Genomic DNA, 72,089 nt, shown 5'->3' on the forward strand with positions numbered 1-72,089 from the left:
TCAAGGATTGAGTGTATCTCAGCTAGCCAAAACAATGAACCATGCATGATTTCATGTTTTTTGAAGTCTGAAGTCACAAACTATGATGCTTAAGCACTCATGTTGAACACACGAAGGATCAACACCATGAAGGAATAGAGAAACCTGTGAACCCACCATGATCCAAAGATGGCCAATCTCGGTAAAAGTTACACACTGCAGCAACAACCAACTGTTGACCACTTGATTGAACAGTACCAAGATGGGTCTGCATGGGTAGATGATGACTTGAGTACCCACTGCACCCGAGCAATCCAACATGAGATTCCAGGTAAAGGATGAGACAAGCCATTATAGCTAAGAACATGTAACACATACATGTTTGTCCTCCTTTTACCGAAAAGATTGTCTAACATTTTAATTGTTTGGATTAGTTGGAAAGTTCGTCATCATACTTGGTTTTCTAATTCAAATCCTGCACGTAAGAAATCTGGGAAGATCCGCTTAACACCTGCAGAAATGAACTACACAGTCACATAGAAAGAAATGTTGGGCCTTAGTTTTGGTCTTATTTTTGCTCAAAGAAACTTACTTATCCATCTATTTTCCATCCATTTTCTTACTTACTTAGGAATATTAGAAGATATCATAGTCTCTTTGGATTCATGAGAGTATCCTGTTGACTTCCTTATCTTGCAACCAAAGTCAAAGTTGGGAGGACATCCTCTAATCTTAGGCAGACCATGGTTAGCTACCGCTGATGCCTTCATAGGATGCAGATAAGGAAGCATGATTATTTCACATGGAGATGAAAGGAAACATATAACTCTTTATTCACCTACACAATCAACTTCTTTAGAATCAGTACTTGAAACTCAAGAAAAACAACAAAGTAAATCAGTTTTAAGTATAAATCAATTCTTTGATTTTAGAGAAGAAGAAGAGAATGAAGACTTATTGGATCTTTTCATTTCAGAACCAAGTATTTCAGAGCAGCTTAGAAAAGTTCAATATGAAGCTGCAAGTAACCTTTTGAATCAATTCTTTCAGAAAACTTGTACTATTCAAACTCTGCGGAAATCTTTTATAGACATCTTTCCTGTATACACAATTTCCAATCCAACAATAAAAACAATTGAGGTATATCCTGGAAAACATCTAAACATTGGAAATGAATTGCAATCAGCACAAGAGCAAGTGATAATTGCATTATTCCAGAAATATTCAAAATCTTTTGCCTGGGATTATACTGATATGCAAGGAATCCATCCTAGCACATGTATCCACCACATCTATACAGATGATCAACTTAAACCTGTAAGACAACCTCAAAGACAAATGAATCCCACGATGAAGGAAATAATGAAAGAAGAACTGCAAAAATTGTTAAAAGTTGGATTCATCTATCCTATTTCATATACTCAATGGGTTTCTCCACTGGTTATTGTACCAAAGAAAAATGGTACAATAAGGATCGACACCATGAAGGAATAGAGAAACCTGTGAACCCACCATGATCCGAAGATGGCCAATCTCGGTAAAAGTTACACACTGCAGCAACAACCAACTGTTGACCACTTGATTGAACAGTACCAAGATGGGTCTACATGGGTAGATGATGACTTGAGTACCCATTGCACCTGAGAAATCCACCATGAGATTCCAGGTAAAGGAGGAGACAAGCCATTATAGCTAAGAACATGTAACACATAAATGTTGTTTGTCCTCCTTTTACCGAAAAGATTGTCTAACATTTTAATTGTTTGGATTAGTTGGAAAGTTCGTCATCAACTTGGTTTTCTAATTCAAATCCTGCACATAAGAAATCTGGGAAGATCCGCTTAACACCTGTAGAAATGAACTACACAGTCACAGAGAAAAAAATGTTAGCCGTTATATATGCAGTAAACAAATTCCGGCACTATATAACAGGATATCAAGTTTTCATTCATACAGATCATTCAGCAATCAAATACTTGATGAATAAACCCATCACCAATGGACGAATAACAAGATGGTTACTGTTATTGCAAGAATTTAATATCACAATACAAGATTGGCCAGGCAAAGAAAATCAAGTGGCTGCCTTTCTGTCCCACATACACTCACCCAACGATCCAAATCCAGTTGTAGATAACTTTCCAGATGAACATCTGTTTGCCATCACAGTCAAAACACCATGGTTTGTAGACATTGCAAACTATTTATCTTCTGGACAGTTTCCAGCTCAATTCACTAAAAAGCAAAAATACAAAATTGTTCGAGAAAGCTCTAGGTATAGTTGGGTAAATGGTGATTTATTTTATATTGGGTCAGACTTGATAATTAGAAAATGTGTGTGAGAAGACGAAATATTAGACATTCTAAGAGCATGTCACGATGAACCATGTGGTGGCCATTTTGCAGATAAACAAACAGCATATAAGGTGCTGCAACTGGGCTATTACTGGCCATCCATCTTCAGAGATTCTAAGAAATATGTCAAGCAATGTGACAGTTGCCAGAGAATAGGGCAACCAATCACAACAGGTGAGATGCCGCTGAAGCCACAGGTCCTCATAGAACCATTTGAGCAATGGGCACTTGACTTTGTTGGACCTATCAATCCACCATCAAATGGAAAGAGGTACATCTTAGTATGTACAGACTATGTAACCAAATGGACAGAGGCTAAAGCAGTAAACAGAGCAACAGAAGATACAGTGGTCACCTTTCTTTTTGAAGAAATCTTTGTCAGATATGGAGTACCTCGACAAATTGTAACAGATAAAGGCACACAATTTACATCAAAGCTGGTACGAGATCTAACAGAGATATACAAGATCAAACATAGGAAATCTACACCATATCATCCTCAAGCAAATGGGCAGGTTGAATCAACAAATAAAGTCCTAGAAAATATCATGACAAAAACAGTACAGATGAACAGAAAAGATTGCTCTGAAAAATTAAAAGATGCACTATGGGCCTACAGAATCACATGGAAAACTACAACTGGTTTCAGTCCATACCAGTTAGTATATGGGAAAGAGGCCCTACTGCCTATAGAGTTTCAGATACATACATACAAACTAGCAGCTGAACTAGGACTAGACTTGACAGAAGCACAACAATAGCGGATCATGGAACTGAATCAGTTGGATGAGCATTGTCAACAAGCCATGGAACATACTACACTGGTGCAACAACAAAGAATGAAGTGGCATGAAAGATATATCAAAACAAAGACGTTTCGCAAGGGAGACTGGGCATTGCTTTTTGACTCCAAATTCAAAGACTTTAAAGCAAAGTTCACAACACACTGGTTAGGCCCATATGAAATTGACGAAATCTTTGACAATGGAGCAGTCAAGATCAGGACAATCGACCAGGACTCCACCTCGTTTATAGTGAATGGACATAGGCTCAAAGTTTACAATAGGCCTATCAGTAAAGAAGCATTTATGAAACAACTGATTGAAGATACAGAACTGGAACTCATGGCACAGGATCAGCCATCTTCCAGTCTAGTAGTTGAATAAAAAAAAAAAAAAAAAAAAACATAAAAAACATAAAAAAAAAAAAAAAAAAAAAAAAAAAACATAAAAACCCTAAAAAAAACAAATAATTTGTTTGCAAGTGAAAACCAGGCAACTGGCACTTCGCAAGCACGAATTCATAGGGGAAAACCAGGGCAACTTGGACTCTATGAATTCCTTATACTTGTTCTATTGTTCTTAGATACTTTTAATGCAGGCACTCTCCACCACCAAATGACTTGAGGACAAGTCATATCTTCAACAAGGGGGAGACTTGCATTAGTTCTTCAACTGGATAGCTGAAGTTAAAAGCTGACGTTGCAAACATCAGCTCTTTAGCTGGAAAGCTGAAGTATAGACGAAATCATTACAGAGGGACCTGACTAACAATTCAAGAACCAGAGCATGAAGAACAAGGAGCAACAATAAAGTCTACATTTTGATCCATCTTCAACATCTGATCAATTGATTTCATCTCACTTGTATAGCCATCATCCAGGGGAGTATATGTATAGTCATTTTGTGCTTTAAAAATTCAAATTTTTCTTAGAAATTTTTAGTTTTTGTTAAGTTGAAATTAGCACCTGAGGATATTCATTATCATTCATATCCTATATTCCTATAACCCTTATACATCATAACCCTATTCCCTTTCATTTCCATACATATTCCCTATTTTCATTAACCCTATTACCCCTAAGTATTTTTGTTTAAGAGCTTAGAAAGACCAAATTGGGACAACTTTCAACCTGCACATACAACTCAAAGCATTAGTGGTGGTGATAATTTTAAATATGACCCAAATGGTCATTTTAAAATTATAAAGCTATGTTATACAGGTCAAACAAACCCCATGCACTATATGGAAATCAAAAGTTATTATATATCATACCAACATATACCATAGTTCAAAAAAATGTGAATGCGCTAAAGTCATTTATATCACCCAACGCGCATATGATATAAGTGGTGCACAACATATGGTATATGATATAGTTATAAGTGAAGGCTCATAAAACAATGCATACAATATGGTGTGGTATATGATGGGCGGCTGCATGCAAAGACTGTGTATATCAACATTGTGGCGGGGTGTGGTGTTGAAATATCATTGCATACAAATCATTGCAAAACAAGCAATGGTTGTATATCATTGCAAGCACACGACGGTGGACATGATGGTAAAACAATAGCAATGAATAAAACGTTAACCCCAAATGACAACCGACCAGCACATAGGTACGAGCTTAACACGGTGGCATGGCAACCCATTGTCATTGGACATTATACTGCGCAAGGATCATGCGTATGAAATGATGATTTGGCCATCCTCATGACACAGTCGGGCGACTGGTCAAACAAGACGGCCATGTAAACTACGCATTGTAAACACCAATGAATAAGAAGCATAGTATAGCCCTGAAACGGTCATGAACCGACTGAGCTCTTGCGTTGTTTAAACCATAATCCTCATTGCCGAATAGCTAAGAGAAATGGTGTTTGAAGCTGCAGCATAGTAAAAAGAAGGGTGAAGTGAGTTTGGGGCAAATTTAAAGAAGGAAATCGTTCCGGGTTTAACGTTCAAAGATAACAGATTTTCGGGATTCAATCAGGTAAGGCACTAGTTGTTTAAGCTCGGCACACAGTGAGTCAAGGTTATGAACTATCTGTTATTAATGGTTACGATTGGTCTGCCCTTGCCACCAGTCAATTGCACAGTTGAACAAGGATTTGGAGTGCCGGATATTCCTCAAAGCGCTCGTTGATAACAGGTAAGCCGAAACCATAGCCTCAAATCCGTTGATTCGCTGCGTGAATCTTGGTATGAACTGCTAGTGGATCACGCTTCACTTAAATGACAATGCATTGCATGGTTAACACGTTAGGATTTGGCATTGTTATGAGGAGTTTTTATGGCGTGCCGTGTTAACAATGAAATCTATGCACAGAGGAGGCATGAAACTTAACTGTTATGGCATGCTATGTTGTATGGCGGTGAGTGGGAATTAAATTGTGAGTGCTGTAGAATGCGCACTGCGCTTTGTTTGTTGCCACACCTTGTTCTGATTGCGTGTCGTTTTAAACATCAAAACAAACAGTCAAACTGCTATGCCATATGCATGAAACGACATGCGTCCGTAACCCTTGCTGCGCACTGTTGTTTTCATTTGCACCAAAACAGGGGATTGAAATGCTTGAGGATTGAATGAATAATGCCATGTGAATTTTTGGGTTACCAAAACTTCGTTTGCCGAGCCATTTAGAACTAAATGCGCTGTGTTTTTTTTTGTTTTATCACCCGTGTTTTTGAGGCCGAGAGTATGTGTATAGTCCTCAACCTGCCATGCTGAGGCCGAGAGCCTTCTTGCCAATATTTATGATGCAACCAAGCGCATTTTTGTAATTGTTTTTATGATGAGGCCGCAAGCATAATTTCCAAAATTTTGTGATCAGTCAAAAGTGTTTTTTTCAAATGTTTTTGATTAGGCCGAGAGCATTTTGAAATTTTTTTGATGAGGCCGAGAGCCATATGCATGCGAACCACTCAGTTTTCTTGGTTGAACATACACAGTAAAACAATGGTTTGAATTTTGGCAACGAAATAAGGCGATGAGAATACATGGACATTGTTTATATATGTATTTTTGTTTTCAAAAACAGAGAGCAGCATATTGACAGGGGTATACAGGTGTTTGTTTGCATTGAGCAGGGAACTAAAACAGTGTTGTTGCAGAGAGCAGAGTCAAACAGAGGTTAAGAAAGTCAGAATTAAGTTGATTGAGAGGAGGAAGGTAAGCTTCTTCGCTTTCAAAATTTCATTTTGAAAACAAACAAATAGTTATATTTTTATTGTCAAAATTAAATTAGTAATAGCAGAGGAATTCATTCATTGGTTTACAGAAGCAATGTCAGTCAGAGTAGAGCCAACATTTCAGATAGAAAGTTGGGGGAAGGAAACTATAGAAAAACTTTACCAAGCAGGGATGATAAGTTTCTTACAAAAATTTGTTGGCCACTCTGAAAAAATAACCAAGGACTTTATAAACAATTTCAGTCAAGACTAGACACGGGTAGGAGATGTCATTATTCCTGTAACCCAGGAATATCTTTCCCAAGATTTATATCTACCCATGAAAGGTGAGAAGTATTACAAAGGCCTACACTTCAAGGAGAAAGCTTGGACTTTCTTTCTTGAGAAGAACCGGAAAGGGACATTTGATAGAACAAAAGGGATAACCAGGGAATGGTTTAATCAACCATGGGGTGAGTTGGTTTTGGTTATCCAAAAGTTTTTTACTTGTGATAGAGGATATAGCATTGCCCACTTGTATCATGTCAGACTTCTGCAGCATATAAAAGGGGAGGATAGGATTAACTTGCCTTATTTCCTATATAGGAGCCTTTTGAGAATGATTGAAACAGTCAAACATGAACACAGGCCTAAAGCAGGACAGATTTACCACCAAGGATTAATCAAAATCCTAGTTGAGTATCAGGTGAGATCACAGGGCATAGTGTGGCGAGAGTTCATGTCTAAAAATCAATTCATTGAACAGGTTAATGAAGTACAGGATAAAACAGAGCAGGAAAACAGAGGATTGATGAACTCACCCTTGTATCCCAGAACAAGAGCCAAACAACAGAATAACATGGCCATGCAAGAAAATGAAACATCTGTTATGTCTATTCCTAGAAGATTTAGGAATAAAAGTCCCATTGATTTAGACAAGGAAGTAGAAACATATTCCCCAAGACAACAAGAAGAAAATGATATTGCACAAGAGGTATTTGAGAAGGATTCTTCATATGATGATGCAGCAGCAACATCACTAATGAAAAAAACACAAGATTTTGAGAGAGAAATCAATTTGGGAAGAATCAGGGACTTAACTGACCAATTGGAAATTAGCAAAATCTTGGAGAAACAATTAAAATAGGAAAACAAGGCAAATAAGAAAGATAATGCTAAATTGGTTAAGGCAAATGAAAAATTAAATGAAAAATTGGGGAGACTGAAAAGGAAAAATGATCTACTTTCTAAGCAAGCATTTAAATGGCTAAAGGAAAAGAACATGTGGCAGGCAAAGTATGAAAAACAAAAGGTCAAAGCAGCTTTGTTTAGGGAGAGACATGACACAGGTCTGGATTGTTTGGTCAGGGTAGCACAACAGGAAGCATCTACAGGTACAACATCTACTACAGAGAGAAGAAGGTCAAAGAGGAGCAAGCAAGCATGGGGACATGCTTGATGATAAGCAAGGGAGAGATGTTGGGCCTTAGTTTTGGTCTTATTTTTGCTCAAAGAAACTTACTTATCCATCTATTTTCCATCTATTTTCCCTTAATTTATCCCATTTTGATGTATATTTGATATCCATTTAGGTATTTAATTTTAATTTTTCAATTTCTAAAGTTTTTATGAAAATTTGGTTTTTAGTGCAAAATTGGCAGATTCAGAAATTCCCGTAATAGCTCTATGGTTGATATGGATGCAGGACACTTGGGCATGAATGGAATGCATGGATGAATGGCTTGGGAACGAGGACTAAGTCAGAAATGCTTAGTTTGAACAGAACAAGCTTTATTAGGCCCATTTCGTGCTAGTCAACCATGACTAGTCATTCAGAAATCCCATAGAAATAGGGCAGTTTTGAGATTTTATAGGATTGGTCATATTTATTGGGATGGGAGTAATGAATTCGACTTAGATAGGTGGATGAGAGTAGATGGGTTTGTTTGAATGAATATATATCAGTTTGTTCATGAGACTTCTTATTTAAAGCCAAAACTTTGATGGCTTATGTATTGATTTATGATATACTTTTATGTTGTGACATCTTTGGATTGAGGAGTTAATTTGAAGACTTTTGTTATTATTTTTTTTCTGTTCAATGCTATGGATGTGTGACTGAATTTAAGCTTCTTATATCACCTCTCAAGTGTGCAAGGCAAGGGTGGAGGGCCCCCATTCCAAGCTAAGTACACTTCCTTGTTAACTAGTTTTATTTCCTTGTAATCTGGTTGTTGTAGCACTAGTTTTCAAAGCTTTATTTCAGATTGCTTTATGGTTTATGCATAGTGATTGATTTAATTAGTTAATAGCTTATTCATCACTTTATTGAGTTGGAAAATCAGGTGTTCAAGTTGGGCATCCCTTCTGCTAAAATGATGAATCAAAACTAGTTTCTTTTGTTTGCATGCAAGTAGTTTCTCATTGAGATTTTGATATTGAGATGAATGAATTATGATGGAATACCTTATGTGTCTCTTAAGTTAAGAGCTTCTTTCATTAATAATTTATCCATCTTAATCTTTTGGTTTCAATCTCTGATTCATTAAGTGATAATTGAGGTGAAGGTGGACTTCTTGAGTCAAGAACCATTTCAATGTTTTTCCTCTTTTTAAGCTGATTGAATTAGAGTTATAGAATGTATTACTTTTAGCTTTTGAATAAATTATCTTTCAAGGTTTGATTACATCTGATCTTCACATATAGTGAACTTGCCTCAAAGCATAAGCAACCCAGATTGATAAGAAATAATTGTGTTAATTTAGGTCCACAAATTAGCTCAACAACCCACCATGATCCGAAGATGGCCAATCTCGGTAAAAGTTACACACTACAACAACAACCAACCGTTGACCACTTGATTGATTAGTACCAAGATGGGTCTGCATGGGTAGATGATGACTTGAGTACCCATTGCACCCGAGAAATCCAACATGAGATTCCAGGTAAAGGAGGAGACAAGCCATTATAGCTAAGAACATGTAACACATACATGTTGTTTGTCCTCCTTTTACCGAAAAGATTGTCTAACATTTTAATTGTTTGGATTAGTTGGAAAGTTCGTCATCATACTTGGTTTTCTAATTCAAATCCTGCAGGTAAGAAATCTGGGAAGATCCACTTACGCATTGACTTTAGAAAATTGAATCCTTCTCAGAATAAAAACAACTACCCCATGCCATCATCTGAGCCCATGCTGCACACAGTACTTGAAACAATGGTGTTGTGTTCACTTGAATGTCTTCTTGAATGCCACCAAGTTCTAGTAGTGGAGCCCAATGGATTGGCACTGGTCCACAAGAAACTTGGCTCACACACTATCATTTGCAATCACTTGATGGGAGGATTGATAATCTTCCTGTCAAAGGCCAAGTCCTCAAACACTAGTTTCAGTATGCCAGGCCACGCCTATGCCATGTACATAGTCTGCTTGCTACTTGTTGTTTTCATTTGGTTTATTTTTCTTATTATCTTTGCTTTTGATTTTTTTTTTTTTTTTGTTTACTATTTTTGTTCACGTTCATTTTGTTTGTTTGATATATTACTAGTTTTGTTTCCGGAAACAAGTGTTGCCAACTACTATGTTCTGGATTTTGAATAAAGTACGTGGCTAAAATTTGAAGAGACTTGTGACACTGCAGCACTTGGCCAATCTTGTGTTCATTTTCTCTCCGCTTGGATACAACCTTCAGCCAATGAAGTCCTGATGGAAAATACAAACTATCTGTAAGGGAAGTTTTGGTCCAACCGTGAACCTGTGTCTACAGTGGGAAGCCACATGCCTATACTCAGCTTTCTGCTCTGTGTGTTTAAGCTAATCCAACTAGTAGAAATGGATAAGGGGAAAAATCTAAACAAGAAAACCTATGTCAGAGATCTTACATGCTTCTTTGAAGGAACAACCTCTTCTCCTCTCAATAAGTCAGGATCCCTCTTCTGCCCCAAAAATAAATAAGTGCCTATGCACAATTCTCTTTAAAAAAGTAAAAAATACAAAGGCAAAAGAAGAGAAAGGCTTCCTGCGCAGAGAGGTGAAGCATGCAACTCCACCGGGGTACTGACCATGCTCCCTAGTAGTGGAGCAATGTGTGTGTTCCTGTATGACTCCATCGGGTACTGTTTAGGCCTACTGGCAGTGGAGCAACTCTAGAGATGAAAACTCATACTCTAAAAATATTCAACTCGTGAACTAAACAACCCTTCCCAAATTCGAAACACTGAGATCTAAGTTGAACTTTTGATTGTGTTTGACTGAGTTAGAAAAGGGTGAATCATGTATGTCCATGGGGTAAGGGGGGAAACTGAAGTAACCTAAAAATTGATTCAATACTTCCCAAAAGACCAAGGCTCTGTGCTAGAAATGAACTAAAATAGAGAATTTGGAGTTCTACTAGTGTGTCGCCAAGTGTTGTAGCGGCTACAACCACCCTCCAAATTTTTGGCTTGCACTAATTTCGGAGCCTCCCCTGAAGAGTTTCTCTTGATGATTGCACACACTCAGGCTCAATCCCTTAGCTCATGTGAGTCTTTACATTTGCCTTGCTTGTTCATTGCATCCAAGTCTCTGCATGCTGATGTCTAAGCCATGCTTGCGACCATGTTCGGGTTATACTCAAAGTGTTTACTTCCTATGTGTTTGTTGTGTTCGCCATGAAAGCATCTGTTGCACTCACACACAGAGTCACATTCACTATCGTGCAAGCGTCGTCTCGACCATGAATGATCAATCACAAGTGTCACGCTTGTCACTTGCACTGTCGGGCAGTCATGTTGAACATGTGTGTTTGGATGGTTTGGTCATTTCGTCGTTAAGTCATGAGAGTGTGTGTTCGTATCATCACCTATGCATCTTTCAAATTTTCAAACACTTAGTCATTTTGTTGAAGTTTTGACGACCAGTCCCCTCACTGATAGCCATACCATCACCCTCCTTTCGACTTGATCAACTGTCAACTAGAACAATGCAAAAGCACCAATCTAGGCCTTTCAAGCTACGCTTCCCGCAAGAAACTCATTTAGCTTTCATGCTAGCCACTCGGGAAATCAGACCTGATAGTCACCCCGGGTCTGAATCCCCTCAAAATTTTTGCAGAGGCCATTAACCTCACCCATTCAACTAACTGACAAAATTGGGTAGATAGGCTGGACAGACACCAAGTGCCTTTCCCTGTCTCCTTCAGAAAATTGCGTAGTTTTCCCAGTCAGTCATCCAGAAAGTTGACCAACTGTTCATATCAGAAATTGTGAAGTGCTCATGAATAGGCCTTCACTGCCCATCAGTCAGCTCATCTCAGAAATTGCACATAGATGATCAGCAGGCCGGCCTCCTGGCCTCAGTGTAGCTTTCCCAACCAGTAGTAGACTACTTGTTCCCTCCAAGAATTGCACAGTTTCTGTTTCCAATGACTGAGTAGCCAATAGGCAGTTCCCCTTGGGAATTACATAGTTCAGGCTGCCAGTGACCCTAGCATCCAACTGGAAGTTCCCTCTAGGAATTACGTAGTTCTAGCTACTAGTGACCCTAGTAGCAAACTGGCAGTTCCCTCTAGGAATTGTGTAGTTCTTGTTTCCAGTCTCCCAGGGAGTTCCCCAGAAAAATTGTGTAATCCCTGCCTGCTGACCCTTCATGCAGCCCAACCTGTTGTTCTGGAAAATTTCACAAATTCAGTTGTCCAGCCCCTGCTGACTATTCATTCTGGAAAATGTGCAGAGCATGCCTACCCTATCCTTCTACAGCTCAGACTATCCCTCCCAAAATTTGTGCAATTTTGTCTCCTAGCCAAGCCATAACTTGCACAAAATCATTGTTGACTCAGTATGTATACCTCCATCCCTCAGTGACTCTTGCATAGTTTTCATCAGCAGTTTCCCGGAGCCATCATCCCACATTACAACCCTGCTGCCTCTCTCGGTCACCTGCATCTGAATGATCATGTGTCATGGTAGACTAGGAGGTTTTGGATTTGATGTCATCTCATCATGAGTGACTACAGGTATAGGTACACCAACAAACATGTCAAGATGATGAATGGGATGAATGGAGGGAGCACACACAGATGGACAGGTTCACCAACGGACAAATGAACGAAGCATGTGAAGTAGATGGACACGAAGAACATGCACCTTCGTGAATAAGTGAGCTTGTCAAGACTTCCAACATGAAAGAAAGGAAAAACATGCTAAAGCTTCATTAAGCGAAGCAAGGACAGTCAATGACTCCGTGCACTTCGCCATGCGAAGGTGAAGCTATGATACACCATGAAGACATCCATCACTCAGCATCATAGTAGCTTAACATGCACTCCAGCAATAGCATGAATGTACCAGCATTGTCATGTCAAGTCATGTCAAGTCAAGTCATGAGTCATGTTGCCCACATCTCCACTATGGGATTGTTATCAATCAACATGATGTAATGTGGAATTACAAGAGATGCACTTTTTTAACATAGAGTCATGTAAGTCAGAACATCATGGAAATAAAACGATCATGAAGGTAGTCGAACAGCCACAAGGGTCAGTTTCACCCTTGCCTATAAATGCCCCCCTCATTTGTACATGAAAGGACTTTTAACCTCAGCTCCTCCCACATAGCCAAGAGAGTCTATAATATTTTCTTTGAGGAGCAAGTAGTGGTTCCAACGCCCTGTTGACGGGGTTATTGATGTATGGTGTAATGATGTGCCTTGGAACTTTCTCTTAATTCAATATCCTGTCAACATGCCAACATGTTTTCACACATGTATTGTATTTGTTGTAAGACTAATCTTTAACACTTGTAATGCTTGTTGCTTTAACCTGTGTTCTACATCTAAACTGATAAATTTGTTGTAATGCATAATCTAATAATGGAAATGTGTTGTATATGGTGCTAATGTTTTCCCATTCATGTCGACTGCTCTGCTGGACATCAGATAAACCTTTCACATGAACCTTGTTCTAACAATTGTTGCACTCATTTAGATTGATCTGATAGTGTTGTACATGTTATCTTACCTTGTATGTTTTGACTGCTGGATCCGAGTGGACTGTTCCACCGGAAGATGTGTATGTCCTTTGTGTTGTGTGCTCCTAGCCGAGTTGGGACTGATCCCTTTCAACCTGGAACTCATCTTCACCTTCTTCCCCTCATAGTGAAAGAATCATTGACAAAAGTACATATACACTCACCAGGCATGTGAACCTCACTTCTCGAAGAAAAATGGAACCACTCTTCTGTGCTGACAAGCAAGAGTTGAGGCAAATCCTTAAGACAATGACAACCAAGCCATCATATTGGATGGGACTCCCACACCAAACAGTGTGAGGTCTAATTGGGTCTTCATACCAGGGTGATCCCTTGAATGTTGGTGGGTCCACCACCATTAACACACTGACAAAATCAATCTTCAAAATTAGGGGATCAGGATAAGTGATAACATTACCAGTTTCGAGCTGGGGAGCTGTCGGAGAGCAGGGAAGTTGGGGAGTTGTTGGAGAGAAATTTTGCACGTAGCTAGGGTTCCTTTACATCTTCCATTCACCTGTTGATAATCAAGGAGACGAATGGAGTGGGTACATTGGGGAAAGGGTAAGGATATGGTCCACTATGTGCAAAAACATGAAAGGAAATGTTTGAAAACGGATGGGCGACAATTAATGCAGAACAGAGCAAGGGAAGGTGGCGAAGGGTGTGGGTAGGGGAGGAGCGTTGCGGAGGGTGGTGGAGGAGGAGGGGGCATTTGGTGAGGTCGATTAGCTAACGAGAGAAAGAGGGTTCACTGGGATTGGGTTGCCAGTGCTGGGGGAGCTATCGTGTCAACCCATTCCTTCCCTATAATAGCCCACTCCTTCTTTTAAAAGGTGTGATTTTAAAAGGAAAAATTAGCACGTTGTTTTTGTTTTGATGTGAGTAATAATTCATGAATTTTTTTTTTTTGAAAAGTTCCTTTTAATTGTATGAGAAAAATATAAATGTGTTTTATTAAAGATTTTTATAAGGATATTTCTTGTAGCAAGTTTGTTGGTTTTTAAAGGATTGGAATTATAAAAAGGATTAAAAATTTTGTTTTGAAAGGGGTTTTTTTTATATTAAAAAAAAGAAGGTGCATGGTAGGAAGGCTTATAAAGCTTTTTGAAAGGCATTATTGTATGGATATTTTATAAAAAGGGTTTTATTTATCAATAGTTTAATACTTTGAAAAATATGTTAGTATACAAAAACATTTTTGGTGTTTTGTTAAGCATGACATAGTTTTAGGTGAAGATTGTTCCTTATAGAGTGCATATTAAACATGATATTTTTTTTTCGGGGAGCGATATTCTTGTGCAATTAGGGACTTCCTCGCATACTCAACAACTTTCAAAAATGCATGGAAGATCCTAGAAGAAAAAATTGATGCAAGATGTAGTAATCAAGTCGAAGAAAGTAGTGTCATACCAATGAAAGTCAGTGGTACCACATATTTGCATTTTTTTGTGTTGGCACGTCAAATTGGTCGACCACGGTTGTGTAGCTATAATTTTTCGGGACAGTTGGAGGCCATGTTGAGATAGCATGTTTCAGTTCTTGGTATTTTCCAACAGATTCCCAACGAGGAGTCTGGCATTTCATTGCAAACATGCATTAACACGTTGCCACTGATTGTGAGGATAAAGTTTCTAAATGTTGGTGTTGTTGAAGCATAGAGCCCCATCAAATTCAGAAGGTCAATCTCTCATTGATCGACATCCATGGAAGAGATTTGTAGAGAAGTGCAGCACTCAATATTTTAAGAGTAATCAATCCATGTCAGCGGGGTCATTGTGCCTGATTATCATAGCGCATGTGGATTCAGTAGAGTAACGGGGTTGTTGAGGGCTCATTCAATGAATCTTCTCATGACACCATTCAAATTTGACAGGTTTTTCTCGTGATCAATTTGGCCATCTTTTTAATTTTCCCATTATTTTTTATTAAAGAAAGGTGAAAAACGTATTTTAATACTCTTTCCCTTTCATAAAGTAGAAAGATTATTAGAAAAGGAGAGGAAAGCATATTCATTAAAGGAAAAAGGAACTTTATAAAATTGTTTTTTGGGACTAGAAAAAGGAGAATGACATATTTAAAAAAAGGGGAGCTTGGCCAAAAATTATTAGCCCTGCACAAGTTATTGGCCTCTTTTTTACAGAGTTAAAAAAGAGAAAAGTTAAATGCATGAAAATGATTTCTATGGAAGAATAACTATATTTGAGTGGTTGTGATATTATCTTTTGTTAGCTAGTGATGTAAACCTAGTTGGATAGATCTGATTTGTATCATGCTTTGAAGCATAAAGCAATTATTGTTGTCATCATTAGCCTTGTTTTGTCGAAATTTTTTCTTTCTCAACTTGGTTTTTTTCAAGACGGGTAAAACGTTGTAGGAGCTTCATGAGAAGAAGGAAGGAAATGAACTTCAGAAAGAGGTCCTTCATTGCAGTTAGTGGTAGCCATTTTGTAACCAGAGAATGTATCTCTTAAGAATAGGTTGCAAACTTCAATCGTTGAAAAAATCAACAAGGTTGAACATTTGGAATCAACCATGGGAAAATATTTCCAGATACTTGCAGATGAATTTCAAGAGAAGATTGACCTCCTTGATGAATTGGAGGAGGAAGTTGAGTCTTTTTCTGACTCAAAAACTGAAAATTTGAAGAAGTAACTAGAAGAACAAAATAATTAGCATGTTATGGAGATTAATTATTTAAAAGAAACACTATTGGAACAATATCAAAGTTTGAAACAAAAATATGATGTATTGTCAAAACAAATGATTAAGAAGGACGAGGTCATTCAAAATCTACAAGATTCTAAGAAGGAACTTGAATTGGAAGTTAGTCATCTTCATAAATTTGAGATGGAGACATGTGATTTTAAGATGCCAAGCTCTCCTTCTTCCACACTTGATGATGTTGATTTCCAAAAGTTTGATGTTGATGATCATGACTCATCACATCCCTTTGTCACACCCAGTTTTGAAAACCATACTACCGGTATTGGGCCTCGATTGCTGAGAAAACATGGGATATACCAGAGGACTTGGGAAACATTGACAGGGAATTATTGCTCCTATTAACCTTGTAGTATAGACATCAAGATCAGGTCTTGGATATGATCATGTTGTTGCCTCATCACCTACATCCAACTGTGAGGTGGTTGAAGAAAATGCTCCTAATAAATATATTGATGATATGGCTGCGAATGTCATTCCATATAAAAATGTTGTGGCACCCAAATTTGAGTCTAAGAAAAAAAAAAAAAGCTATCTTGGCATCCTCATCAGAATAATTACCCAAGCATTAGCAATATTGGTTAATTAGTAGTCCAACATTCAAATCATTATAGAAGAGACGTGAAAAAATGAATTTTGGACCAGTGCCGACCATCAAGATTGATTGTGGATGGATTGATGAATGGTCATGGAATCATTTGAACCAATGATTTAAGTATTCATATCATTATGTTGTATCAGTTGTTCATTGACATTGTTCCCTTAGTTGTGCTTCACAGGGGGAATTAGATGACAACGAAGGCTATTGATTCTTACTCCTTCCGCAGTTCTGTTTTAAGGGGGGCAGTTAGATGGTGACATATCTTGTTGTCGTTGCTTTCATGATAATTGTCATCTTTTATGTTTGATCAGTTTGATGGTGATAGTGATCAGACAGAACTTACATGCCTCATTGTTTATTTGTTGGTTGATGGTGTTGCTTCTATTTAAAGCCTTTGTCCTGGTTCTTTACTGGCACCAAGTCTCTTTGAAGCATTTTTTGGATAAGTCGATAGTGTTTGCCACTCTTATGCCTCTGAAACAATCCTAGTTCAGAGATTGATTGACCTCATTGAGATTACATGGCCCTCATCTTAAGAGTTTTGGTACTTCAGCATTTTGTACCTCTTAATTGGAGCAGGCCTATGTTCTTACCATTCAGTGCATTTTTATGGGATCCACAATTTCAGCTCCATGATAGTTTGAGCAATGGCATCTTTCTCTGTTTTTTTTTTTTTTTGGGGGGGGGGGGGGGGGGGAAGTTTTTTTCTACTGGTTTTTCTCTTTATCCACTTATGATAGTTTGTACATGGGTGCCTAATTAGGCCTCATTATTGGGACCCATTCTTTGTCTTTTTTCCTCTTTAGTTATTTGCTATGTTTCGCTTAAGTGAAGGTGTTAGAGTTGGCTTTTCCATTGTTTCATTTCCCTATGAGCTAAGTATGGTGAGTTTCAAGCTCATATAGGGACTTCCATCTATCCAGTTGTTGTATTTATCCTTAACCAACATTGGGCTTCCTCCATTGCTATATAATGGAGGTCTTATATGTACTTTTACACAACAATGTGAGTAATAGAATACTCTTACAAATATACATTAAACCTAAAAATATTTTAGGTGTTAACTAGTTATAGTGATATTAATATGGAACAAGTCCTAATGATACGTGCCACATTTCCTAGTACCATGTTTTATATTTATGCATACATATCTAGATGAGATATTAGGTGATATTGTAATTAAATATGTATAATGGTAGAGACCTTTAGATTAAATAGACAAAATTACATACAAAAATTCCTACCATTGATTGTAAATAGTATTTCATTGATAATTATATAGTCTACAAAGAAAGTGAGTGTTGAGAAAATTACATACAAGATAAAAAAAATTTACTTATGTTATCATTTATAAACCTTTGTGCTCAAACATCTGATTTAACTAACCACAAAGAATGTGTGGTGAAAAACTCTCCACCCAACCATATGCTTAGTTGCACCATATAATGTTGTAGTTGGCCATCCTTGAGGCTTCAATCAACTACCTTTGCCTATGTGTAATCCTTGCTATCTAATATTTTCCTAGGAAAAAGATACATCACATCCTTCTCCTCATTCATTATATAGAACCCAATTGTTTAAAATTTGAAGGAAAAATTCCATGCACATGGTCCACATAGAATCATGCGTTTTTTCTTTAACTTATTGTTACACTTCTTTTCATCAAGATATATATATATATATATATATATATATATATATATATATATATATATATATATATATATAATTTATTTATTATGATCATTCACTTTATTTATTATTTATTATTTACTCATTTCTTCTTATTATTATTATTTAACATCAATGTGGAGCATTATACACTCCCCTCTTCGAAAAACTTCATCTCAGATTTAACTTTGATTATGTTATTTTATTTGAAAAGGAAAAATTTATTTATGTATCTTCCACATCCCTCTCTACTAAACTAGTATGAGACCACCCTAAGTGACCACAATAGGCATCTAAAGTTGACATCACAACTTTACGGAAGTGAGGATAGTTTACAACATTTCTTTCCAATTTTAGGAATATAGTATTAAATCCATCTATGTATATCAAGGCTCTAAGGCACCTCACATACCTAAGGAAGTACAAGTACTTTCTAGCATTTATTGCCAACTTTTGTAATCCAATATTAAATACATCAAGGTTTTTCAAGGTTCTAACAAACAAAATTATTCTTGGTCGATCAAGTATAAAAGGAATTAGACGTTTCTCAACCTATCAGGGGTCCAAGGCACCATAGTTATTTCTAATTGCTCCAAAGAATTACATATATTTCCATTATAATTTGAAAAGTTTTATTGATCATCAAACATGAGTTTGATATTGATATAGATTTAATATTAATCTTAGTAATTATTTAAGAATATTAATGAAAGTAATTTTAATAATTATTCAAAGCATTATTGAACCATCTTACTTATTATTTTTATTGCGCTTTAGCTAATAATGATCAACATGTAGTGAACAACTCTCCACCTAACCATAGTCTTAGTTGCATCATATAAATTTTTAGTTCGCCACCCATCAGGCCTCAATCAACTACCTCAACTAATGTTTAATATTTGCTTTCTAATAGTTCCCTACAAAAAAATACATCACATCCTTCTCCTCATCCATTATATAAAACTCATTTGTATAAAATTTGAAGGAAAAACTCCATGCACATGATGTGCTTTCCATCATGCATTTTTACTCTTATTTTAAGATTTAGCTTTAATTTTCCATTATTTAACTTATTTTTACTCTTTTTTCATTAATAAAATAATTGTTTTTTTATTTTTTATAATCATTCACTTTATTTATTATTTATTATTTACTTATTTATCATGGGAAATATTGAATCTTTCCACCAACCTGGAAGGAAGAGACCACTCACAATAAGTTAGAAATACATTTTCCCTGACTACATGATGAATGTCATTGAATTTGCATAACCCAAATTGACCATTTATTTGATCACATGTATGGACTACCTTTTCCATAAGCCTACGACATAATTTCAACACAAAATAAATATCTTGCATTAGTTGGAAAACACCAACCCGTGAATGAAATGTTTATGCATTTGTAGTTGGAGAATGCTTGAAGTGAAAGTAAGTAGAAAAAAGTGGGAGGCTCACCAAATTGAAGGGAGCCCACAGAGACTCTGTTGTTATAGGAATATGACAAAATTTGTGTTATTTTTCAGGATGGAGAATGGATTGATTATGTTCACAAACTACATGGGTATGATGATAATGTAGCATTAGAATTTTCTTTCAATTTCTAGGATAATAGGTTTGTGGTATGGGAGATGGCAGTGTAGATGAATGAGGAAATTATGGAAGAGCTAACAACACTAGCACAAACATGGGATCCACGGTATTATAGGAGGAGGCCAAAACCATATATCATGGAACAATTACGGATTGGTTAGAAAAGGCATCAGGTTTGGCAAGATATCACTTTTATCCCCTTGGGGAGATGTGGCCATTGTAATACAAAAATGTTCTACATGTGAGGGTTGTCATCCGGTATTTTACTTACAACATTGGAGGTTGTTCGATCACCTATGTCATGGAAGGTTGATCAACATGACTTTTGCCTTTGTAGAATTCTTGAAATGATGAAAACCTTTGTTTAGAATTCCAATCTCCCAAAGGACACCCTCTCACATGATAGCCTCATAAGAATATTGATCAAACATGAAATACAAACAGTATGTTGTGTCTCTAGTGATGTCGTGAGGGAACCAACCTAAGTAGTAACTATTGCAACTCTACTTGAAGCTACAGTTTGTTAAACCTAAAGAAATGCCCACTACAACTTTGAAGGATGCAACTATTGTAAGTCTTGAAGTTGAAATTAAGGAATTCCCTATTGCAACTCTTATAGAAGATAAGATATTTGTTGCAACTCCTATGGTAAAAAATAATAATGTTGTAACCCCACAATAAGAAGAAACCAACCATGATAGTGATGTAGAAATTATTACAAGAAAGAAAAGAGTAAAAAACATGTGACAAAACCTAGGAGAAATTGGATGAGGTACACTAAAAATGAAAAGTCAACCCTAGCTACTACAACTCACAAAGAATGGGAAGAAACCCTTGCTAGCACACAAGTAATAATAAGGGTGGAAAAATAAAAGGAACCTATTATAGCACAAGGTGAAGAAACCCATGATATCACACAAGAACCAACATGGGAAATGGAGGGAGAAACTCCTACTTCCACACTAGAGCTAGCAGCAGAAGGAAAAGGATCTAGGGGGATAGAATTAAAGGAAGAGATGTAAGATGAAAACCTTGTTGCAACACAAGAACCAAAATAAAAAACCTTGAAGAAATCCTTGTTTCAACTTTGTAAATCAATATGGAACAATAGGTAGAGGAAGAAAGGGTTGAAAAACCTAGCATACCAAAAGAAGTACAAGAAGTTGTTGTTTCCATAGAGTTGAAGAAGTCCTTCAAGGTAAGAAATTAGAGGAAAATAGTAGGAGTTATTTCCCTTATGCCTTTGTATACATCTCTTATTAGAAGAAATAAAATGTTTGAAAGGAAAAATAGAAATATTGAAACCACAATCAAACCATTAATGAATGGACTAAGGGAAGATAGGCCCTTTCAAATGTTGGATTTCCTTGCTAAAGAAACAAGTTTCCTTACTACAAAAGAAAAAAGGAAACCTCTTCTTAAGGCAAGGGAAATAACCAAAGTAGAATTACATAGGAGAGAAATCCAAGAAAGGATTGCCCAAATAGAGCATGAAGGTCCTAAACTATTGGAACCTAAAACTTATACATATTGCACTTTCATATAGGAACAATAAGTTTAGGTGAACCTACTAGACCAATGGGACAAGGATAAAGAGGATAAGTGTAATGGAATATTAACTACCTATGAGTAAGGAGTAATGTATATCAAGGAACATCAATAGATTATCAGGAACCTTATAGAGAGATGGGAAGAAAATTTGGAAATCCACAAATCTAGATGAGATTAATGAAGGAAGGGAATGAATAAGGAGGCAAAGATAACTTTCAAATCCATATGTAGGTGGACAAATTCAAAATTCTTGGAAATCTCATTCCCTTATTCACAACATGTACGTACAAGAGATACACCTCATGTTTAAGAGAAAATCCATGATGAGATCCAAGCTATGTGATACCACATTCCCAGGTACATTCTTAGAAGCCTACTATGCATGCACTAATGAATAAAAGAACCCACTATGTGAGTTATACCGGCATAATATTTTGTTTCATCATGACCCAACTTGTAACCCTAACCATTTTGTGGGAGATGTTTGGCTAAGAGCTTTTTCATATTTCCTTAACAACCACAATGACTAGTCAATTTATCATCAGGTTGTAGAGAATCAATTCAAATGCAATTTATGGATTATAGGGGAGTATTACAGTCTAAGGGCAGCCTTCTTGCATGTTATATTTGGGTGAAATCCCCAAGGCACAGAACGTGCATAGTCCAAAGTAGGAAAGAGGTCATTAATCATTAAAAATAAAAAATTAAGATATTATCAATGACAAATATAGAAGTATGCACTCAACATTGAAGGTATGCCATAATAAACATATGAAAAAAGGATTCATTAAGCCTAAATAAACTTGTAATGGATTTTAAGGGAGCACATTGATACAATAATTGTATGTAGAGTTGTGGGAACCATTGGGTATGCCTCAGCTTCCATGATGCAATGATTTTGCAACCTTTAACAAATTATTACAAAGACTACAACATATCCAAGAAGTAAGAACTTGCATGTTGGAGGGAGGTTGAAGAAAGAAAAAGCTACCATGAAGCAAGGGAGGTTGACTCGAGTGTCAAAAACCTCGAAGGATGCCATGCCCACTCAGACTCAAACAGGCTATTTGGTTTCTTAGGGACATGTGAGAGTTTTGGCTAAGGGAACATGATGGGTTCCACATTTGGATTGTTTCTAGAAACCATCTAATACCTTTTTGTACATATTTTTCCATTTTCATCTCATCTCAACACCCTTTATGTCCATGAATATGCATTTTTTATCATGGTGCAATTATCTTCTTAATATTCCATTTTAATGCTCATTCTTATGTATTTAGGGAAATAATTGTCTTTCTATGCTAACCAATGGCATCCAAAAGGAAGAGTTGCATAGATACCTTCAAACAAGATCATGCAGAGGTGATGCAACTCACTATTGATGGTTGTTCAACTCACTACTAAAATATAGGTGTGGCAACTCCGTATTATTGAGTACTACAACTCATTGTTCCAGCATATATGTTGCAACTTTGAGGTGTTACCACTTGTGCTACAAATCTTTGATATTGTAGTTTCAGTTGCATCGATGTTGAAACTCACTCTAGTACCATTTTTATAACTCTTAGATAGTTGACCATTGGGGAAGGGTGTTGCATCTCTCAGACAACTGGTAAAATGCATCATCTAAAACACACAACTATTTCCAAAATATTTCCCATAGCATTCAACTAATTAAATCTCTTAATGAAGAAAATGACAAAGGAAATTGGTCACTCAATGAGAAATGATTGACCTAGTTGGAACTTGTCACATAGCTGAGTGAGTTAGCACTTACTGGATATTTTTATCTTTTGGTGGAATCATCATAATTAGATGGAATAACCATATTATCATGGTCATCCAATGCATCATTGTGTTATTTTATGTATTCGACATCATGTACAAAAACCCATCATTTGTTTGAGCTACAACAATTGGTAGTGAGAGAATTATCTAAGTCAAGAGAAGTGCGATTGTAATTTAATTCTTTGCAATACAAGCTTCCTCTCTGTTACAATTCAATTTGATGATTTTTTGATTTATTAGAACCTTACTATTTTCTTAACCAGTGCCTCACCTAAGGAGGTATGGTCTCGTCCTTAGTTAGCTATCGTCTGTAACTATATATTATAGCCATATTTTCATTTACAGATCTTTTTATTTCAATAGTTACTTTATTTCTTACCTTGTTGCAACTTTGATATTTATATATGAAAATATATCGTTTACATAGTGTTGTAACTCTCTATCATATACGTTTCCACAACTTCTTAATTAATGTCATTATAACTTGTGAACTGAATACTACTACATTTTGCATGCAATCATAGTTATCACTAACATTTTAGGTTATTGTTGTAACTGCACAGTTAATATTACAGTACGTTGTTTTACATATTTAGTTAATTAATCTCTTTTTGGATTTATTTTTTATAAGTCTAAAATTCAACCTATCCATAGTACCTCCCAAACACCCTCTAAGACCCATTTACCTCGATTTCATCTTTCATTTCCCTATACATTATTTCTTTTCCTATCAATCTTATGATTTTATAGAAACTTGAGTGACAAGGTGATTACATATCATAATTATGAATTTATTCACTATTTTGGTCTATATTTTAAGTGTATTCGAATACCTAATTACATTGATAGATTTCAATTTATTTTCCCAAGTTACAGGAAGGATAATCACTGACTACCAGAATGCAACAACCTCGTGCATCAAGCTCAAGCTACCTAAAGTGGTTGTCAATGAAGTTGCTAGAAGATGGAATGATTAAACAGTCAGAGTTCAATCTAAGCATTTATACCAACAATCTGTCCATCTCAAAGTAATCTTGATTTTTGTTGTCTTGGAATATTTTAAGTACTAGATGACCTTGTTAGTTGAAAAGATAATTTTATATATGTATTGTTAGTTAGATGGTTGTGTAATCTTCCTTATAATTTTGTGATATTTGGCTGCACAATTATAGTTGTTTACTTATGTATTTCAAGCTCAATTTTATGTCTTTCAAACTATATATTTGTAAATGGCTAAATAAGGTTAGTTGTGATTGTAATCACGAATTGTTGTTGCAACCACTTTTTTTCATTCCAAAACTCTATTTTTTCCTTTCATAAGGTTTAGTATATATATCAAGGCACTTCTTATGTTTCATATCACCGTGTAAAGTTTATTTCCACCTACAGTGCTCCCAGTCAGGCTAAGCCCCATGAGATGGGATGCACTTGCAATTTCATAGTGATTTGGATGTGTGAATAAACATGAGTTTATATTCAATATTATATGTTCAAGTTATTAAATGAATTATTCTTTGTTAGGAACTAAAACTTACATTTTTTATAAGTAATTCTATTACTACAAATTGAATTGTGTCATTGAATAGAATAAGGGCCCTTGTGTGGAAAAATCATGAGTCAAGGATCTAACATAAGTTGTGAGCACAAATCTAGGATTTAGACTAAGATTCTTCAATTGATTGGAATGCCTTATAGCCAACATATCCTTATTTTATGTATGAATGAGCTTGTTGTTTTAGTTAATGGATTGATCACATGTCACTTTGGTGCCTGTGAATTGAATGAATCTTAAATTTAGATTGTTTACTCTTTCAAGAGACATATGAGGGATGAATTTATGTTTGGCTATGAGAGACTAATGTTATACTGTTGTCACATTTGATCATGTGTTGACCAATTAACTATACTTCTACATATATTTTGGCAGTGCCTTATTAGTTTAGAATTCCCTAGTTGACAATTTAATGTAAAAACATTTAAGCAATTGAATTATCCATCATTTTTAGAATCATTTATAGGGAGGTTCCAAGGAATTATATTTTTATTGGTTTGATGTGTCATTAGATATCTCAACCTAAATACGTAAGCATCCTAGAAAACAAAGTGGTAGGAACTATAGGATGAGAGGTAAGAACCTATGCATCCACTTTTGTGGTTTATCCTGCCTATCTAGATATAGATGATGTTGAAACTGTATGAGCCTATGAAAGGTAAAATGGGTAGGGGTAAGGAAAATTTTAATACTCCAATTCGAAATAACCCCCAATACTAACATGGCAGGTAATAGTGTAGATAGGAGAGGAAAAGGTAGAGAACTGGAGAATTAGAAGGAACATCGGTAGCTAGGAGAGTGATTCACGCTACTACTTCTTCCATTGGTCCTAAAATTTAAACATTTATGGGAGGAGGAGTTGATTCATTACATCAAAACAACCGAACTACTAGACTCCCACCCATGGAATATGATTATAGCTTTTTCGGAGGAGACAATGGTTGAAGGTGAAGGTGAAATGAATTGGCCAAGGAATTAGGATGAAATAACTTTTGCCTTTATAATTTTTTATCCAACTTCCAATGTGCATATGAAGAATGTTTCTACTACGGTACTCCTATGATTTCAAGGACTTTCAAGTGAGGATCCTAACACTTTATTATTTGAATTCAATGTTTTATGTCATAACATGGATTATTCGACTTACATGCAAAAGATGAAGCTATTTCCGACTACTCTTAAAGAGTATATCTTATGATGGTTTATGGGACTACCAAAGAAAAACATTAGAACTCGTGAGGGCATGAGACAGACATTCCTCAAGAAGTATCAGGATTAATACAAGGGTCGAGTGTTGAAAGAGTAAATTTCCTAGATGGTGCAGAGGGAAGACAAAAATATAGAGGATTATTTGGAGAAATGTTTACACAATATTCAACGTGTCAGGAAGCTAAGTTATACCCTTACAGGAAGAATATCCTTTTCTTGAAGAGTGTGACAAAATAATCAATGAATATTCTTAATTTAATGGGAGGAGGGGATATATCTATGTTTTATTTTAATGAAATTGATGGTATTTGCAAGAGATGCTCTCATGGACAAGGGAGAATATCGTAGAGTTCTCGATATCTCCCTCAAAATCAAAAGTCAACCTCTAACAGGGTGATTGGAACAAAATTAGGGAATCCCTTGGAGGATTTTAAAAGATATATATTAAATAGTCTTAGCCTACATCTCGACGCTTTGAGTTTTAAGAAAAATAGGAAGAATAATATGATACCCTCGCTATTTTCTACCCCTGATGGTGAAAAATGCACCCCATGAAGGACTACCCTTTTGATAACATCGTCATTCTAACCATATGTGTAGAAGATCACTCCACTGATAGTTGTCCTTATTTACTAGGACTGAAGAATTATAACATGAGGATGATCCAACAACGAAGCATATATACTCTTTAGCAAATAAGAAGTCATGGAAACCCAGGCCTCAAGATATGTATTTCAATCCTACTATTGCAATTTTTTCATATTTTCCTAATCCAAAAATGCACTATGGAATGTAACCACACCATGGTAATTGTGGCCACAACATCCATTTCAGAACTAATAGTGGTAGCAAGGTTAGAGAGGATTAGGTTATGGACCCATAACCTTGTATATTTATCCACCAAAGCCTTAGTATACTCTAAAATCTCGACCATTCTTACGAATATACCAAATGCCAGTATCTACCCAGCACGAACCTCTGAATACCCAACTATATCTTCCTTCCCCTCAACCCTCTAGAATGAACCAATTACCTATTCAACCTAACACTATCCCAAATAATAAAGCATCCTGACCCATCCTATAAACTAATTTGCATGCCTTCCTGACCTATATTATCTCTCCTTTAAGAGTGAAGTATATTCATTTATGGCTAGGGAATGTGTTGTTGAATTATGGCCCCATTATTATAGAAGAATAAAGAGAGGAAGAAGTTCCTGCCCCTATATAAATAACCAATACTCCTATAATTCAGCGGCAAGATAATAAATCCTCAAAATAGTTGTCAAACCCTCATTATCCTTAGTGATTAAAAGAGATTGAACTAGTGAAACCTCTTGAGTATGATGTGATCAATGAATTAAGAAGTATGTTTGTTAATATTCCCTTGTTGCAAGTCATCTGAGATATACCTATTTATGCTAAAAAGATGAGAGAATTGTGTCTGAAAAAGCCAAAGAGAAAATGAAAATATCCTCTGACTATTCATCTTATTAGGAAGAGTGTTGATGCAATCACCAGAAATAATTCAACAAAGAAATATATTGATCCTAGGAATCCTATTGTTTCAACACATATCAATGTAGTTTGTATTCCTAATACTTTGATTGACCTTGGAGTGGCCATTAACATTATAACTACACATACAATGAAACTTCTTCAATTAATTGATCTTCATCCTACTCTTCCTATCCTTGAACTAGTAGATAGGTCTAGGATTAATCCGAAAGGAGTTTTAGATGATGGAATTGTTTCCCTTTATTCATGGGAATATACAATGGAATTCATGGTTATTCAAACTAAATCTACAGTTGTATGACATCCTATCATCTTGCGGAAGCCATGGCTTGCTACTGCAGATGCATTCATATGATGTAGGTTTGGTAGCATGTTTATTTCTCATGGAGGAGCTATAAAATATATTACTTTGTACCCTCCTATGAAGTCTCTCATAGAATCAGAGGAAGTCCCTTGGTTTGATGATTTGGTAAGTGATGAGGAAGTGTTTCATCCCATGTGCATGGACGATCGTGTAAATAATTTCTAGGAACATTATGAAGAAAGTCAACTTAATTCTTTTTTTATGTAATTTGGGTTCTTACAGTTATGATAATCATACATTAAAGCAGGTTTTGAAGAGTGATGTATAGGAAACAAATGATCTACCATTTTTATCTTCACCATGCAATGCTACTAAAGTTTCATCATAAGAAATAGAGTCATGTTGTGTTTCTATTGAAGTCAATCCTAGTTAGTTTTTGAATATCAATAGTGAACTTACTTAAATCAGGGAAAGGAATGGATGCATGTTCTACAGGAACATATAAAGGCCTTCACATGGGATTACTGGGACATGAAAGGGATTGACCCTATGGTTTTTCATCACCATATTTATATGCAAGTCTATGCTCTCTCAGTCTAACAACCTCAGAGGAATATGAATCTAGCACTAAAGGAAGTAGCAAAGAAAGAGTTACAAAATATCTTAGATGTCAAGTTTTATCTACCCGATATCTAATAGAAAATGGGTTTCCTCGTTAGCTGTGGTCCCCAAATATTTATGGAAATGTCGTGTGTGTGTAGACTTTTGTGAGTTAAACAAATCTACTATGAAGGATTATTTTCTCCTTCCTATCATAGACCAGGTCCCAAACACCTTAGCAGGAAAGAAATATTTCTCATTCTTGGATGGGATCAACAGGTATAACTAGATTTAGATACCTCTCCAGGACTAAGAGAAAATAATTTTACTTATCCCTGGGGAAATTTTACTTATTGGGTATTTTGGGTTTTATAATGCCTTGACCACTCTCAAAGAGTGGTATTTGGAATTTTCGCAGATTTGATCCAGACTACATGGAAGTGTATATGGACAATTTTATTGTTTATCGAGATTCCTTCAAAGAAGCTTTGGTGAATCTTAAAAAAGTATTTATTAGATGTCCAGAAGCACACATCGCCTTAAGTAATATAAAATTTTGAATGATGCTAACTTTAAAGGGTGTATTTCTTTCCCATGTTGTTTATGTTGTACATTTTGAGGTTGAACTCGCTAAGATGAATATCTTATCTCAGCTACCAATTTCTACAACGCTGAAAGAGGTGAGAAGTTTCCTTTGTTTTGTAGGGTATTATTAACACTTTATTAAAGGTTTTACAAATATTTCCATGCCTTTGTTGAAATTTTTGTCTAAAGATGCCACTTTCTTGTGGACTTACCAGTGCTAGTATGCATTTAAGAGTTTGAAAGAAAAACTAGTGGTTGCCCCTATTATGAGATCATATTTCCACAGATGCCTTAGACAAAACTTTGGGAGTTGTCCTTGGAAAAAAAGATGTCAAGTGTTACTATGCCATTTATTGTACTAGTAAAAACTTCACCGTCATTGAATTGAATTATATTGTGATAGAGGAGTTCCTCATATTGGTGCATTCTATTAAAAAGTTAATGAATTATATTACAGGTTATAAGGTTTTTACCAATATGGACCATGCCGCTATCTAGTACCTAATGAGAAAATCGGTAACTAATGGTCAAATCATGAGATTGATTTTGTTACTATAGGAATTTAATGTTACAATTGTGGATCATCCTGGTAAAGATAATTTAGTTGTTGATTTCTTTTTGAGGTTGGAACATTAAGAAAATAATGTTCCTGTAAATGTAAATTTTCCAAATGAATGAATAACTAATTGCACTCTCTACTCGCATTCCTTGGTTTGTAGATATTGAAAATTACCTAGCTATAGGAAAACTATTGTCAAAGCTTCATACTTATGAGAAATGGAAAAATATAAACAGAAGTTCCTACTATTCCTGGATCAACGTTGATTTATTTTATACTGGCATATATCTTATCATTAGAATGTCCACTTGGGAGGATGAAGTGCCATATATTTTAAAATCTTGCCATAATGAGCCTTGTAGAGAGAAGTCTTAAAATAAGCACGTTGTCTATAAGGTATTTCAAGTCAGGTATTATTGGCTCAATTTGTTCAAGGTCGCAAAGAAATATGTGCGCCAATGAAAAAAAATGCCAAAGGATGGGAGGCCAGTTTAAGATAATGAAATATCGTTACAATCATAGGTATTGGTTGAACAATTCAGAAGATCAACATTGTATTTTGTAGATCTGATCATGCCAATGTCCTGGAAGAATAAATATATTCTGGCGTGCACTAATTATGTTATGAAATGGATCGAGGGGAAGGCATTGACTCGAGCAAATGAACAGGTAATTGCCAATTTTGTTTAATAAGATATTTTTACCAAGTTCTATGTGCCATGAGATATAGTTATAGACAAAGGAAAACAGTTTGCACTCAAGTTGATTATAACTATCATGAAAACAATATTAGATTAGGCACTAGACTTCTACTCCTTATCATTTGCAAGAAAATGGGAAAGTTGTGTCTACTGATGAAGCGTTGGAGGCCATTCTCACAAATATTTTTCATATCCATCATAAATACTAGATGGACTATTTAATTGAAGCTCTATGGGCCTAGAGGACAACATGGAGAAGTATTATAGGATGCAGACATGTATGAGTTATTTTACGGGAAACATGTACTTCTACCAATTGAATTCAAAATACATTCCTTTTGGACCATTTTTCAATCAGGATTGGATTTAAATGAGGCACATGAATAAGATTTCTATAGTTGAATCAACTTGATAAAATTAGGTAGGACATTACCCAATAGATCATATTTTCATAGGACCATAGAAAGAAATGGCATGATAAGTTTACTAGACAGAAGTAGTTCCAAGAACTGGATTGGGTTCTCCATTTTTATTCCAAATTTAAAGATTTTAAATGGAAATTCAAAACCCATCAGATGGAACCATATGAAGTGGATACTATTTTAGAGAAAGGTTTAGTTCAAACCAAAAAAATTGATGAAAAGCAAACATCTTTTCTTGTGAATGTGCATAAGCTAAATTTCTATCGGAAGCTAATGTCTAAGGCAAAATTTGTAGCACAAATTTGTAAAGACAATAGGATGGAGGTACTACAATAGGGAGATTCTCTTTGTGCCTCTATTTCCTCTTCTTAATTATTCTTTCTTTAAAATAAATAAATAAATGATTAAAAAATGATAATAATAAAAAGTTGGGACCTAATTGTGAAAACAAATGTGGCATGGTTAGGTTGATAAGTTGTTTTTATTTATTTTACTAAGCATGAATATTTTTTCCCTTGTCAGTTGATAATAACTTGTTAATGGTCCAAAATGACCTTATCAACATGTGAGAGAGACCACCTAGTTGAGAACTTAAAGAAAATCCTTTTCCGTTTGGAATGGTGGTTCCACTAATTCAATTAGGTCTAGTTACCCTCTCTCTTTCTCTACTAGATTATAGTATGCATATTAGTTGCAAATAGGAAAGAGACATCAAATCAACCCTCTTGCAGAGATCATGCAAGAAATTGGTCCTTAACCTAAATTAATGGCTCATCCAAGCCACTCTAAAATTTTCCCATGTGTAAGAGGACTTCTAGAATGCAATAATTAAAACTAAATGTAAATCTTCTATAAGTAACAGAAAGTAAATCCTAAATCTATCTCAATTGATATAAGGATTAGGCGCCCTCTCAACCAAGAGCAAGGTAAAAAGGGGATTTGGACTAGCTTTGAATTTGGAATAAAACATAAGTCAATAAGCCAAGGAAATAGTTCCAAGACTTATTACCAGTTCAAGAAAGTATATGTATTCAACTATCTAATGAATAGTCATTAGATATTTGGTGCACATAAATCCAAATTGAAATAAAATGAATTCAAACTAAAACATATATGACTGCACTAAGGAAATAGCTCTCATACATCAATAATTATTAAAAACACGATAAATTTGACATGAATTTGCTGAATAATTAATAAGTATGTCATGTTTATCTATTCAAATTCATAATTTAACTTGATAGAAATTAGACCGATCATTAAAATATAGCTTTCAAATGATTAAAACAAGAATGTATTAAATGATTTTACAATAGCGTAAAACTTCAAACAACACATACTTATATGGATCAATAATTTCCTCAAATTTTATTAAATGTGGGCCATGAATCAACCTCTATCTCCGAAAATAGTGTTCAAGAATTAAATATATGATCACAGCCTTTGAGTGCATGAAATTCTTAGAAAATTTCATGATAGCATGAAATTTTCAGAACTGAAATACATCGCTTGTCATCTCCACAAGCCTGGTCCAAACTAGCTAATTATCTACAGAAATATTTCTCCCTACAGTGGTGAAAAAATCCCTCTCTTTTCAGAGAATTTCCTCTCCAGGTTTCAGATATGGAACTCCCACCCTCTCTTCTACAAAAGACGTATTTATAATTACAAAAGAAAATTCAAATGATAGAGATGTTGGAGAATAAATTTGCTCCAACAAATTTTGATTATGCAAAATTTTTCTTTCTCTCTTGTTGGTGCAATTCCATTGTTTCAAGTATTCTCTACCTCATCTCTTCAACTACTCTCCTACCAAAAACCAACAAAAAATAAATTAAATTACAAAGAAAAATCATAAATACCAAATCTGGGAAAATAAACATCTCCAATCCAAATTCAGTTAAATAAATAAATAAAAGTAAATTTAGAGCTTTCCATTGATCCTTGTAAAAATCTTATTGGTCAAAGAAGAAAAAATTGAATGGATCTACAATCGCCAGAATCTTTGGGAAAATGAAAATGCAAAAACTAAACTCAGGAAATTAGTTTTGCTTGCAAATTCGGAGCTTAATTTTCTGATAAATTTTAGACTCATTTAATGACCAAATCTGGTTATACAATCACTTCTTAAATATTCTCCATGATTTTATCTTTCTAACGAGCCATCGTGGGCGTCATTTGGCCAAGTAAAGCTCGACTTATGCGCATCCAAGGTTGAAGTGTCAAAATTGTCATAGTTTTGGAAAAATTTATGCCTGGGTCAAAATTAGGAAATCTAATTAAAAATCTAATCCTAAATTAATATTTAATTATTAAATAACTAAATAAGTACAATTATTACACTAATTAAACAATTACAATTTGATTACAATTATTAAATTTATAAATTAAAACTATATTATAAAAAACTAAATTAATTAAAATAATAAAAAATTTAAATTAATTTAAATGATATTAAAAAAGATTTGGACAAGTGTCATTATTTAAGTGGCTATTAGCTCCAACAAATGGGCCTAAGTGGCTTTTTGGCTCCATTACCATGGCTAACGATGAGAATAAAGTGGGAGGTATAAGGTGGAGTTTGAGTTATAAGGGCACGTGGAGCGAGGAGGGATAAGGAGCATCAGGCCTCGGAGGAAGTTAGATATCGGGGATAAATATCGAAGGTTGTTTTTAAAAGGTGTTACGATAGATAAAAGTTTTAAGGTTCTGATGACATATGTTGAGTTTTTTATTTAACAAACCAGAAATGACATCAGGTTTTTGAAATTTCATAAGTTAAATAAAAAAAGCTCTGAGGTAAAAAAACCCACGAGGTTATAATGGGATGATGCAATCAGAGGAGAGAGAACATAGGGTTATCAAAGGAGAGAGAACATAGGGGCATCACATGAAGCATGACATCTGTAGGAATTTACAGGGTAAGTTCCTCAGATAGAACACCAAACGACACTACTCACAAACAGATCACAGATCAATACACCGATATTCTTGACGTGGTTAAAACCCTCAAAGAGAGAAACAGTCCACGGCCTGAGCCAACGCCACCACTTCAAGCAATTTATTAATAAAAGAAAGAAAATTTACATAAGCTTCTCTCATGAACGGTTACCCTACAAATGACCCTCCATGCTCTTTAAATAGAGATCATGGACCAATCGGGTGTTAAGCCACAGATCAGGTGTTGGTAATACCGAGGAGAGAATGAACCATCAGATCACTTCATATCTAGAACATATCATGACTATCAAATTATAAGTTACAAAAGTACATAATAAAGAAGCACACATTAACTAACTCTACACTAGACCAAGTTATACTTAACTATTTCCTATGTGTCTGAATATCCTAACATCCCCCCTTAAGAACAACTTGGGATAGGATTGAAGGATGTACAAATATGACACAATAGGAGAAGGAAGGAGTCATTAGAGCCTATCCCCACTTAGTGACAACTTCCTGAACTTTAACCATAAATCAAAGTTCAGTAAACTTAGCTTCTATGAGAGCCTTTGTAAAGATGTATGCAACTTGATCATCCATTGGACAATATTGCACTTCAAGAACATGGTCATGAATGAGCTTTCTGATGAAGTGCATGTGTATTTCAATGTGTTTGCTACACTGATGTTGGATTGTATCTTTGGATAGTTGAATGGCACATTGATTATCACACCAAAGTGTAGTCGGATGCTGCTGCTGAAAGCCAAACTTCGATAGGATCTGACAAAGCCATATGGCATCCTTACTAGCTTTTATGGTGCCACGATTTTCTTAGGACCATTCTTTTTACAATATTGCTTCTTAGGATTCTTTGAATTTGGTTGATGTTGGGTGGCTAACGCTTTCTTAGTAGAGTTTCCAAGATTAAGAAGACCAAGATGTAAGAGTTTTTCTTGTTCTCTTATTAAAGAATCACAAAAGGCATCAAAAGAGGGGGACCTGTAGCCTTGTCCTTTAGAAATGAAGGCTTCTCTAGTAGAATGGAAGGTGGAAACAAACACAGAGTAGGTTGGTCCCAACTTAGTAAGAATGGAATAAATGATGCTACCACCTTCTTTCTTAACCTTAACACCTTCCAAGAGAAGTATAAGGGTCTTGAACTTGGACAAAATATCTTCAATGGAAGAAAAATTATTGGGGTCCAATGTAAGCAACTCATTTTCGAGTTGATGGGTGCTAATTTCATTTTTAATTCAAAAAACTTTAGTGAGTTGTTTCACTGCTTCATTAGGAATATCAAGTTCTGCGATATTGAATCTAAGGTATGGAGAAATAGACATCCCTATCAACCCATGTGCGTGATCTTGCCTATTTTCCCATTTGGTTGCCTTATCTTCATCTTTGGGTTTAGTTTCTTGGCCTAAGGTTATTTTGTAAAGTCCTTTACTTCTAAGTAAATCTACAATGTAGGACCACTATTGGAAGTAGTTGGTGTTTTCAATAATAACTTAGCATGGACTTTCCATTTTAATAGAAGTTGAAGCTCTAGATACTGAAACTAAGTGTTCCAATGGAAAGATCTTGAAAAATTAGGCTGATTAAAAAAAACGGCTTCCGGATGAAGAAGTTATGGTTTTTTGAAAAAACGTTGTTGAAGGTGCTGACGAATTGCGTGAATGTGCAGAAATAAATGATAATGTTATAAAAAAAATCTTCCCCCCTTTCCAAACTTAATCTAATTAGCTCACTTAAAAAAAAAAGATTTTCTGTGACCCACTTTTATAAATAAGTGAAAGTCACTTTTACAATGGTACTATATGAGCTACCCACTAAATTGTAACTTAAATAAAAGATAAAGAGATTTTAGAATTATAAGTGACTCAATTTTTATAATGGGTGAGAACACTTTTACATAAAGTAACTTTAAAACATAAGTTACATGTGCTTTTTGAAAAAGTAACTCAACAAAAAGAAAGACTACTCAAGACCTCTATTCTCATAAATTAACTTTGGACCAAGTGAGTTAGTTTAAAAGGTTAGTAATTTTTGGAAAAGAGGAAGGGTTTTTTTTTTAAGTCACTGAAGCTTTGGGTGCATGCTTACTTGAAAAAGCTATTTTTTCCTACAAAACAAAAAATACACAACCCATCATGGACATAAAAAAAAACCAAACCTTACGGCTTGAAGTTATCTTTCACTGGAAACTAAATATTTTCCTCAATGTTTCTGATTTTCTGAGATCACATTAAGGCACGACAGAAAAGAGCATACGCATGAGAAAAATCCTTCCTTTCTATTTCTGATTTGCCAGATCGGACAGAGTCGTGGGTAAAAGAGCATACGCAGAAATGAACGGTATAGATCTAGTAATAAAAAAATAGAGAGATAAATAAATCGAAATAAACATAGAGTTAAATAGCTGAAACTACAAATAAAGACTGTATACCTCCAAATCTTAAAAATGACGTAGCTAGGGCTACCAGAAACCTTTTCGTGTGAAATGAAAGGGGTTCGTCACTAGAATATATGCTCCTAACACAATAGAGCAGTCCTCTCGGCCTGAAAGCGGTCAGAAATAGTAGATCTAGGAAATGACAGTCGAATGTAGTTGTAACGGCTTCCAATTTGGATCACCAACGGATGCAGTCCTCAAATAGCTCTAGTACCATGTAAGAATTTACAGGGTAAGTTCCTCAGATAGAACACCAAAGTACACCACTCACAAATAGATCATAGATCAATACACCAGTATTATTGACGTGGTTAAAACCCTCAAAGAGGGAAACAGTCCACGGCGTGAGCCAACGTAGCCACTTCAGGTAATTTATTAATAAAAGAAAGAAAATTTACATAAGCTTCTCTCATGAACGGCTACCTTACAAATGACCCTCCATGCTTGTTGGCCGCTCTAATTGTTTTCACAATTCGAGCTCCACATAAATTGTCAACCCGAGAAGGTCTTTTTATTCCAAAGGTAATAGCGCACTGGATATGCTCAATTTCAAAAGCAGCTCAATGTTGTAGTAAAAGAAAGACACACATTCATCAATCTATCAATTTACACTCTACTTAATTAAAGCCGAAGTCAATTAAGTTATAGCAGAAACGATTTCTCTGTTACAGCAAAGGAAAATAAATCTATAAGGAAAGAAATCATTCAACCATAGCAGGAACAGGACCCTATTCCTTGGTGGGAACTTCAGCACCTGCTGCCTGGCACTAATCACACTGTAAAAGAAGTAGCCTCAAGAGGTCAAGACCCTATTCCCAGGAACAGGAACCTTCAGCACTTGTCCTCTTGTTTCTAATCACACTGCAGGTAAAAGAAAGCAATCAATGGGAGCAAGACCCTATCCCTTCGTGCAGGGATCTTCAGCACATGCTCTCATCATCCACTCGTGCATTCAATACATGTAGCGCTAAGAAACAGAGTATCGCAAACCATGTAACTAGTGTTTCAGCAACAGAATTAAAGAAAATACGAATACATAAAGAAATAAACAACTACAGAAACAAAAGGGGTGGATCTTGTGAGGAAGGCGGGCCCTTTCCTTCTCACAAGATTCCCCAGGAGAAAGAATTAAACTGGAACGCTCAAAACAAGTCTTTATTCATCTGTCAAGAAACTGATACATTGCAAAAAGGAGACTAGCTCCTGTCTCACACAATGCTGTTCTATAAATTACAGTTCGATCCCCCTCTAATGATGATGTCTCCTCTTTTTAAAGAGGAGACATCATTTACAATTTACACAAGAGCGAATATCTCGATTCTGTTCAAAACAAGACTATTCTGTTCTTTCTTAAAAAGAGATACTGTTACAACCGAGACAACAGAAGTGCTATCTTCAAGGTAATCCAGGTAACCGTATCTTCGGGCTGCTGCTATTATCCACAAAAAGTTCTTCCAGAATCGCAAATTACGCATAACGGGATTTGCGTGCTTGACGGCTATTTCAGCAACTGAGTTAGCTGTTTCAGCATCGGGACCAGCTGTTTCAGCAACGGGACCAGCTGTTTCAGCAACGGAGTCGGCTGTTTCAGCAACGAAGTCAGCTGTTTCAGCAACGGCCGCTCGTTCCCAACAAGGCATATAACTTATCTGCGATCTTTGACTTGTGTTAGCAACAATGCACTTCAATAATTGATAAAATATAAGAGTATTATGGAATTAAATGTAAGACAGATTAACCATATAATAAAGAAGAGGTTTCTATATACCTTGGGATAAAGTGAATGATAAAGACATTGAGGTTCATGGTTTTAAGAGTAAAGTGATGTCAAAATATATAGCAAAAATGGTACATAGTGGAGTCCTAACATCCCCCCCAGCTAAAAATGTTGCATGTCCTCAGGCAACCCCTCGTCTGAATCAGAGTCTGAGTACTGGGACTGGCAATGCAAATTACTCAAGCAGTAGCTGGAGAAGGTGGCGTCTGTAGGAGCTCGGAACCCGCTGTTGGTCTGCAACTGTTGCCATGCCGAGGCTTCCTCTCTGTCAGTCAACTGATAATGACTTTGATATTTTTCTGAAGGCAGCCATAAGATTGGAAAACGGAAGTGATACCCAATCCAATTGACTCCACAATGTTGAATGCAATCAATATACTTAGGGACCCTGGACAATGCAGCTTGAAGATTGAGTGGGTTAAAAGGATGATAATCCTGTCTTTCCTTACTTGACTGCTGCCAAAAGATATCATTGGCCTTCAATGCAGCAGGACCCTTCATTCTAATATGCTCTTGACACTTAAAAAGGATTGAAGCCTGTAATTGCTCTATGTGCTCGTTCATTCCCGGCTTCTGCAAGAATTCATAATACTGTGCTATAAACATGGCTGGGCTTACAGGCTCTGGTCTAATCCACAGGAGTTTATTCTCCTCATTATGACTGCTTGCATTGAACGCAGTCTGCCAAGTGAGCTGATTAGACAAAAATGAAGCAAATGCCCTAATTTGTATATCACCTGCAATTGGAGTAAGATTAACTCTCCTTTCTTCAGGAATGGCCTCATTATGAAGGTAGAGTTCGCACAGCAGATGCTGGTCACTTTCAGGGGCCTCCTTAAAGGTCTCAACAAATTTCTCTGAAGTCAGTAATTCATGTGGTCTGCCATATGCTATTGATTTTATTTGAAAATAAACTAGTCGTTCAGTGAGAAAGAGAGAGTAATTTACAGAGGGTTTACGTGTAACCATCAACTTCCGCACCAATGAAAACATCAAGGCTATCCGTTCCTTAGACTGTCTGGCTTCCTTCTTATATTCCCTGTGCTCTTGCAGTATTTGTTCCCAGCTATCCCAGTTAGTATATACATAGCTCTGCCATTGCAACTTATGCTGTCGTAATACTATATCCTGTTCTTCAGCATGTTTCTTCTTCCATCTGTTCAGTTGTTCCAATGGGTCCCATGGCGGAGTCTGTGTCTTTTTAACAGAAGTAGTGGGTTGGGACACTAATTCCTCTGTCTGTATGGCTGCCTCAGAGGTAATGCGTTGGGGCATTGTTTCTTCTGTCGGAATAGCTGCATCAGTAGTAGTGTGCTGGGGCAGTGTTTCTTCTGTCGGAATAGCTGCATCAGTAGTAGTATGCTGGGGCAGTGTTTCTTCTGTCGGAATAGCTGCATCAATAGTAGAGTGCTGGGGCAGTGTTTCTTCTGTCGGAATGGCTGCATCAGTCCACAAAGGATGAGATATCTCTGGTTTGATTTCTTCTTCTTCTTGCACCATAGGGGGTCCTACTGGTTCTTGTGGAGCAGTAGGGCATTCCTCTTGTATTCCCTCTGTCATAATTGTTTCAGGGAGTGGAATTTCAACTACTTTATAGCCTGCATTCTGATAAATGGTGCCACACTCCTTGCACATATATTCCATACATGGCTCCCTATTTTGCATTGAGGCTACATGTGCTAATGTATGGAGATTGAGTTCTTTTTCAAAAGCCTCTCGAGCCATGGCTAATTCATCTCTGTAAGCTTCTAATTCAGACTTCAGGAACTCATTTTCTTGCAGTAGAGATGTCATAGTGTGTGGACCTTGTATGCTGATTGTTTCTGTTGGAATATTTTGTTGATGCACGGTGGTAGCTGGTTGTTGCACCACAATGGGTGGTTCCTGTGTTTCATCCACCGTGCCAGGAATGGATTCTTGTTCTCCAGTGACTAGATCTGATACCACACTGGGTAATCCTTGTGTTTCATCAGGAATGAATTCTTGTTCCTCAGTGACTAGATCTGATACTACACTGGGTAGTCCTTGTGTTTCATCGGGAATGAATTCTTGTTCCTCAGCAACTAGTTCTGATACTACACTGGGTAGTCCTTGTGTTTCATCAGGAATGAATTCTTGTTCCTCAGCAACTAGTTCTGATACCATAGTGGGTAGACCTTGTGTTTCATCCATCGGGCCAGGAATGGATTCTTGCTTCTCAATGACTAGTTCTGATACCACAGTGGGTGGTTATTGTGTTTCATCCACCGGGCCAGACATGGACTCTTGTGCCTCAGTGACTAGTTCTGGTACCACAGTGGGTGGTTCTTGTGTTTCATCCACTGGGTTAGGAATGGATTCCTGTGTCTTAGTCTCCGGTTCTGGTATTTCAGTCACTGGGCATTTCCCATTATCATCCTGCTTGTTGTATTCCTGTGCCTCAGTGACTGGTTCTTGTGGAGCAGTCACTGGGCATTTCCCACTATTATCCTGCTTGGTGTATTCTTGTGCCTCAGTGACTGGTTCTTGTGTTTCAGTCACTGGGCAAGTGACTGGTTCTTGTGGAGCAGTCACTTCTTGACCCACAAACAATGTCATATTATCCCGAGGCACTGGTTTTTGTGTGACAGTGCCTTCGGACGAGACAGGTTGGGAAGTTTGGGATGGGGATAAGGGTTTTAATAGAATAGTGGCAGGGTTAGGGAAAATGGAAGTGGATTTTGTCTCAACAGTCTTTGTCCTCTTCCTTTTTGATAGGAAGGCAGTAAAATCACTGCCTTTCCTCTTTTTCGAAAGGGAGGGCTTTTTCTTGGGGACAGGGTTTTCCGGAGGGGTAAGAATTTGGGATGTAGACCTTGTCCGTGGTCTGGAGCTTGTGACTGCTGGGGTTTTCCTCTTTTTCTTAACAGGTGAAGAAGGGGGTGTTAGAGAGTCGTCACTAGGGACAGGAATAGTAGAGGGTGTTAGCTCTGCTAACCGAGGCGAGCTCGGGGTTGGGTTGACTGGGGAATGCGGGGTTTCCTCCTGTTGTTCTTCATGAGGAATCTCTGGAATGTCATGAGGATTTTCAGACGGTTGGGACGTTTTCTCTTGCTGAGGAATTTCGACCGGCTGGGGAATTTCAGGTGGGGCTTGCAAAGGGACTTCGGGTAATTGGGGAATTTCTGGTGGGGCTTGCAGAGGGACTTCAGGTGGGGCCTGCAGAGGGGGATTTTGCTGAGCAAAACCCCTCTGTATTAGCAGCTGGCATAAGCGGTGATGGGTAAGGGATGACATTGGAGATTTGGCTCGTTTACAATAATACGACATGTTTTTAATACAACCAAGCAGATAATAAGGGATATTGATGAGTCTTCCATTCCTCAAATGATTCAGCAAAACAAAGTCATGATTGTACACTACCTGATAACGCCCCTCACATGTTAGGTAGTGTTTGACGAATTCTGCTACTGATGGCCATGGTTGAGGAAGTGAGTGCAGACTGACCCCGCGGCCTCTGGGTTCCACTTGCTCGTCCGGGCGCAGGAATTCTTGCTGCGCGTTAAGAACGACCTGCTTCCTGCTAAACCAGCGAATGCCCTCAGCTGGCAACCCTGATACCTGAACTATGTCATCCTCTGTCACTGAAATGCGAACCCCTCGGACCACTGAGAAATTGTCTTCAAGGTTTTGTGCAAACTCTAGTACTTCTTCTGCGTTAAATTCTCCCAACCTTTCAAAATATGCTGTCCACCCCGCTTGTTGGAAGATCTGATACACTTCAGGAAAGAACTGAAGAAGACTTATGGAGCCGGGCTCATTTCTAATGGCCGTCCCTCCCATGGCTGAAGCTTTGAGTTTTCCGCAGAGGCACAATACAGTATTCTCAGACCCTGATCGGACTAGTTGTTGCAACAAAGGCTGCGTAGTCTAAATGACGGCAAAAATGGATATGATAACCGGCGGCAGGTTGGTTCATGCGAAATAATTATTCCATTTTCGGAATTCCCCCCCCTACGTATGGTGTAATAATGATTGGACGTGGAAGGATATGCAATCATTATGAAATGAAATCCTCTCTTTTAATATGATTTAACCGAATTACATTAAAACCATATACCTTATACTTTACCTTTGATTAATAATTCGAAGTGTCGGTTGCAATAGCTTTAATGATCATAGAAGGGTCTGTGGATTGTTAGACGAAGGTGTAATTGAGTCTGGTATATGCCAAATATCGTGAAGAACCAGGAAGCTTTTATGAGAGCAAGGAGGGATACTGCTTTGATGATAACCAATTGCTGAGACTGTTGTTTAAGCAACTGAAGAATGAACGATACCTTGCTGAAACAGGTGTTTCAGCAATCGGGGGAAATCAATAATGCATTGCTGAAACAGGTGTTTCAGCAACGGAGGAAATCAATGATATGTTGCTGAGACAGATGTTTCAGCAACGGAAAAAGCTGGTGTTACGTTGCTGAAACATGTGTTTCAGCAACGGGAAAAATCAGAAAATTGGGATGACTGACTTAGGTCTGTGAATGGTAAGGGATTATTTCAGCAGTAAGGGGTGGGGAATACTGACTGAAGGAGGATATTTCAGGAATGGTGGGAGTGATAGAAATAATGTAAGTATGGGGGGATATAGCTTTTAGGAAAGGGGGTAAAATGATGGGAAGAAGCTTCTTGATTTAAAGCTTCAGATCTTCTCATGATGAATCTGTCCTCCTTATTGCTTTTCCAAAATCTGCAAAAATTCAATTGTAATATGCCAATCCTTGACAGGGATTATTAGTGCTAAATCTAATCTAATACTAAAAATACAGTGCAAAAAATTAAGTGCTGTGAGGAGCAGAAGACTCCCCTAGAAAAAGATAATGAATATCAGTCATGCAAGCAGTCTTGAAATCCTCTTTAGAAACAGGGCGCTCATACAAACGGAGCCTATGGCCATTGACTAGTAGAGGTGTTTTAGCATCATCAATTGTTACAAGTCTTACCGTTCCGTTTGGAAAGACATCATCTACTTCATATGGTCCAAGCCAACGTGTACGTAGCTTTCCTTGAAAATTTTCAAACCGAGAGTCATACAGCAAGGCCCAATTACCTTTTTGGAACTGCTTGTGTTTGATAATTTTGTCATGCCACTTCATCCTTTGTTGCTGAATCATGTTTGTTTGGTGAATGGCATCCAATCTCTTTTCATCCAACTCCAAAAGCTGCTGCAATCTAGCTGTCTGCACATCATTCAAATCAAGATTAACAGCTAAGGCAGTCTTTAAAGTTTTAATTTCAAATTCCACAGGAAAAATAGCATTTTTACCATAAACCAATTCATAGGGAGAAAAACCTGTAGTGTTTCTCCAAGTAGTCCTGTAAGCCCATAATGCCTCAGGGAGCCTTTGGGACCAATCCTTTCGGTTGTCCTTCACTGTTTTAGTTAGAATGGCCTCTAAAACTTTGTTTGTGCTTTCCACCTGCCCATTGGCCTGGGGGTGGTATGGTGTAGTCATTCTATGTTGAATATGATATTTGTGAAGGGTAGATTTAAAACCATGAGAATTGAATGGAGGTCCTCCATCAGTAACTAGCTCTCTGGGAATTCCAAATCTAGTGAAAATGTCTTCAAACAAGAAGGCTAGAACAGCCTCTTCATTGGCTCTAATAAGTGCTTTGGCCTCCACCCACTTAGTCATATAGTCTGTACAGACTAATATATAGGTCCTTTGATTGGATGGAGGGTTAATGGGTCCTATGAAGTCCAAGGCCCATCTTTCAAATGGTTCAGAAACTACCTGGGGGTTTAATGGCATTTGGTCTCTATGATTGGGTTGACCCATTCTCTGGCAACTGTCACAAGCCCTTACATATTTCTTTGCATCCTTAAATAATGAGGGCCAATAGTAACCCATCCTCATAATTTTATGCGCTGTTCTTTTATCAGCAAAATGGCCTCCACAAGGGCCATCATGACAAGCTTTCAATATGTCATACACTTCATCTTCTCTAATGCATCTTCGGATCTCTTGATCAAGCCCAGTATAGAAGAGACATCCGCTTATCCAACTGTACCTGGCACTTTGTTGAAAAATTCTTCTCTTTTCTCTATATGACAGGTGTGCTGGTAGTTTTCCTGCAACCAAGTAATTAGCAATATCTGCATACCATGGAGAATGAGCAGAAACTGCAAACAAATATTCGTCAGGAAAACTATCATCTACTGGAATGTCATTGTCAGTTTTTAACCGTGAAAGAAAATCAGCCACCACATTTTCCTTACCAGGCCGATCTACAATTGTAATATCAAATTCCTGCAATAGTAATAGCCATCTGGTAACTCTAGCATTTGTGACAGATTTGTTCATTAAGTATTTAATAGCTGAATGATCCGTGTGCACAAAAGTAGGATAACCAGTAATATAGTGTCTGAATTTATTAATGGCATAGATTACTGCAAGGAACTCTTTCTCGGTAACTGTATAGTTAAGCTCAGCAGAGGTCATATTCTTACTGATAAAGTATATAGCATAAGGAAGATGATTTTCCTCTTGTCCCAAGACCGCTCCAATAGCAACATCTGAAGCATCAGAGGATATGTGAAACGGAAGATTCCAGTCAGGCCCCCTCAAAATAGGAGCAGTAGACAGCTGATGCTTCAGTTCTTCAAAAGCTTTTTGACAAGAATTAGTCCACTTGAATTCAGCATTTTTCATAAGCAATACAAACAATGGAGAAGCTATTTTAGAGAAATCTTTAATAAATCTCCTATAATAACCAGCATGTCCTAGAAAACTTCTCACATCAGTTTGAGTTTTAGGAACAGAAAGATTCTAAATGACTAATATTTTAGATGGGTCTACCTGAATACCTAGAGATGAAATAAAATGTCCAAGCACTATTCCCTCACTCATCATCATGTGGCATTTTTCGGTACTTAAGGAAAGGTGGGCTTGAATACATCTTTTAAGTACTTTCTCAAGGTTTTGTAATGCCTCTTCAAAAGACACACCATAGGGGGTAAAATCATCCATAAATATTTCCATACAATCATTCAGCATATCGGAAAAAATTCCTATAACAGCTCTTTGAAAGGTTGCTAGTGCATTGCACAACCCAAATGGAAGAACTCTATAGGCGAAAGTTCCCCAAGGGCTGGTGAAAGTGGTCTTGTCTTGATCCTGGGGTGCAATTTTTATCTGATTATACCCACTGAATCCATCTAGAAAAGAAAAGAATTTCTTCCCTGCAAGACTGTCCAACACCTGATCAATGAAAGGTAAGGGAAAGTGATCCTTTTGGGTAGCTTTGTTTAAAGCCCTATAGTCAACACATACCCTCCATTTCCCGTTTTTCTTAGGAACAATTACTAACGGGGAAACCCATTCACTGTCAGATATGGGGTATATAAATCCTGCGTTAAGCAATTTTTGAAGTTCTTCTTTAACAATTTCTCGTAAATTAGGATTCATTCGTCTTTGGGGTTGACAAACAGGTCGGCATCCTTCTTTAATGTAAATTCTATGAGTACATAATTCAGAAGAAATACCTTTCATGTCCGTGTAATCCCAGGCAAATGCCTCCTTATATTCGTGTAATAACTTCATTAGTTGCTGTGTTTCAGCATCTGTTAGATCAGGATTTATGTTTAATGTCTTACCGGGTTCAATTTCAACTGCTATGCTCTTAGATGAGATCGTGGTTAAAGTTTGAGATGAATCTTCAGGTTCAATCTTTTCTTGTACATCCGTTTCAAAAATTGCAGTTAATTGATTGTGTGTTTCAGCAATAACAGAAGAAGGTTCACAAATAAAATTATTGATTATCTCATCCTCTGTATTGTCTTTAAGAGTTAAAGCTTGTCCTATAGTTAGAATCGGCTGAACAGCATTATCATCATAATCCATCCATATAGAATCTTCATTATTAACTACTGGCGTAGCGTGAGGATAAAGAGTTAATTGTTTTGTTTCATAACCATTATAAATTGTCATTGAACCAGATCTGCAACTAATAAATGCATCAGCTGTGGCCAACCATGGCCTTCCTAGAATTAAGGGATGTCCCCCCAGCTTTGTTTTAGTTTGCAATACAACAAAATCAGCTGGATATTTCCAGGATTCAACTGAAATGAGCAGGTCTTCAACAACCCCTTATGGCTTAATTGTGGAACGGTCAGCTAACTCTAAAATGGTGGGTGTATCTCTGATTGTGTTATTCAGCTGTAACAATTGTGAAGTTTCCAGAGTCATTATATTAATTGCTGCACCTAAGTCTACCAAAACTCGGGGAATCACTGCTTTACCAATCTGAACTGTAACAGTAGGATGGCCAGGATCACCATATTTTACAGGAGGGGCTTTTCCGGACATTAATGCAGACAAGTCTCCCATCACATGTACTGTAAGGGGATCCTTGGTTTTCCTACCAGGTTTCTTAACACAAATATCCCTTAATGTTTTGGCATAAATTGGTACATCTCTTAATGCTTGTAAAAGTGGAATTTTAATATACAAATTTTGCAATTCCCCCATAAAATTAAAAGCAGGTGTTTCAGCTGCTTTGGTTAAAACCAAACGCTCGGGGAATGGAGGTTCTGTTAATTCAACATTTTTGTTAGGAGGTGGTTGAGCTTCTTTTTGTTTCTCAGTTTCATTTTTATCTGAATCAGTTATGTCATCTATGATAGGCTCTACTACTCTTCCAGATCTCAAGTGAATATCATTACATTGCATAGTAGGAAATATAGACTGATTCTGAATATCAATGACTTGCACAGCTTTATTATTGGGGTTAGGATTTGGTTGCGCAGGTAGTTGGGGTCTCATTTGGTTGTTTGGTGGGGCATTTGATGGCAGAGAGAGTGATTGTTGGAATTGAGGCATTTGATTTGGGTATGGGAGTGATTGACTATTCCAACTTGGGTTCCAAGGATTGAAAGGAGGTGGTTGCTGTGGAGGCCAAGGAGTCCACATTGAAGGGTCAACAAAGGGAGGGTTTTGCATTTGCATGGGTGGGAAATTCATTTGATTGAAAAGTGGATATTGCATTTGGTTGAAGGGGGGGTAGCTTGTTTGGCCAAAAGCAGAATAATTGTTCCAACGATTAAATGGCATACCAGAGTTCGTACCTTGCCCTTTAGGTTGCCATTGTCTTCTTTGAGTTAGCAGGTAGACTGCTTCAGCTTCTTCCTCTGTTGGCTGCATCGCTGCTTTTATTCCTGGTAGAGATGGACATTGTTCTGTCTCATGATCTTTCTCACAAAGGGTGCAAACTGGTACTTTATCTCTTGGACACTCCCTTAGTGGATGTTTGTCTCTACATTTCGGGCAATAGACAGCCAGAGTTGCTTCTTCTTCAGCCTGCTTCTTCTTAACCTGCAAAGTGTCAATCTGCGAAGCAAAAGAACTTAGCATTTCAGTTTTAAATTCTTCAAGTAAATTACCTATTTCTGCTCTTGTCGCTCCTCCATTGGCTGATTTCTGTACCCTTGAATAGGTGGAATCTCTTATTCTGTTCCTTGCAGCTCCCCTAGAACACCTTTTAGCAAGTTCACAAATCTCATCATATGATTCCTTAGATATATCTCCCTTAGCAAGCATATTTAACATATTTAAACAATCATCCCTTAAACCTCTAAGTAATATTGTTTTACGAATTTCCTTACTTATATCTGGATGATCGGATCTCTGTATGTTGTATTGCAATCTTTCGATGTAGTCCTCCAGGCTTTCATCCGATTTTTGTGCCATATTGAATAATTCATCCTTCTTCTCTCTCGTCCGGCAGTAGTCTTGATATTTAAGCAGAAATTTTTGTTTCATTTGCTCCCATGTTGTGATTACCTGACTTCCAAGGTTCATGAACCATCTCAAGGCATTCCCTTTTAAGGTGGCTGGAAAGAGTTTCAACTTTTGAGCATTAGTAACATAATCATAACTTTTGCATAAAATATCAAATTCAAAAAGAAATTCGTCAGGATCCTCAGTAGATAAACCATGAAAGTTAGGTAGGGCAGACAATGGGATATTTTTCATTGTTCCTGCAGGAAGATCACTGATGGGAAATCCCAAGGTAGAAAGGGAATTTTCATCCCTTCTTTCTTCTTCAGGACCTGCACGTCCTCCTCCAAAGAGGAATGCATCATTATTATCTTCCATTGTTGGCCCTCCTACTGCGCTTTCTCGATCGTCAGAATCTTCTATTGGTTCTTTAATGTTTTCTACCGGTCGTCCAGCACTTTCTACTATTTCCTCAATGTGTTCTACTGATCTGCTAATACTTCCTTCTGACTCTTCAGTGCTGACTGCTGGTTCCTCTGTATTTTCAGGACCCACAACTTCCTCTGTTCTGTAATCTGACTGAGGGGAACGCTGAAATTTTGATTTCCGAGAACTTAACCTTTGTGATGATTCAGCCTTTGATACAATCTCGTCAATAAACGTTTTTCGTCCTCCCCAGCCTTTGCCACCTGCGCGGTTATTTTTCTTCTGGTTTCCTCGTCCTCTCATGCAATCTGCACATTAAAAGAAAACAAATGAATGCTTGTTGAAATCTATAATTACCTTCCCCGGCAACGGCGCCAAAATGTTGGCCGCTCTAATTGTTTTCACAATTCGAGCTCCACATAAATTGTCAACCCGAGAAGGTCTTTTTATTCCAAAGGTAATAGCGCACTGGATATGCTCAATTTCAAAAGCAGCTCAATGTTGTAGTAAAAGAAAGACACACATTCATCAATCTATCAATTTACACTCTACTTAATTAAAGCCGAAGTCAATTAAGTTATAGCAGAAACGATTTCTCTGTTACAGCAAAGGAAAATAAATCTACAAGGAAAGAAATCATTCAACCATAGCAGGAACAGGACCCTATTCCTTGGTGGGAACTTCAGCACCTGCTGCCTGGCACTAATCACACTGTAAAAGAAGTAGCCTCAAGAGGTCAAGACCCTATTCCCAGGAACAGGAACCTTCAGCACTTGTCCTCTTGTTTCTAATCACACTGCAGGTAAAAGAAAGCAATCAATGGGAGCAAGACCCTATCCCTTCGTGCAGGGATCTTCAGCACATGCTCTCATCATCCACTCGTGCATTCAATACATGTAGCGCTAAGAAACAGAGTATCGCAAACCATGTAACTAGTGTTTTAGCAACAGAATTAAAGAAAATACAAATACATAAAGAAATAAACAACTACAGAAACAAAAGGGGTGGATCTTGTGAGGAAGGCGGGCCCTTTCCTTCTCACAAGATTCCCCAGGAGAAAGAATTAAACTGGAACGCTCAAAACAAGTCTTTATTCATCTGTCAAGAAACTGATACATTGCAAAAAGGAGACTAGCTCCTGTCTCACACAATGCTGTTCTATGAATTACAGTTCGATCCCCCTCTAATGATGATGTCTCCTCTTTTTAAAGAGGAGACATCATTTACAATTTACACAAGAGCGAATATCTCGATTCTGTTCAAAACAAGACTATTCTGTTCTTTCTTAAAAAGAGATACTGTTACAACCGAGACAACAGAAGTGCTATCTTCAAGGTAATCCAGGTAACCGTATCTTCGGGCTGCTGCTATTATCCACAAAAAGTTCTTCCAGAATCGCAAATTACGCATAACGGGATTTGCGTGCTTGACGGCTGTTTCAGCAACTGAGTTAGCTGTTTCAGCATCGGGACCAGCTGTTTCAGCAACGGGACCAGCTGTTTCAGCAACGGAGTCGGCTGTTTCAGCAACGAAGTCAGCTGTTTCAGCAACGGCCGCTCATTCCCAACAAGGCATATAACTTATCTGCGATCTTTGACTTGTGTTAGCAACAATGCACTTCAATAATTGATAAAATATAAGAGTATTATGGAATTAAATGTAAGACAGATTAACCATATAATAAAGAAGAGGTTTCTATATACCTTGGGATAAAGTGAATGATAAAGACATTGAGGTTCATGGTTTTAAGAGTAAAGTGATGTCAAAATATATAGCAAAAATGGTACATAGTGGAGTCCTAACAATGCTCTTTAGCTAGAGATCATGGACCAACCAGGTGTTAAGCCACAGATCAAGTGTCAGTAATACCGAGGAGAGAATGAACCGTCGAATCACTTCATGTCTAGAACATATCGTGACCATAGGATTGTAAGTTACAAAAGTACATAGTAAAGAAACACACTTTACCTAACTCTACAGTAGACCAAGTTATACTTAACTATTTCCTATGTGTCAGAATATCTTAATAACATCAAGGCTTTATTAAAAAGTGCTTCGATGCAAAAATGTTCCAATATGATATTAGAGGGAGGAATAAGAGTTAGTTGGGATGGAGTGGAGGAAAGTGGGAGTTATAAGGTGAAGTGGGGCCCACGTAGAGTGGGTTCCTTCCATCATAAACTACAACCACTCTGTAATTAAATGAAAAAAATAACTATAACCACTCTAGAATTTTGATATTTCAGATCTTGTAATTCCTTTAAATTGAGATTTAACATAGATTTCAAAAATTCGAAAATACCATAATTTTAATTCTTCTACAATTTGGATGCGGTGATTCTGTAGGATTGTTAGAAAAAATGAATTAATTAATAAAAAAAACTAAAAACGAAATATTTACAAATAATTTACAAAAATTAAAATAATATACATTTGGTACATTTTTCCCTGGCAATAAAAATTATCAAACTTCAGAGGAGTGTCATTTGCAAACCATGAGTCCAAATGAGATGAAACGATAACTGATGGAAAGCTAGCGGAAAGTCAAATGCAATGAAGAAATCATAATAGATATCTAAAAAAAATGAAAATATCACAAAATTGTACGACACTTAGCCAAAAGAAAACAGTAAAAGGCGATGAAGTCAAAATTTACAAAAAGGGTCCCCAATATTTAAAATAAATAAGATAAAAAGGGGGTGTTGTGATTTGATCACAACACAACCCTGGAATGGAAACAACTGAGGAAACTCAAGTACCAAGTGTTCCTGAGATCGAATTAGTGGAGAAAATAATGGCGTTAAGAAAACTTGGAATTCATGTGAAGAATTTTGATAATATTGAAGATAAGAAGACTGGTGGGATGATAGAAATATCTTTAGAGTTGGATTCTTTTAGAAAAGAGGTTGAATCGATGCTTAGGGAACCAATGGATTTGCACGTACTATCACAACTCAATCAAACAAAGCATATCAAGGAAAGTCGATCATTAACTATGTCTGAGGCTAAAGAAGAGAATATGTCAGAGGAAAGGAGTAATGAAATTACTAGAAGCAAAAAACACCCTTGAACCGGGGGTTGGTAATGACTAAGGAGGTAACAAATAATCCTAGTTCTAATAATTGGTCTAAATTAAGGAAGCTTCAGAATAAGGTTAAATTTTTTAAAAATAAATGTGTCCAACTAAAATTGGAAAATTAGATTATGATGAAGGGTAATGAGCATCTCATGAAGCTTTGAGACCTATTAGTTGTTCAGAATTAGATTCTAGTTAAGAAAGAGAAATTTTGGTAGACTAAGTCGGAATGCATGATGGAGTGTTACAAATTAATGAAGCTTAAGTATTCATAGGAAAAACATGAGTGGAGTCAGGAAAAGCTTGATCTCCTAGTTCAAGCTATAGAAGGAACCAAGCATGAGGACGTGCCTCAACCTAGCCATGGAGGAGATGGAAATTCGCAAATTCATCCTATCCAGAATACCTCCCAAACACCCTAAGAGAACCATTACCTCCATATTTATTTTTATTTCCTTATACATTTCTACTATTGCTATCAATATTATTCTTCTAATGAAATGCGAGTGATAAGGTGATTCATGTGTACTTTTCTACCTAAGTACTTTGAGATAGTGCCACTTATTTCCCCAAGTTACAAGAAGGGTGATCACTGAAAAATGGAATGAAATGACCTTGTGCATCAATCTCAAGTTACTGGAAGTAGTTGTCAATGATTACTAGAAGCAGGAATGATGAAACAGCTAGAGTTCAGTCTAGACATTCATGTCAACAATCTATCTAGCTCAAATCAATCTTGATTTTTACTATCTAAGAATATTTTAAGTACTGGATGATATTATTAGTTGAGAAGATAATTTTATATATTTCTTGTTAGTTGGATGGTTGCATTCTTTTTTATTATAATTTTTCAATATTTGGTTGCAAAATTATAATTGTTTACTTATGTCTTTTGGCATAAATTTTAGCTCTTTCAAACTATATATATTTTTGTAAATGGTCAAATGAGTTTAGATATGCATGTAATATCTAATTATTGTCGTGACCACTTTTTGTCATTCTAGAACTCTATATTTTCCTTTCAAATGATTTAATATATATATCAAGGCATTGTCATTGTTTTCTATTTCCATGTAAGGTTTCTTTTCACCTGTAGTGATCCCAGTTAGGCAATGGCCCCAGTGCTGGGATGCACTTGCAGTTTTATAGATGTTTGGATATGTGGATATGCATGAGTTTATTTTTAGTATCATATTTTTAATTTCTTAAAAAAATTATTCTTTGTTAGGAGCTAGGACTTGCATTGTTTATGAGTAAGTCTACTACTATGAATTGAATTATGTCATTGAATAGAATTATGGCCCTTGTGTGAAAGAATCATGAGTCAGGGCTCCAATAGATATTGTGAGCACAAATACAGGGCTTAGACTGAGATTTTTCAATTGATTGGATTGCATTATAGCCAACATCATGTGATTTTATGTATGAATGAGCTTATTTTTTTAGTCACTGGACTGATCGCATGTCCCTTTGGTGCTCGTGAATTGAATGAATCTTGAATTTAGATCTTTCACTCTTTCATGTGACATATGATGGATAAATTTATGTTTGGATATGATAGAGTAATGTTAGAATGTTGTTACCTCTGATCATGTGTTAACCAACCAACTCTACTTATGCATATATTTTGTGGGTGCCTCAGCAGTTTATGATTCCCTAGTTGACAATTTAATTTACAAAAATTTAAAAAATTAAATTTCCTGTTAATTTTACCTTTACTATCTTCAAGTTTTTGTAATTATTAATTTAGTTTATGGTGTAATTATTCATAGCATGGTGTGGTTTTAATCTCCTACAACTTATGGTTTATTGTAGTTTGTTAGCCATTTCATTTCATGCGCATTCCCAATAAAAAATTCAAAATCATTTAAATACTTGAACAATTCACGCTTTAATCCTAATCTAATTTACTTTTTTCTTGTGTGGTGTGTCTACTTGTTATTGAATATTGTGATGTCAAGTATAGCTTATATTATTAAATTTGTGCTATCATTGATGTATGTTATAGTTTCATTGATGTCAATGGGAGTATTCAGTAGGTTGAAAGGATCACATAGAGCACTAAAGAGTGAGAAGTGTGATTTGTTTAGAGTCATGCAACAATAATTTGAGAAAGAACTTCAAGTGCATAGAAGGAAAGCCAATAAGAATGAGAGGGATGAAGGTTGAGGAACTCGAGGAGGCCGAAAAGGATAAGAATTTAAATAAGGAGGGAAAAAAATTAAGTAACAAACGGTGTGAGCAGAAGAGGTTTGTGTGGAAGCCAGGGTTGCGCAGAGGTAATGGTGTGTAGATGAAAAGGTTTTTGTGGAGGAAATGGTATGTGGAAGAAAAGTTTTGTGTAGATGTAATGGTGTGTGGAAGTTAAATATTGTGTGGAGTAAAATCCTATGCAGATGTGTTGTAGTTTCTAAACACCCTCCAAAATTTTGGCTTCAACTCAATTTCAGAGCCTTCCTTGGTCTTGCACATTTTTGTCACAAACACTAAAACTCATTTCATGTACTTCCTTGAAGTATTTTTCTCCTCTTTGTAAGTTGGCTAAATTGTCGTCTTTTCACATGATTGGTTGTCATGAAATGTGTAGAATCTTGTTCTAGTGGTTTCAAGGATCTATCTTTGTGTATATGAGTTGTTCTAACCATGTAAACATTTGTCGCACTCATTTGCAAAGTTTTAAGCACCGCCATACAAGTTTCATCATGGTTGTCACAAAGTGTATCTTAAGTGTCACACTTGTCGTAACGGGTCATAAAGTTGTAACACGGAGGGAAATGAATTATTCATATGTCCTGGGTCATCTATTTTGTTGTGTCATCAAGTATTCTAAGTGTGAGATCACATTCGAAGTCTTATCATTGTTCACATCTGTCTAACCCATCTTCCACTTAGCCATTTCTGAGAAGGCTTCCTGACAAAGAAAATTTGCCTCACTCGGCCTCCCTGAAATGCATACTATGCAGCTTTGGTCCTCTAGATGTGACATTGACCCATGGCACTACACAATGTGCAATTCCTACCTCCCAGGACTTCTATACTACACAATTTTTGCGTTGAAGGTCTAGCCTTGGCCTCCAAAATTACACAATCCTTTCTCTCATCCTGACCCTAATTGCACACTGCGGAATCACAAGCCTCAAGCTCAATCCCTGAGCCTCTTAAGTATGAATTTGTGAAAATACCCAACCTCCCTTGTCTCCTAGAACTATGTAGTATGTCCTCTTAGTGTCCACCCCCTCATCTTGTCACATTCGCTCCCAGAACTGCACAGTTTTCTCCCTCAGTCCAGCCTAAACTACACACTGCGTAGTATCAAGGCTCAAGGATCAAGCCTCAACCCTCAGCTCTTGAACTACACAATTAGGTTGTTACCTAGGCTCATATGTCCTCTATAACTTTGTAATAGGTTGATCTATTGCCTATTCTCTTAGCATGTCACCCTGATCTCTCAAACTGTGAAATTTTCTTACTCACCCTAGCCTGAACTACGCACAATGTGGTATCAAGGCTCAAGGTCACCCCTAACTGCCTAAACTGTGAAATTTCACAGTCACTGAGCCCTTTCCCTAGTTTTCCACTCGGTTCTGGCTCATTCAATGGATCAAAATGCACCATCTTAGACTATGGGGTTTTCAGATTGATGTCATCTCATCATGAGTGAATTTCAGATACATGTACCTTACCATGTTATGGTGAGATTATGAAGAAAGACATGAAGTAGGGAAACATGTTGAAAGACACTCTTGTAGCTGAACATGCAAGTTGATGAATCACCAGAAAGAAAAAGGGCATCAGTTTACGACTGCAACTCGAGACTTAAGATCATTAAAGATTCCTTATCACCAAGTCATACAGAGGTGAAAATAAGAGCATTCTCAAGCAAATACTCAACACACAACATAATTAGTTGCTTGACACTACCACATCGTCAAGTATTCCATTTCAGCAGTGTCATTTCATGTCATTTCATGAGATGAGTTGTCATATGCCACACATGGAAGTCCAAAGGACACACATGGAATATAAAGAGTCATGTAAGTTGAAAAGTCGTGGGAAGTCAAAAATTAATGAGGGTAGTCAAAGAGTCAATGGGAAGGGGAAGCATCACCCCTTAGTTATATATACTCCCTCATTTGATGAGAAAATGACTTTTCACCTTGGCTCCTCCCTCAAGGCAATAGAGAGATAGATCATTTCTTTTGAGGAGTAAGGAGTGGATCCAATGCTCCACTATTGGAGCTAGTGATTTTCATTGTATACATGTTGCTTGGAACTTTTATTTAATAACAAAAGCCTTCAAGGCTAACACATTCTTCATGCATGGATTATGGATACTTGTAAGATTATTCTATGAATGTCTATAATTCATGTTTTCTTTCATCTGTGCTATAGTAGTCTAAAGAAATTTGACACACATATGATCAAACACTCACCAGATCACCCCCCTTGATTTTCAAAGGCACATTTTCACTCCTCTCTCTTGCTGATAGCTAGATCCAAGGAATATCTTTAAGATAAATGGAAATCGGGTTGATATTCTAGATGGGGATCCTACTCTAAATGGTGTGAGATCTAATTGGGACTTCACATATGGGAGATCCCTTGGTTCATGGATATCTAGCACTATCAACAATAGCTCTAGAAGGAGGGCCAGATGACAAGTTGATCCCATTGAATCTCGTTTGAATCTCTTATCTAAAATGGCTCATACTCAAATCTTACTCCTAGGGTTTTTCTCTAATTTTTTGCTTTATCAATTTTCATTCCTCGATGAGCCTCTCTATCACTTGTCCCAGTTAAAATTTGATGATGAGGATGGAACATCCATAACCAAGCACTTTTTTTATTTTCTTAAAATTTTTGAATCTTACGAAATCAGTGATGAAGAGTTCTCTTGTGTGATTTTCTTCCTCACCCTTGAAGGCCATGTTAATAGATGGTGCCATACCTTTCCACCTTCTTCCATCCATTCCCTTCATCATTTCCTCAGGGAGCTTCACCAAACCTTTGATAGGTATAATTATCGAGATGTTTGTAAAAAACAATCTCTTAAGAATGAAGCCTAATGAATCAGTTAAGGAGTTTTTTATTGATCCCTTTACCTTTGTTGTCAAATTCTTGAAGGAGACATGAATCAAGATTTCTTCAAACAAGGCTTTGAGCGCTTGGTTCTTATCTCTTTAAACAGTGAACTTGAACCCTATGATTTTCCTACTTCCCCAACTCTTATGAATCATGAAACACCTCTAATTCCAAAGGACAAACTTACTTCTCCTTTTTTTCTTTGTACTCCTTTTCTAGTTCCAATGAAGGTACCTCTGTGTAATGGTAATATAGTTGAAAACTATGAAAATCAAATTCCTAATCCATCTTCTCATTCTTCTTCTATTTCTCATGACTCATATTCAATGGAGGAAATTCCATAATGGCTCATGAATCCCAAGGGGAAGACTAACTTCTCCATTCCGCAACATGATGTTATCATTCATAACTGCAGCCTCCAATCTTATCTATATTTATTTGATCCTCTACCATCTACATGCCATGACTCTTTGTACTATGATCCGCCCGATTAATCTACTCCACCAGCTAGTCTTTCACACTCTCTTTATTTTTTCATTGCTGGTTCAAATTACGATAATATACAAGGCGACTACATTGCACAGGTACATGAGTAGGAAGGTGAAGCTACTTTCAATATTTCTTCTCTTTTTGGAAATATTCCATGCTAAAAAAATGTGCTTCCATTCTTGGATGATTCTCAATCTTCTAGTCTCGGTAGTGAATCAAATGCAATCAATTCTTTCGATAAATCCGTAGTCTTGGAAAATAATCATTACAATGATGATGACATTTCTTATGTATGTGATCATGATTTCCCAAGTGCATCAATTGATCTTTTGGTTTCTCATGAATATTTTACTTTGGATCGAGAATCTGATTCGCTCAAAGAATATGTGGTTATTGAAACTTCCTCTTCATCTCATTATCCCTTGTTCTCTATAGTTTGTGATGCATCTACTTGCAATAGAGATACTCCATGCTGTTTAAGTTCTTCATCCAATGAGTTATCATCTCAATTAACACAAGATAGTGAGATTATAAGGAAAACAATCAAATCATTGAGTACTCTTTCTATCCCTCATTATCTCTTCTCTTGCATGAAGACAACTCTTCAAATCAGCTTGCTCACAAAATTTCCCCAATTCATTCATCTTTGAATTTGTGATTAGAAGAACTTTTCAACTTGAGTGATTTGTTCATTGAAGTTCAAAAATCCAGTGAAATCAGTGAGAAATATGGCTACCATCCGGTGAGCAGTGGATTTATTGAAACAAATGATAGTAGTTATCCTCAAACCATGCATGATCTGGTTTAATCTTCAAAATGTGATTTTACAATCCTGGAAAGTTCTTGGACCTGCCAAGGAGTCAAGGCACTTCAAAATTCCATTGATGATTATGTCAAGATATCAAAACTCTGGTAAGATCCCTGAACTAAGAGAGATCTGGTTTTTCCCACACAATCCTTCTCTTTTGCATGGATTCACTCGATGAAAATTTCCTTTTGAAGAATGTTTGGTAGTTCGGGTATGATCTTTCGAATTTTCAAGAATTTTCTTTTGACTAGATTCAGAAATATTTTTCAGTTTATTCATCTTCATGAAAATATCTTACATCAAACTCGGGTTTGAAATGTGTGTCTCTCATAGAGTCATGGAATTGCAATGTTGATTATTTCAAAGACTTTGGCCAAAAGAATCATGCCTATCAGATTCATCTCTTAATAGCCATCTCCCTATTTTTCTTGCGAATGTTATATTTCAAATCTTCCCCTTCATCGCACCTAAAGTCCTCTTGAGTAATAATAAATGCATGAGTTATCACACGAATCAAGATCTTCTTCATTCACCATGTCCTGAATAGTCTCATGTATTTGTTGTGTTGGAATCCATTTTAACTTATTTTCATGATTATGATGCTCGCATAGTTTGTCACCAATTACAAGAAAACAGTTTGTCACATTTGGCTTCCAAGGAACTTGGTTTTATTGTTTAGAGAATTCGCGAAACTATTCAAATTGATTTATCTTTGTTTATTACAATTTGGGAATCTAATGCTTTAATCGGCTCATCTAATAATTATTCTGTCTTCAATGACTATCATTAATGTTATCATTTTCCCACCAGTATATCCAATGGAAGTTGTTTTAAATCCTTTGATTTTCATCATTCAAAATCTCACTATTTAGATTTTTGTCAAGCAATTGAGGCACTTCAATCTCCACTGATAGTTATGTTAGGTCATCGTTGTCTTGACATGACTAATGAATATGATCATATCTATTTTCCCTCACAATATTCTCATTATAATCCCATGCCTCTAATTGAAAATCCATCTTTTCAAATATTTTGGGGTTTTCAAGAGGATCATCATGAATTTTATGATCCAACCACTGAATGGTTGGAGCAATCTTACTTGGCAAGCTCCATTACAATAAACAGGTTTTGGCCTTTTCTCATGCTTGCTAAGTAGGATGACACAGAAGAAGGTGCATTTGCAAGAAGTATTTGAGGTTTGTTTGATTATGCTTTCTGTTAGAGAGGTAAGAATGTGAATTGGATGAAAGTAGTGGTTGTGACACATCTTTTGGGCCACAATAAAGATCGTCAAATATTTGTGAAAATTATTCAAGTTCTCATATTTTCTCTTGCACATTTATTTATATCTGTTTAAATCGATAATATCTTTGTGATTGCTGGTCAAGAACGATTATGCTGGCTACATTGAAAATTGCATTCTATGTGACCCCGACCTTCTAGTTGCTAGGTTAGGAGTAGGATTAGTTTCATCTTAGTTTTCTGCCTCTTACACCTATCCCATGTTGTTCTCTTTAGTATCTCTTTCCTTTTCTTACTTTTGTCTCGCATTATGCTTTGGTTTAGCTTCCTTCTCTTGTCATCTGGTGGTGTGTTGTCTTTCCTTTCATTTTGTTTCTTTTGTTTTTCTGTCTTGTTGATTGTATCCTTTTTTTCATCATGTGAATAAGTGTTGTGCATGGACCTATTTTGGCTTCCTAGTATGTGTGTGGATGTAGTCTACAGAGTCTTGTGACACTTCCACATTTGGATAACCTCCAGTCTATCTTCCTTCTGTTGGCTACATATTTTCGTCGATGAAGCTCCAATGGAAAATACGATCCGCCTATAAGGAGAATTTTGGTCCAACCATGAACCTGTGTCTACATAGGAAACCTTATGCCTACAATCCATTTTATGTTTTGGTGTTTTCATGCTTATCTAATTACTAGAAGAGGAGAAGGGGAAAAATATAAGTGAGCAAACCTAACTCATAGGTCTCTATATGCTTCTCTGAAGGAACAACCTCTTTTCTCTCAATAAGTTAGGATCCCTCTTTTGCCCAAAAATGAGTAAGTGTTGATGCATAATCCTCCTTAAAATAAAGAAATAAATGCAAAATAAGAGAAATTCTTCCTACACAGAGAGGTGAAGCAAGAAACTCAATTGGGGTACTATCCAAGATTGTTGGTAGTGAAGCAATGTTTTTGTTCCTGTGTGACTCTGTCGAGGTATTATCTAGGCATGTAGATAGTGGAGCAACACCAGAGATGAAAATATATGCTTTGAAAATATTAATATCATGAGCTACACTACCCTTCCCAACTCGAAACATTATGATATCGTTGAATCTTATGTTGTGTTCAACCAAGAAGGCATAAAGGGGATCATGTCTATTCATGGAGTAAGTGGGGATACCAAAGTAATCTAGATGAGTCAATACCCCCTAAAGAACCAAGGCTCTGTACAGAAGAAGTTAATCGAGGAGGAGAAGTTGGAATTATACGAGTGTGTCGCCAAGTGTTGTAACTCGATTTTGGAGACTTCCTTGATCTTGCACATTTTTGTCACAAACACTAAAACTCATTTCATGTACATTCTTGAAGTATTTTTCTCCCCTTTGTAAGTTGGGTAAACAATTGTCTTTTCGCATGATTAGTTGTCGCACAATGTGAAGAAGCATGTTCTAGTTATTTCAAGGGTAATATTTGTGTATATGAGTTTTTCTAGCCATGTAAACATATCTCGCACTCATTCGCAAAGTTTTAAGCACTGTCGCACAAGTGTCGTCACGGTCATTACCAAGTGTATATTAAGAGTTGCACTTTTCATAACAGGTCATAAAGTTGTCACACAGAGGGAAATGCATTGTTCATGTGTCCTAGGTGATTTATGTTGTTGTGTCATCAAGTATTGTAGGTGTGAGATCACATTTGAAGTCTTATCACTATTCACATCACTCTAACCGGTCTTACTCGTAGCCTCTTCTAAGAAGGCTTCCAAACCAAGCAACTTGGCTTCACACAACCTCCTTGAACTACGCACTGCGTAGTTTTAATTCTCTATTTGCGACCTTGCCCCTTGGCACTGTGAAATTCGTAGTTCCTACCTTATAGGACTTCTACACTGTGCACTTTCTATGCTCAAGCTCTGACCTTGGCCTCTAGAATTGCATAATCCTTTCTCTCATCCTAGCCCTAACTACACACTGCAAAATCACAAGCCTCAAGCTCATTCCATGAGCCTTTGAAATATGTAGTTATAAAATTTCCTATCCTCCCTTATCTCTTGGGACTTTGTAGTATGTCCTCTTAGTGTCCACTCCCTCAACCTCTCTCACTCGCTCCTAGAACTATGAAATATTCTCCCTCAGTCTAGACTAAACTGCGCACTGCACAATATCAAGGCTCAAGCCTCAACCCTGAGCTCTTGAAATATGCAATTGTGTAGTAACATGGGGTCATCTATCCTCTAGAACTACACAATAGGCTGATCCAGTGCCTATTCTCTCAGCCTATCACCCTGAGCTCTCAAACTGCGCAGGTTTCTTCCTCAGCCCAGCCTAAAATGCACACTACATAGAATCAAGGTTCAAGATCACCCCTGACTACTTGAACTATGGAATTGCATAGTCACTAAGCCCTTTCCCCACCTTTCCATCTAGTTCCAACTTAGGCAATGGATTAGAATGCACCATCTTAGACTAGGTGCTTTTTGGATTGATGTCATCTCGTCATGAGTGAATTACAGATACCTTACCATTCTATGGAGACATGATAAAGAAAGATATGAAGGAGGGAAACATGTTGAAGAACACTCTTCTAATTGAACATGCAAGTTGACCAATCACAAGAAAGAAAAGGGACATCAATTTGCGACCGCAACTCAAGACTTAAGATCATTGACGATTCCTTATCACCAAGTGATATGGAAGTGAAAATAAGAGCATTCTCAAGAAGGCACTCAGCAAACAAAAGCAGCAGTGGCTTGAAATTTCCACATCATAAATTAGTCCATGTCAATAGTGTCATTTCATGTCATGTCATGATTTTTCATATGCCACATTGTCATTGTGGATAATGTAAATGGTATTCAAAATGTATTGTAAATTGGAAGTCCAAAGGACGCACATGGAATATAAAGAGTCATGTAACTTAAAAAGTCATAGGAAGTCAAACAATCATGAAGGTAGTCAAAGAGTCACAAGGAAGGGGAAGCATCATCCCTTGGTTATATATACTTTCTCATTGTATGAGCAAAGGACTTTTCACCTTGGCTCCTCCTACAAGGCATCAGAGAGACAAATCAATTATTTTGAGGAGAAAGGAGTGGCTCCAACGCTCCACTATTGGAGCTAGTGATGTTCATTGTATACATGTGTCTTGGATATTTTACTTAATAACAGAATCCTTAAATGCCAACACATTATTCATGCATGGATTAAGGATACTTGTTGGAATATTCTGTGAAAGTTTGTAATTCATGTTTGCTTTCATCTGTGCTAAAGTAGTTAAAATATTTTAGTTATTTTGGTGCTTATCATGTTGAGAATGTATTGTAATTGGTATTATCATAGTCACATCCTCGTGGACTATTATGTTGGATATTAGACATATCTTCGTTGTTATATTGGTTTCAATGACTATCACGTCTCTATGGAATATTCCACTTGATGTTGTATAAACACTTCTTGTTCATGTGTGTCTCTGCTAGGGTGGTACTACTACCTCTCTCTTAGAGGCTCACTTCTCCTCCCCTCCATAGTGAAATAAATTTAACACACATATGATCAAACACTCACCAGGCACACCCCCCTTACTTTTCAAAGGCACATTTTCACTCCTCTCTCTTGTTCATAATTAGAGCCAATACATATCTTTAAGATATATGGAAACCTGATGATATTTCAGATGGGTATCCTACTCCAAATGGTGTGAGGTCTAATTGGGACTTTACATTGGGGAGACCCCTTGGTTGATGGATTCCCAGCATCGTCAATAAGAGGGAAGGGTATCATTCCCTTGCTCCACATAAGGTGGGGCCAAGGACAAGTGACATGGAAATACATGTGGTAGAAGGATTGGTGGAAATGATGTGGAAACAATAACTGATGGCACGTGGTAAGAAAGTTTAGCATTTTTGGCCAGCCAAATGAACAATTGGTAAGTGATACATGGTAGGAACATGTCAACACTTGTAGAAATGGAAAGTCTTGATTGGTTTCACTAGACGATTTTGTAAGCACAATGATAGGTGTTCTGGTAAAAATGGGTCCCATATTGGGATATTGAGTCACAAAAGCACTAGAGCATCAAAATCAAAATGGTAGTTGGGTGAACTGATGGGTGAATTCCTGATGTAATGGGAGAATAACCATCCATTATAATATATCTATTAGGATAGTATAGAAAGGTAATGGTTCCACTCACCAAGGTTCTAGAAAAGGCTTTGGAAATTCAATAAGAACCTTTGTATCACAATATTCGTTCATTAGAATATTTGTGTATAAAAAGCAAGGAGTAGATCCAACCTACCTGATATCTGATGCAGTGATCAACACATAGTCATGACACATGGTCATAGGGGATTTGTTTGAAACTTAATGGCTTGATAAAATATTGGATCTCAAGACTTTTCTCTCAATATATGCCATATTGGCATTTGACAAGTAAGGAGGGAACTTGATCTACTTGATATCCAATAAATTGTGTAAACTCATGATCTAGTAACATGGTCATGGTTGAGCCCCTAGAGTTGGTGTCAATGGACCCAAATCCCATATTTTATTAAATATCTTTAAACATGGTAATGATTTCTCAATGGTTTATCCCTAATTGCCAAGGAACCACAAAAATAGAAACGTAATCCAAGTCACCTTGACTAGAGCTCCTTGGTGTGTCGTCTTAACCATGTCTATGGTATAAATATATTAAGTAGGATAGGTTTGAGTGTGTTTGAAGACAAAATCATGTGTGATTTAAAATAGAACAGAAGAATTGAGAAATATGAGTTCTCTGGAGACAAATGCAAAATAATTTCAAGGATGATGTCTAAAGAAGACGTGTCACTTGGGAAAGGAAATTTTCCAATCTGAGTGTAGATAAATGTTGTGAAGTCTATAAGTGTGATTTATTTTGAAATATGCAAGAATATTTTCTGAATTTTAAGTTGTGAAGAACAAGAACAATGTGTATTGTCTAAGAGATAAGGGTTAGTACTATGTTTAAGATTGTGCAGAGTTGTTGTGTCCAAAACCCCCCCTTCCTTTCCAAATTAAGATTTATGCGGGGCCTCTCCATTTCTAACTTCTTATTGATATTATACCTTTAGTGAAGGAACCTCCATAAAGCATACCCTCTTTTGAGCTCCATAGCCTTAAAAATATCCCATCGTAATATTTGTAACCTTGTTTCCTTCTATATTGTATATTTTAAATTGAAGCTTTCCTATACAATTAAATTCAATCTCTCCATTTTCCCAACATCAATGACATATCAAACATTTTCTCTTGATATTCTTGGAATAATCCATATCATTGATCGCCGATCAAAAGTTAAATATTTCTTAGCGAGGACTAAGATAATATTTTATCGATCTTCCAACATTGACACCATAGAAGAGAAAACTTCCCGCATCCACAGATACCCTGTAGCAACGAGTGGAAGTTGAAGGAGAGTGTTATGATATATATATATATATATATATATATATATATATATATATATATATATACATACATATATTTCTTCCTATTTCTTATTCCAACTTTATAGCGGAAAAGCTTTGAATTTAGACAACTTAATTACCTTGTTTAAGCTTATTTGGAAATAATACTTGCCCATGTCTAAGAGTATGCCATCCCCATTAAGCCTATTATTTACACTTTTTGCCAATGGATCCTTCTACTTTCTCTAACCCAATATAGCATTGTTAGCTGTAACAACTATAAGTGTGGCTTTACAAAATTAAAGCTAGGAATTTTCCAATCTACCTCACTGATATTTGCATGCTTTTGAAATCAAGCCATACTCTCAGGTAACCATTTTCCTAGGTGGCCTTAATGACTAACCATATTGCATGAGAAAATTGCATCGATCACTCCAACACATTCTTATTGGGATTAACATCCCTTGGATTGGCATTAAAGTCTTCATCTAGTTGTTATGTCAACTTCTTTTGTTAACCATTCATTGTTATGAAACTAACTCACAAAAAGATAGATAAACGACTTCAAAATTTCCCCCTTCAAGGGCGAAACATCCTTTACATTACATAAATGAAAAATTCTTGGATGATACAAATGAAAAGACCTTCTTTCTATATATAGGAGTCTAAGGACCACAATATAATTAGAGCCTACATAACAGTAATAACGAAAGGGAACAACAATAACAATAGTGGGCTTCTATGGGGCACAACAATAACAATATGAGGGATACATGGGCACAAAAATAATAATAAGGGGGGGAACACTAGTATTATATGGACCCAACATGCCCCTCTCCTTCAAAAAGGTGTTGTCCTCAATGCTTGAGTAGTTTTGGATGCTTCTATAGAAAATTTTCATCCTCCCATGTGGAATCTTTAGGAGGTAAGTTCTTCCACTTAATGAGATACACTGAATTAGAATCGATTTCGTAGTTGTCGGGTTCTTGTTTCCGATACTACTTCAGGCTCAAATATGATTTTTCCTTCTTTGTCAATTTCGAGAAATACTATTTGAACTGGAAGCTTATCACTGATAACCTTCTTTAAGCATGAAACATGGAAAACTTGTTGTACTCAAGAAGATGTAGGAAACTCCAATTTGTATGCTATAGTACCAATCATTTGCAACACCTTGTAAGTATTGTAGTACTTGGGTGATAATTTACTATTCTTCTTAGCTTTCTTTACATCCATTTGGTTGTATCGTTGTAATTGTAAAAATGCCTAGTCACCTACATCAAAACTTCTTTCACTGTGATGTTGATCTGCTTGTTGTTTCATACGATTCTACACTAGAGTGAGGTTATCCTTTAAGAGTTGGAGAACTTGTTTTTGATGCTCGATGTGATCTTCCACTACTCGAACCTTAGAATTTTCTCTTAAATATGATTTGATGGATGGCGAATGATATCCATAAACTACCATAAATGGGGTCATTTTTTTATACAATATGGAAGGAAGTGTTATACCACCATTCAACTAGAGGTAACCAGTTGAACCATTGTTTTTGTTTATTAGATACAAAGAAACAAATATATCCTTCTAGATTGAGGATGATAATATGAGTTATGAGCTAATTGATTACCCAAACAAGAAAATAATTTCATCCAAAAATTTCTAGTGAAAATGGGATCTTTGTCACTTACTATAATCTTTGGATTTCCATGAAACTTTTGAATTATTTTCAGAAATGCAGTAGAAACTGTACTAGCTTTAAAAGGATGAGATAATGCATAAAAGTGTGCATACTTTGTAAGTCTATCAACTACCACCATCATGAAACTCTTCCTTCCGACTTGGGTAAACCTGTGATAAAATCCATTGAGGCCTCCACCAACACTGACTTGGAATGGATAAAGGTTATAACATACCGAGAGTCTTAATTGTCTCAACTTTATTTCATTTGAAAACTAAACATTTTGGCACAAACTACTAAATATTAGATTTAAGGCCATCCCAAAAAAGTTCCTTCTTGACATTATGGTAAGTTTTTAAAAATCCTGAGTTCCCTCCTAAGGGAGAGGTATGCAATTCCAAAAGAATATTTTGTTTGAGTTGTGAATTCTTACAAATATATAAGCGATCTTTGTACCACAATGAATCCTTTTTAAAACTAAATGTATAAGATGTATTGGGATATTGTTGCAACTTTTCAATGAGTTACCACACCTCTTCATCATTCTTCCATTCATCCCTTGCTTCAGTTAACCACTCAGGTTGGATAATAGAAATGGCACAAAGAAATGCTTCCACATCCTCATCCTTTCTTGGGAGTGCATCTGCAAAAAAAAAATTCTTTCATTTTTTTATAGATGATTTGAAAGTCATAACCAGACATATTTTTTACCAATTTTTTCTGCTCTTTTGAAGATAATATTTTTTTCCAAAAAGTATTTAAAAATTAATACTATCATGATATGTTTTTATCTTTAAGTGTCTTCCCATTAGGTAAGGTCGAAATTGCTTTAATGCATGTAGTATTAGCAACATTTCCTTCTCATAAATAGGTTTGTGTAGATACTTTCCTTTTATTGGACAACTTTCAAAAGAAATGGGTCTTCCTTCTTGCATTAAAACGTCACTAATTCCATTTCTTGAAGAATCACATTCCACAATAAAAGATATTGTGAAGTTTGGCATAGCTAAGGTCAGTGCTTGACACATTGCCTATTTAGGATGTTCAAAGGCCTTCGTTGCTTCCGAACTCCAACAAAATGCATTTTTATTCAGTAATGATGTTAGAGGTGTTTTTATTCTCCTATAATTATTAACAAAATTGCGATAATACCCTATCAACCCAAGAAATCCTCGAAGATGCTTTATGTTTGTGGGGATTTTCCATTCCTTAATGGCTTTAATTTTGTTAGGGTCTACCTTAACACCCTCATGAGATACAATATGACTCAAATATTCCACCTTATATACTCCAAATAACATTTAGATGTTTTTTCATATAATTGTTTCTCCTCCAATAATTTGAGCACCCTTTCAATACGTTGAAAATGATCCTTCCAAGACTTGTTGTAGATTAGTATTTCATCAAAAAATACTAACAAAAATTTTCTAAGGAAGGTTTTGAAAATAGAATTCATCAAACCTTGAAATGTGGAAAGTGCATTAGTAAGGCCAAAAGGCATGACCGAAAAATTCATAATGACCCTCATGAGTTCTGAACGTTGTTTTCAGAATATCTTCAGTATTCATTCTAATTTGATGATATCTTGAACGAAGATCCATCTTGGTGAAGTAAATTTCCCATGTAATTCATAAAAAATTCATCAATGACAGGAATGGGAAATTTATCTTTAATAGTGAGCTTGTTGAAATACCTATAATCTGGACACATATGCCATGATCCATCCTTCTTGTGCAGTAATACTACTAGAGTAGGGAAAAAACATTGGCTAGGTTGAATTATACCAACCTATAGAATTTATGTAACCATACGTTCAATTTCACTCTTTCAAGCATAAGGATATTTGTAAGGCCTGATGTTTAGAGGAAAATTTCATGGAATCAAGTGAATATCATGATCATGATTATGAATAGGTGGGAGGCCTTTAGGAGTTTCAAACACCTTGGAATGATTTTCCAAGAATTTTTGGAGATATGGAGAAATAGATGATTTCGAAGTTTGAACCTCTAGTGATCATAATTGTGTAATTACGCCCCCTTTTTCTTTATTCCAAATATTTTTCATGCCATTAGAGTTGATTATCTTCCCTGGTTTCCTCATGATACCCCTTAATTCAACTTCCCTTCCTTCCCAAAAAAGTTTCAATAAAATCTCTTGAAAATTAAAAGCTAATGTCCCAAAAGATTGTAGCCATTGGACTCCTAGTACAACATCAACACCACCCATTGGAATGGAAAGCATTGGATTATTAAATACATATTCCCCCATGGTTAGCTTGATATTATGGCAATTTCTAGAGAAATTTATAGTTCCTCCATTTGCAACCATCACTTGACACTTTGGTGCTTGATATAGGAAGCAATTCAATTCCTTGGCTATCCTACAATGTAGAAAATTATGGGTACTACCCGAATCAATAAGCATTATTACATTTTTATTCTTGATATATCCTTCTATCTTAAGAGTTTGAGGATTGGCAATTCCTGCCAATGCATTACATGATATGATCAGATTCATTTTTTCTTTCTTTGGGGTTGGTTCCTGGTGTATATCCTCCTCTTTTGATGTTTCTTGTTCCTTTTCTTCCTCCTGTTCACAATCTACATAGAATAATTTCTTCTTAGCACACTTATGACATTTAGTGTATTTTCTATCATAGTTATAACAAAGCCCTTTTTATATTTTGTCCTCCAATTGTTGTGGTGACAACCTTGTAGGTTGTGGAATAATAGGAGTAGCAACACTTCCATATTTATAGTTGTGAGTCATAGACTTCCTTGTTGCCATAATTTTTCTTTCAACTTTTCTTGCCACCTTGAATGCCTTCTCTAATGAATCAAGTTCCCAAAGGAGAAACTCATATTGGATGTTATCATTTAAAGTCCCTATGAAGAAATCAATCCTATTCTCCTTTGGAATATTGGTTACCCTAATATTCAATTTTTGGAAGTCTTCAATGTGCTTTGTCATTGAACCATTTTATTTGAGATTTATCAATTGGCTAAAGAAGGTGTTGCTATTTTGTATCTTCATAATGTGCTATCATTTCCTTCATAAAAAATTACTAGGTGACAAGTGTTTTACGAGAACAAATCCATCTATACCATACAAACTGATTGGGTTCTAAATATAAAGATGTAATACGTACCTTTTGTGAGGGTTGCACATCTTGTAGATCAAAATATTTCTCCATTTATAGTATCCATGTTACTAGATCCTTACCATAAAACTTCCTCATATCGATCTTTGGAATGTGGTGGTTATTAAACACCACAGTGGAGTGTCTAAAATCATAATTCATATTCCTTTTGTCCTCATCATGATTTTCATGGATTACCTTGTCACCACCGGGAAGCCTTTCTTGCAACAACTTTGTCAAACCTTCCTTCAAACCTTCCATGTTTGATTTTAAACCATTCATGTCACCTTTTAAACCATCCATGTCACCTTTTATTTCTTATTTTAAACCATCCATTTCCACTTTTAGTTCATCTTTGGTTTCTCTTTGTGAGAGCGAAATTTGTTGCACTTGGTCTTGTAATTTTGATATATCATGTTGCAATTTTTCCTCTTCATGTGTCATAGTATAGATTTCGGAGGGCTTAATGGGTGTAGAACTATGTTTCTTGCGAGACATTTTAGAACCAAATACTGATATATATTATTCAATATTCCTTTGGAATCTCTTCAAACTGATTTTTCAAATAAAAATTATGCAATTTTGTTTTTTAAAATACACACCCTTTTCTTGCTTTTAGGAGCTCAATCTTGAAATGGTTGTAAATTTCTAATTTCGAATATCCAAGTTCTGAAATTTCTTCATGTGGTATAAATCTGAGTCTTATTTCCAACCCCACAAGTTTGACTGAGATTGGATTCTTAAAGAAAGAGTTATGCCAAACCTCCCACGATGACTTGATAATGGATTGGTTTAGTAGAGTGAATTTTTATTGGATGCCACACGTCACTATTCAACCTTCAACCCTAAAATTGATATAAGAAAATACAAATTTTCTGCACTTTCAACCACTTTTTACAGAATTCAAATCCAATTCCTAAAACAAAATTTATGACGGTTTTACCTAGGTCACCTGTTTGAGATTGAGCTATAGAACCTGCAAAAACCCCAACTTCCTCAGATCATATATTCAAAAATATAGCGAACACCAAGCTTTTGACTCCATGTGGAAAAAATTCCAGCTTCTTAAGCCTAGTAGAAAAGAAGTTATAGAAAAAATTCCAAGATGGATTGTTTGAAGAAGTGAAATGCTATAATCCAAAGATTTGATACCAAATGTTATGCAACCAACTCACAAAAAGATAGATCAATGGCTTAAAAGTTATCCTCTTTAAGTGGGAAACCTCATTTACATTACATAAATGAACAATTCTTGGATGATACAAATGATAAAGCCTCCTTTTTATATATAGGAGTTTAAGGGGTCACAATATAATCATAGCCTACATAATAATGATAATGTAATGGCACAAAAATAACAATAAGGGGGGGTACACTAGTATTATAGGCACCTAACATTCATCCTAGCCTGGACTTTTTCTCTCTTAGAGTCATGTAATTGCATTATTTTTCTACTTAGCATTCTCCCCTAGCATTGAATCCTGCTCCCACTTCTTACGGGCTCTCCTGTACTCAGTTTTATTTTTCTACAAATAAGTAATTACATTTCAATTTTATTTTTTGTTGAACTATATATCAGAAATTTCATGGTATTTCTTGTATGTAGGAGCCTAATATATTAAATTGATAGGATTTGCAAAACATGCAAGGGAAAGGGGCAGAAGTTGAACATCATAGACCCCATAGTGCTCTACCCTCCTGTAAATGAATATCTTATAGAGATGTAGGAGATTTCGATGGAATAGATATACATCTCGATTGGAGTGAAATTTATCATACCTATGCCCATTCCATGTTTTACACATAGGATGAGGAATGCATAATAATGTTCAATATTAGGAAGTTTTAGATTCATCAAATCGCCACTAGGTCACCTATGATGCCATATAACAAGATGTATAGATGGGTTGTAACACAGGTTGACTTGCAGTAAGAGGCCTTTATCAATAGAATAGGTGAAATCATAGCCCATTTGAAGGTTAATTGTTTCAATGAAATGTACCATCTCAATGTAGTTGAGATCAAACTGAACAAGCAATTCTTAGATGATTTCTTTGCAACCCATCCCAAGTTATGAATATTGTAAAGGGTTGGTGGTAGGATATTAATTCATCCAAGGAACATGCCAACAAACCATTCCCTACACAAAATATGCAGGACCCATTCCACGACCTCATAGCCATGATCAACAAACTATATGACGAGTTGAATGCTTCGCATGTCAAAATCAAGTGGTTTACCTTAGAAATGTAAATAATTTCCATGGGTCATATATTTAACTAAGAAATTAGTTTATCTAGACATTTATTGAAATATATTTTAAAAGTGAAGGAAATCTCAGTGAATCAAAGCACCTCATTTTATATGTCAACTTATTTGATAGATTTTTTATGCCCTGCAAATGAATTACCAAGGATGAACTAGAAATGGACTCCATCACTCCCCCCTATTCATATATATTGTCATGAATTATGGGAAGATCACTACCACAAATTGTTTTATGTTTTTGACCAATTCTTAGCCCAAAACCATCGTATCGTCTTTGATTTCCTAGCACCTAAGATATCCAAAGAAGTGAGGAATTCCATCAAGGGAATAGGCAATTGGTATTGTAGGGAACATCATACGCACACCAAGATATTTGGTTACTCAGTGCCCTCTCATTTTATGCCTCAGTTGGTCCCTGACAGGCTTATGGTCAGAGAGATTTTCTCTCATACTATGTGAGTCGAGGTAGCATTAGCCCTTACCAAATACAATAAGAGGTCTTGGCAGGCTTCCCTATAATAGTAGGCCATTATGCTCTAACGAAATTTCCACTGGAAATAAAGAATCCGATAGCATCAAGGAGAACAAGCTCCTCATATGAATTATCAAGAAGCATGATCCCCATGGTGTGGTGAAAGACACCTGCAAGTATGTGAATGTAACATATCCATGTGAAAATGATTCTAACCCTACAAACTTAGCATTCAAGGACATGCTCACGTAAGAGGAGGTGAGACTGAGAATGCAACTGAGGGAATAGGAAGATGTTCCACCTATCTAGTTTCCAAAATCATAGCTAAGAGAAAATCAAAAGGAGAAACATTTTTCTGAGATAAAGGTGCTCCAAGAGGTAATAATTGAATAGGAGAGGCTTAAAGATGAAACCTTAAGAAGAAAATA

This window comes from Pinus tabuliformis, chromosome X, assembly GCF_031772625.1.
Source record: "Pinus tabuliformis cultivar Carrire ecotype Pingquan chromosome X, CPIR1, whole genome shotgun sequence".
Classification (NCBI taxonomy): Eukaryota; Viridiplantae; Streptophyta; class Pinopsida; order Pinales; family Pinaceae; genus Pinus; species Pinus tabuliformis.